Source organism: Eptesicus fuscus, chromosome 1 (assembly GCF_027574615.1).
Source record: "Eptesicus fuscus isolate TK198812 chromosome 1, DD_ASM_mEF_20220401, whole genome shotgun sequence".
Lineage (NCBI taxonomy): Eukaryota > Metazoa > Chordata > Mammalia > Chiroptera > Vespertilionidae > Eptesicus > Eptesicus fuscus.
In genome coordinates, this window is record NC_072473.1 from 25,439,755 (window position 1) to 25,511,843 (window position 72,089).

Sequence of the window (72,089 nt, forward strand, 5' to 3'; positions counted from 1 at the left end):
CTGGGTCTGGAAGAGGCCAAGCGTCCCTGGGTCCGGGTGAGACCATGTGTCCCTGGATCCGGGTGAGGCCTCGTGCACCTAGGCCCGGGTGAGGCCACGTGCCCCTGGGTCTGGGAGAGGCCAAGCGTCCCTGGGTCCGGGTGAGACCATGCGTCCCTGGATCCGGATGAGGCCTCGTGCACCTAGGCCCGGGTGAGCCCAAGTGGCCCTGGGTCTGGGAGAGGCCAAGCGTCCCTGGGTACGGGTGAGACCATGTGTCCCAGGATCCGGGTGAGGCCTCGTGCACCTAGGCCCGGGTGAGCCCAAGTGGCCCTGGGTCTGGGAGAGGCCAAGCGTCCCTGGGTCCGGGTGAGACCATGTGTCCCTGGATCCGGGTGAGGCCTCGTGCACCTAGGCCCGGGTGAGGCCACGTGCCCCTGGGTCTGGAAGAGGCCAAGTGTCCCTGGGTCCGGGTGAGACCATGCGTCTCTGGATCCGGATGAGGCCTCGTGCACCTAGGCCCGGGTGAGCCCAAGTGGCCCTGGGTCTGGGAGAGGCCAAGCGTCCCTGGATCCGGGTGAGGCCTCGTACACCTAGGCCCGGGTGAGCCCAAGTGGCCCTGGGTCTGGGAGAGGCCAAGCGTCCCTGGGTCCGGGTGCGACCATGTGTCCCTGGATCCGGATGAGGCCTCGTGCACCTAGGCCTGGGTGAGGCCATGTGCCCCTGGGTCTGGGAGAGGCTATGCGTCCCTGGGTCCGGGTGAGACCATGTGTCCCTGGATCCGGGTGAGGCCTCGTGCACCTAGGCCCGGGTGAGCCCAAGTGGCCCTGGGTCTGGGAGAGGCCAAACGTTCCTGGGTCTGGGTGAGACCATGTGTCCCTGGATCCGGGTGAGGCCTCGTGCACCTAGGCCCGGGTGAGGCCACGTGCCCCTGGGTCTGGGAGGGCCAAGCGTCCCTGGGTCCGGGTGAGACCATGCGTCCCTGGATCCGGATGAGGCTTCGTGCACCTAGGCCCGGGTGAGCCCAAGTGGCCCTGGGTCCGGGAGAGACCATGTGTCCCTGGATCCAGGTGAGGCCTTGTGCAACTAAGCCCGGGTGAGGCCACGTGCCCCTGGGTCTGGGAGAGGCCAAGCGTCCCTGGGTACGGGTGAAGCCAGATCCTGGGTCCGGGTGAGGCCGTGCGCCCCTGGATCCATCCGGGTGAGGCTGGGTCCCAGGCCCGGGAGAGACCACGCGCCCCTTGGGTATGGGTGAGGCCACGTGCCCCTTAGTCCAGGTGACGCCGTGCCCCTGGGTTCGGCCGAGACCAAACCAGAGGGAGTCGGACCTCCATTACCACCATTTGTCCACCATCCAGAGCTGAGGGGTCAGTGCTGACATGTACACATAAGGAAATACTGGACATTGAAATTGGGTCTCAAAAGAACTGTTGGTCCAGGGGGAAGCTCGCTACAGATTGATTCATTTGCCTGTTAGCATAACTATTATTGCTCGTCTCACATTCAGTTCTTATTAGTATATATCTAGTGACATATGATCTCGCTCATCTAGGGGAAATGATGAACAACATAGACTGAGGAACAAGAACAGAACCAGAAGCAAGGAGGCATCGATCGGACTATCGGGCCTCAGAGGGAGGATAGGGGAGGGGAGAGGGAGGGTGGGGGGAGGGGGAGAGTTCAACCGAAGGACCTGTATGCATGCATATAAGCCTATCCAACGGTTAAGTTCAACAGTGGATTGGGGCATGCGTGGGGAGAGGGGTGGGATGGGAATGGGGGGATGAGGACAAATATGTGACACCTTAATCAATAAAGAAATTAAAAAAAAAATAAAATAAAATAAAATAAAATAAAATAAACAAAATTGAAGGTGGAATCAGAAGCTTCACAGATAAAAAAAAGGGCTAAGAGAGTTCATCACTACCAAGCCAGCAATGCAAGAAATGCTAAAGAGACTGCTGTAAAAAGAAGAAAGAGAAAGGCAAAAAGAAACACAAACACTAAGGAAAAATATGGCAACAAACATGTACTTGTCAATAATAACATTAAATGTAAATGGAGTAAATGCACCAATCAAAAGATATAGGGTAGCTGAATGGATAAGAAAACATGACCCATATATTTTCTGTCTACAAGAGACCCACCTTAGATAAAAGGATTCACACAGACTGAGGGTGAAGGGATGGAAAAACATTTTTCAGGCAAATTGAAATGAGAAAAAAGTTGGGGTTGCGATACTTATATCAGATAAAATAGACCTCAAAATAAAGACCATAATAAGAGATAAGGAAGGCCACTACATAATACTAAAGGGAGCAATTCAACAAGAAGATATAACTCTGGTAAACATACCTACTCCCAATGCAGGAGCGCCCAAATACATAAAACATCTCCTGGAAGATATCAAGGGAGAGATCGACATCAATACAATCATAGTAGGGGACTTTAATACACCACTGACATCAATGGATAAATTCTCTGGACAAAAAATCAGCATAGAAACAACAATTCTAAATGACACACTAGATCAGAAGGACCTAATTGACATCTTCAGAGTATTTCATCCCAAAGCCAAGGAATATACGTTCTTCTCAGTTGCACATGGGACATTCTCAAAATTAGACCACATATTGGATAACAAGCAAAATCTCCCCAAATTCAAAAAGATTGAAATCATATGAAGCATTTTCTCCGAACACAATGGAGTAATACTAGAAAAAAACTACAATAAAAGCATTCCAAAAAATTCAAAGACTTGGAAGCTGAATAGCATGCTATTAAACAATGATTGGGTTAACAATGAGATCAAAGAAGAAATTAAAAACATCCTGGAGAATCATGACAATAAAAAGACAACAATGCAAAACCTATGGGACACCATGAAAGCAGTCCTGAGAGGAAAATGTAGCTCTACAGGCCTACCTCAAAAACCAAGAAAAAATGGTAATAAATCATCTAACTCAACAACTCAAAGAATTAGAAAGCGAACAACAAGAAAAGCCCACAGTGAGCAGAAGGAAGGAAATAATAAAGATCAGAGCAGAAATGAATGACATAGAGACCAATAAAACAATACATAAGATCAATAAAACCAAGAGTTAGTTCTTTGAAAGGATAAACAAGACTGATGAACTTCTAGCCAGGCTCACCAAGAAGCAAAGAGAGAGGACCCAAATAAACAAAATCAGAAGTGAAAGAGGTGAAATAACAAGAGACCCCACAGAAAAACAAAGGATTGTTAAAAAGTACTATCAACAACTCTATTCTAACAAACTAGACAACCTGGAGGAAATAGACGTATTCCTAGAAAAACACAACCTTCCAAAACATACTCAAGAAGAGTCTAAAAATCTCAATAGGCTGATAACTATGGAAGAAATTGAAGCAGTCATCAGAAAGCTTCCAGCAAACAAAAGCCCAGGGCCAGAAGGCTTCACAGGGGAGTTTTATAAAACATTCAAGGAAGAACTAAAACCTATCCTCCTCAGACTATTCCAGAAAATTCAAGAAGAAGGAACAGTTCCACGCTCCTTCTATGAAGCCAGCATCACCCTAATACCAAAACCAGATAAATAGAACACAATGAAAGAGAATTAAAGGCCAATATCCCTCATGAACATAGATGACAAAATCCTCAACAAAATTCTAGCAAATCAAATACAGGAGTACATCAGAAAGATCATACACCACGAGCAAGTATGATTTATCCCTGGGATGCAAGGATGGTACAATATTTTCAAATCAATAAATGTGATACATCACATAAACAAATTAAGAGATAAAAACCATATAGTCATATCAATTGATACAGAAAAAGCATTTGACAAAATCCAATACCCTTTCTTAATAAAATCTCTCAGCTAGTTGGGAACAGAAGGATCATACCTCAACATCATAAAAGCCATATATGACCAACCCACAGCCAACATCATACTAATGTGCAAAAACTAAAACCATTTCCTCTAAGAACAGTAACAAGACAGGAATGCCCACACTCTCCACTCCTGTTCAACATAGTGCTGGAAGTACGAACCATAGCAATCAGACAAGTAGAAGAAATAAAAGGCATCCAACTTGGAAAAGAAGAAGTAAAACTGCCCTTATTTGCAGATGACATGATACTGTACATAGCAAACCCTAAACACTCCATCAAAAAATTATTAGACTTGATAAATGAATTCGGCAAGGTAGCAGATACAAAATCAATGCCAAGAAATCCATGGCATTTCTATACACCAATAAAGAATTTATAGAAATAGAGACTAAAAAAGCAATCCCATTTACCATTGCACCAAAAAAATTAAGATACCAAGTCATAAACTTAACTAAGGAGGTAAAAGACCTATACGTGGAAAACTACATGACACTGAAAAAAGAGATAGAGGATGATGTAAACAGATGGAAGAACATACCATGTTCATGGATTGGTAGAATCAACATCATTAAAATGTCCATACTACCCAAAGCAATCTATAGATTCAATGCACTACCCATTAAAATACCAACAGCATATTTCACAGACCTAGAAAGAATACTCCAAAAATTCATCTGGAATAAAAAAAGACCCCGAATAGCAACAGCAATCCTGAGAAAGAAGAATAAAGTAGGAGGGATCTCAATACCAGATTTCAAGCTGTATTACAAAGCCACTGTTCTCAAAACAGCCTGGTACTGGCACAAGAACAGACATATAGACCAATGGAATAGAATAGAGAATCCAGTTATCGACCCAAACCACTATGCTCAATTAATATTTGACAAAGGAGGCATGAACATACAATGGAATCAAGACAGTCTCTTCAATAAATGGTGTTGGGAAAATTAGACAGATACATGCAAAAAAATGAAACTAGACCCCCAACCTACACCATACACAAAAATAAACTCAAAATGGATACAATACTTAAACATAAGATGGGAAACCATAAAAATACTAGAGGAATCCACAGGCAGCAAAATCTCAGACATATGCCAAAAGAACTTCTTTACTGATATTGTTCCTAGGGCAATGGAAGCTGAAGGGAAAATAAACAAATGGGACTACATCAAAATAAAAAGCTTTTTCACAGCAAAGGAAACCACCAATAAAACAACAATAAAGCCCACTGCATGGGAGAACATATTTGCCAACAATATCAACGATAAGGGTTTAATCTCCAACATCTACAGAGAACTCACACAACTTAACAAAAAGAAGACAAACAACCCAATCAAAAAATGGGCAACTGATCTAAATAGACACTTTTCAAAAGAAGACTGAAGGAAGGCCAAGAGGCATATTAAAACCTACTCAAAGTCACTAATTATCAGAGAGATGCAAATGCGGTACCATCTTAAACCAGTCAGAATGGCTATCATCAACAAATCAGAAAAAGACAAGGGTTGGCGAGGATGCGGAGAAAAAGGAACCCTCATGCACTGCTGGTGTGAATGCAGACTGGTGCAGCCACTGTGGAAAACAGTATGGAGATTCCTTAAAAAACTAAAAATGGAACTCCCATTTGACCCAATGATCCCTCTTCTAGGAATATATCCCAAGAAAATAAAAACACCAATCAGAAAGGATATATGCACCCCTATGTTCATAGAAGCACAATTCACCATAGCTAAGATTTGGAAACAGCTTAAATGCCCATCGGCAGATGAGTGGATTAAAAAACTGTGGTATATCTACACAATGGAATACTATGCTGCAGTAAAAATGAAGGAGTTCCTACCATTTACAACTACATGGAGAGCATTATGCTAAGTGAAATATGCCAGGCAGAGAAAGATAAACACCTCATGATCTCACTCATTTGTGGAATATAATTAACGGCATAGACTGATAAAGAAGAACAGACCCAGAGACTGAATAACATCAATCAGAACCTCAAACCTCAGGGAAGGAGGGGGTTGGTGGGAGTAAGGGGGAGAGATCAACCAGGGACTTGTGTGCATACATACAAGTCTAATCAATGGATGCAGATAACAGGATGGCGGGGTACGGGTGGAGGGTAGGGGCTAATGGGGGGATAAGGACACATATGTAAAATAATAATAATAATAAAATAAAATAAAAAATAAAATAAAATAAAATAAATAAAAAAAAATAAAATAAAATACACTGAATGGCCAGATTATTATGATTTCTGAATGCAAAGTAATCTGGCCACTCAGTGTATATCCTATATAATAAAAGGCTAATATGCAAATTATCCCCTTTACCAGGAGTTCAACCAGCAGGCAGGCCGACCAACCACCCATGTCCCCTCCCCCTGGCCAGGCTGGCCTGACCCTACCCATCCTACCCATGCATGAATTCATGCACTGGGCCTCTAATATATATATATATAAAGTTGACAAATGTTTTCCTTAAAGGAGCAACCTATCAGGCTGATCAAATCATTCTAGATTTTATGAGTCAGCATAATTTTTTAAGGGTGTTTCAGTGTGACATTTTGAATCTTCTTGTACCTTGTCTCTTTATAGTTTCTCCAATTAGGTTTGTTGAACTTCAGCTCTTTCCATTCATATTTTCCTTGTATTATGTTTATGTGCTAACTAGAGGCACAGTGCACAAAATTTGTGCATGGGGGGAGTCCTCAGCCCGGCCTGCACCCTCTCCAATCTGGGACCCCTTGGGGGATGTCTGACTGTCTAAACCAGCAGTCGGACATCCCTCTCACAATTCAGGACCACTGGCTCCTAATCGCTTGCCTGTCTGCCTGCCTGATTGCCCCTAACTGCCCTCCCCTGAAGGCCTGATCACTCCCTAACTGCCCTCCCCTGCTGGTCCGATCGCCCCTAACCACCTCTGCCTCAGCTCCTGTCACCATGGTTTTGTCTAGAAGGACAACCGGAAGATGTCTGGTCTAATTAGCATATTGCCCTTTTATTAGTATATATACTGAAAATGCTCAAACAAACCGAACTATACCAAAATGAATTATATTCTTGTTGCCTTAAATACCAGTCATAATTGAAAACTTACCCTAATCTCTCAGGTTTATTTTTCCCAGAAGACTTTTTAAAAATGTCTTATATAATCATCTGCCTATAGTCACTAATGCCTACATGTAGGCTGTGTCTCAGTTTTAGAAAGATTTCAAGCCTTGTTGGAGAGGAGAATCATTATTGCAATCAATCCTCAAGTTGATCAAGTTGATCAAGCTACTCTACTTTATGTTCTAGTTTTACAAACTTAGTTTCTTCTTGGGATCAAATACTCACTTTATTGTCTGGACTATGATATTAGTCATGATCTTGATAAATAACCCAGCACATCAATGATTTCAGGACTGGGATTCTGATTTTATCACGCCCACATCCTTGCCTCTTGATTCAGAACTTCATACACCATGCCCTAGGGCTGGCTTCCTTCGTCCTCATGTCTCTTGACAAGTAACAGCTTGTCTGCTTACCACATCTCAACACTATCTTGCCTCCCTGTAGGTTCCTGTTTTTTGTGCCCTGTCTGCCAGCTATGTCACCTTTACTGTAGCTCCTCAGGCTGGCTAGTTACCTGTCAGTTTCTCTCAAGATAACTGACTTTTACAGTATGGCTGACCTTTCTCACCTGCCAGCAGTTTTTTTCTCCAGCGAGTACATCTAGTTTTAGGCACAAACTCTCTAAAATTGGCCCTCATCTTACAATCAAACCTTCTTTGAAGAGACATTCAACAGAAAAAACAAAAAAATACACACAAAAAAAACACCTCCATGCTAGTTCACATTATCTATTTGAAGATGGCTAACACAACATTTAATATTATCTTACCTAATAATAGACAAACATGCAAATTGTCCATACCTCTGCTATGCCACCAGCCAATCAGGAATGATATGCAAATTAACCCAATAATGATGGCGGTTAATTTGCATACTCAGCCACAGAGTGATGGGGGTGGGACGCTTGTGTCATTGCCATGGCAACGACGCAGGAATTCTGCTCCACCCCCTGTCTCTCAGGGCCTCTGGCAGCTTGGGAAGGAGGGGCCGAAGCAGAAAGAGTTGGCTCTGCAGCCTGAGTGGAAAGGGTCTGGACCAGAGTGGAAAGGCAGTGCTGGCAGCCAGGGAAAGGAAAGCCCATTCTAGCTCAAATCTTTGTGCATCAGGCTTCTAGTCTACTAGATATTTGTTCAGAATTTTCCACAAATCTTTTAATCTCTTTGAAAATTAGATTCATATCTTCAAAATCCACCTGATATCTAAGTTATAAATTTTAAATAAAATATACACGTTCTTTAAAAATATCACTTTATTTTACTACATGTAAAATATATCTATCAGAAAAAAATAGCTACATTTCTGTTTAATCTACTAAAACATGTTACTTATTTAAATGAGTCATTACAAGCTTGTCATGTAGAAGATATCAATTTAAACACCACAAAAGAAAACTAGTGCCTCCATTAACATGACATTCAAATTAGTAGATGAACTACAGAGACAAAGAAAAACCATCAGAATTACAGAGAGGAAAAGTATGACCTTGTGCTTGTTTCTTTCAACATCAATAGACTTTTAAATTTGGAGTTAATTTTAATGTGATTCATGTTTTCAATTTGTGCTTGAAAATATTTTTATCTAGAAAAAATGAAGCCTTTTTTCACACTATTTCCTTTAATCTATGTCAGCTTCACTTATAATCTAACCTTCTGAAGGCATGTTACTTCTTAAAAATATCTCACATATTCTTTTCCAAATAAATTCATTAACATTATTTGACATAAGACATGGAAGATAAAAGCACAGTAATATGGTTCAGAAGCACATCTCCATTTCTGAAACAGTTAATTTTAGGATGACACTAGGAAAATAGTATCATATAATATATAAATCTTTAACAAAAGCCCCCTTCCCATTTTCTAATAATGCATTCGAAAGCAATGCTAACTCTTTTGGGGAGACAGTATATGAAGGATTTTAAGAATCAGAATCAGAGAAAAAGGGGTAAAAGTCCTGATTCTACATTATGTTTGTTGTATGACCTTTGACAAATATTTCCCCCATTTCATCCTTTGTCTACATAACCACACTTTTAAAAATTATTGAATGAGCTAATTTATATAAACTGCTTAGCAGTGCTTGGCATGTGAAAAGTGTTTAATTAACAGTAGCTATTATCATCATCATCTTATTATCAATAATCTCTATATTCCTATTGTTCTTGACCTTTATTTTCATTTAACTTGTACTATAATATTGTGAAATTCCTTTAATGACACTCATAACATTTTACCACAGACAACTGGTATATATGTGAGCACTTCTAATATTATGTCAGGCTCTGGTATTTTACTTTTGCAAAAGGGTGTGTTGAGATATGTAGAAAAGATAAATGAGAACATTAAAAAGGTGCATTTTAAGTAGTTTATTTCTTGAGAGTACATTCAGAGGACAGGAAAATCTATTCTTTCCTATGTATTCTTTTGAAACCTCTTGCCCAGAGAGGCTGCAGGATCATCCATCATTTCCTACTGTTTCTACATCCATCACATCTTTTTCCTCTGTTTTCCATATGACCTCATTAGCTTTTCTGATTGTAGTAGTAAGCAGAACTAGTCATGAATAAATTCAGATTAGGAACAAAGGAGAAACACAGTGGCCAGACATGACCTTTGGTCTCTATAGCCTATGGCCCTCAGGGTATTTTTATCTATCATGAGAAAGAATTTATTACATCCCGCTGTGCAGAAGCGTAGGGTGGGCATTAGAGAGATGGATTTAAATGGGCATGATCTTCCAGCTCTGGAAGACATATTTAGGTGTTAATTATTTAGCATTTATCAAATGTCCCCTGTGCTGACTCTGTCAAAACAAATCAAGAGCTCTGCTTTTAAAAACGCAGTGTTCTAATAAAGCCAAAAAGAAAATAGCCAGAGTAAATATACATAGGAGATGCTGGACATAGAGTTATACATTTTACAATAAGAAAGTAAACAGATACAATATGATCCTCCTATTTTTCTATTTAGCACTATAGTATTGCTGCTGCTGAATTAAAATGTTGACAGTTGCCCAGCCAATGTTGCACAGTGGTTAAGTGTCGACCCATGAACCATGAGGTCACAGTTTGATTCCTGGTCAGAGCACATGCCCAGGTTGTGGGCTCAATCCTTAGTAGGGGTATGCAGGAGGCAGCTGATTGATCTTTCTCTCACATCATTGTTTCTATGTCTCTGTCCCTCTCCCTTCCTCTCTCTCTAAAAAAATCAATAAAAACATATTTAAAAAAAAATGTTGACAGTAGAGAGAAATTCAAGATAATGCACTCTTGGGAACATTGTAAAATATCCCTATCTTTCATTTTATTCAGAAGCCATCTTTTTAGATCTCATTTTCTTTGTAAGTCAGAAAACTTGCATTAAACATATTTCATGTTCCCAGAATTATATTCTCTTTATATTCTCTTTGGGGGGGGGGGTTAAAATAGAGTACAAAATCCCCCAAAGAGAAGACACAAATAAAGAAACAACCAGCAAATAATCCTAATAAAAATATTAAATTCTACACGTTCTCAAAAAGAAAATAGAAGTTGGAAGAGAGATAAATCAGGGAAGACTAGATTAGTTTTTCAAAATTATGGATTTAATTAAATTGTAAGTGAAGTTTAAGTATAAATTTAAAACAATGTTTGTAAAGTTATTTTCTTTATATTTATCTTTATATTTTTCTTTAAACTGAAGAATTATGAGGTAATACTCAATATTAGCAAATACTGTTTAAACACAATGGTGTCAATTCCTTCATAAAATAATAAAGAAGGAAAGAGAAAGAGAGGACTTTCTTTCACATAGAATGATCTACTCTTTTTATCTGGGTGACAAAATCATAAAGATAGTGATTGATTCAAGATATATAGGAAACCCCCAAATTTAAGAATTAGACAGAGGAAAAGAATCCAGGTGATAAGCCAGGGATAAAGTAGTCACAATGGTCAGAGGAGATCCAGGAGTATGGAGGCCCAGGATATAAATTTTCTCTTGCTTTCTTAAGGTGTTTTTTTTTTTCTTTTGTGATAAGGGCACTTAATATAAGATCTACCCTCTTAGAAAATATTTAAGCATACAATTGCTATGTAAAAATAACACAAATTTAGTGTCTTAAAACTATACCCATTTATTCCATCACAGTTATGTTGATCAGAAGTCTGGGTACAAGGTCTCACAATCTAAAATCAAACTATCTGCCACGTTGGTTTATTATCTGGAGACTTGGGGAGATTCTGTGTACAGTCCCATTCAGATTGTTTGCATAATGCAGTTCCATATAGCTGGAGGACTGAGGACCATATTTTCTTACTTCCTGTTGGCCAGGGCCTTCTCTCAGCAAGTTCAGACTACTCACATTCTTTCACACATGCTCCCTTATCCTACACTCCATCTTTAAACAAAAATTGGTAAGTCAGTTCCTTCCCATACTTTGAATGTCTCTGACTGTTCTTTTTTGTAAAAAAAAAAATGTTTTTTAATTGATTTCAGAGAGAGGAAAGAAGAGGGAGAGAGAGGTAGAAACATCAATGATGAGAGAGAATCAACTATTGGCTGCCTCCTGCATGCCCCCTACTGGGAATCAAGCCTTCAACTCTGGCATGTGCCCTGACTGGGAATCTAACGATGCCTCCTAGTTCATGGATCAACGCTCAATCATTGAGCCACACTGGCCGGGCTCTCTGACTTCCCTTTGTGCAAACAGCTGTAGAAAACTCTACTTTTAAAGGATTCATTTGATTAAGTCAGGCCCTCCTGGATAATGTCCACTGACTTGAGACTTTGATTACACTTGAAAGATTCCTTCACAACAGTCCCTAAATTACTGTTTGATTTAATAATCAAGGGAGAGGAATCTTGGAGTGGAGACATCTCTAGAATTTTGCCTTCTCTCTATCTATCTATCTATCTATCTATCTATCTATCTATCTATCTATCTCCCTAATATACAAATAGACCAAACGGCCGAACAACCAAACAACTGGTCTCTATGATGTGCGCTGAGCACCAGGGGATGCATGGAGAACATGACGGGTGTCGGCCACAGTGGGATGGTGGAGCAAGTGAGCGGGGCGCCAGACCAAGGCAGGATGTCAGTCGCTGTCATCGGTGCGAGCCTCTGGTGGTTACTGAAAATTCTTTGCTCCTGCGTGCCACAGTCCCACCCGGCACTCACACCAGCTGCAGGTTCCTGGCCTAACCCCAGCCGTGATGATTCGGCGCCATCAGTGGGTGCAAGCAGTGGCTGTCAGCCCTGAACACCCATTGGGGCTTCAACACCACCCCCTATTCCTGAGGGGTGGTCTGGGCTGGCAGCCGCCACTTGTACCCGCTGCCAGCAACGGCCCCACTCACACCCTCTGTAGCCAGTGCTGGAGCCACCACTCGAACCTGCTGCCAATGCCCAATGCCAGTCCCAATCACTCGGCGCTGGCATTGGGTGTGAGTGGTGGTTGCTGGCCCCAATTGCCCATAAGGGCTTCTCCACCTCCCCCTGCTCCTGAAAAGCAATTGGAGCAGCAGCTGCCACTTGCACTCGCTGCTGGCTCCTGGCCCAATTGCTCCATGCCATCAGCACATGGGAATGGCAGCTACAGGAGTGGGGTGCATGGTGGGAGGGGCTGAGCAGGGGTGCAGAGGATGGGCTAAGACCCGCCCCTGTGCCCACCACAGCCTCCTGGCCCACAGTTCCTTCCAAGGTGCATAAATCTGTGCAGTGGGCTCGTAGCATCCCATAACAAACAAACAAACAGACCTTTTTTTTTTTTTTAGAATAATAGGATAAACCAAATATAAACTGTGATGGCAGGCTAAAGTACATCAAGTATTAAGTAAAAGACACTGTATTATTAATCTGGTAGAGCAGGGCAACATTGGAGTGAGCTAATTTGGCAGAGAGATGGGGTTAAAGAGAATATTGGAAGAGTGATGAAATTGCAATGAAATGCAGATTAAGTGGTTGGTTGGAAAGCATAGATACTAAATATAACATAATAAGAAATAGAAATAAATTCCTATATACATTTAGAGTAACATTGAGAATCCCAAAAAATCTTAAAAAGCACTTAGAAAAGATAGATTACTAGAGACAAATGGGAGTTAAAGTTGCAAAAACAAAACAAAATAAATAAAAAACAAATTTAAAAACTCAATAGCAATAGTGAAGGGAAGACCTGGGGAGGGGCTGGGAGTGGGGTGGAGAGGTCAATGGTGGGGGGATAGAAAAGGGGACATCATAAAAAGCTTCTGCACAGCAAAAGAAACCATCAACAAAACAACAATAAAGCCCATTGCATGGGAGAACATATTTGCCAATGTTATCTCTGATAAGGGTTTAATCTCCAACATCTACAGGGAACTCATATAACTTAACAAAAAAAAAGGTAAAACAATCCAATCAAAAATGGGCAACGGACCTAAATAGATACTTTTCAAAAGTGGACATACAAAAGGCCAAGAGACATATGAAAACATGCTCAAAGTCACTTATCATCTGAGAGATGCAAATCAAGATAACAATGAGGTACCATCTCACACCTGTCAGAATGGCTATCATCAACAAACCACAAGTGCTGGTGAGGATGTGGAGAAAAAGGAACCCTCATGCACTGCTGGCGGGAATGCAGACTTGTGCAGCCACTGTGGAAAACAGTAAGGAATTTCCTCAAAAAGTTAAAAATGGACCTGCCATTTGACCCAATGATCCTACTTCCAAGAATATATCCCAAGAAACTAGAAACACCAATCAAAAAGGATATATGCACCCATATATTCATAGCAGCACAAGATACAATAGCTAAGATTTGAAAACAGCCTAAGTGCCCATCAGCAGATGAGTGGATTAAAAAACCATGGTACATGTACACAATGGAATACTATGCTGCTTTGAAAAGGAAGGATCTCCTACCATTTGCAACAGCATGGATGGAGCTGGAGACCATTATGTTAAGTGAAATAAGCCAGTCAGAGAAATATAAATATCACATGATCTCACTCATTTGTGGATTATAATGAACAACATAAACTGATGAACAAAAACCGTTCCAGAGACAGAGAAACATCGATCAGATGCTCAAACCTCAGAGGGAAGGTAGGGGAAGGTGGGGGGAAGTGGGAGAGATCAACCAAAGGACTTGTATGCATGCATATAAGCCTAACCAATGGACACAGACACCAGGGGGGTAAGGGCATGAGCAGGGGTGGGGTGGGGGGCAATAAGGGGATAAGGTTACATATGTAATACCTTAATCAATAAAGGAAAAAAAGGGGACATCTGTAACACTTTCAACAATAAATATAAAAATTTAAAAATTCATATGCACACACACAAAAGTTAAATCTGATGACAGAACAATTTAAATTTGATTGGCCTTGTCTAGCAACATAAAGGTTTTGTAAAACTGTGATCTGTAAGTGGAAGTGGGACAGAATGGAGTCAGATAGATCTGGATCGAAATGGCCATTCTGCCACCAGAGTTTGATGATGTATCTATGAAATCCAGCATACTGCCTAGTTCATAGGTAACACTAAACATCTATTAAGTCTGTTCTCATGCTTATCAAATGAGAAAGTCAGTTTTAATTTAAGTTGAAGTGCCAAGGTGGCTTAAGTATATTAAATGAACTTTGTGTACTGTTTCCTTCAAAGGGCAGTAAAGAATTCACAGATGTGTTCATTGTCCTAAAATGACAGATTTTAGATATGCTTGACATGTATATCTTTTTAACCAAGATTATGAACTTTATATCACTGTAGTCTGTCACTGCCAAATGTAGTTTCGCTCAGGGGAATACTTTATTTTTCATCAAACTCTCCTGTTGGGAAAACTATGTTTTTAATAGTGTTTCTACTTGTTTTGTGAGATTTTATTTAAAAGTGATAATAAAAGTTTAATATCTTCTTAAAAACAGCATTGTCCTTTCAAAATAAGATCTAAAACATGACTATCCATTTTGAAAATAGCCTATCCATGTGCTCTGCTTCCTTAGCAATAGAGAAAACAGAAAATGGGCATTAATTCTATGAGACTAGTAGAGAATGAAATGCCTCTCACAAAAAGTATAAAAATTCACTTAAAAGAATTAATTTGAGAATTGTTTGAAAAAAACTTCATATGGAAATAAATTTTGTATTTGAGTTTATTTTATCTTAAAAATATTTCATAAAATATATTATGATTGACCTCACTTATTTTTATCTTTCTTTTTTTAAAATATATTTTATTGATTTTTTACAGAGAGGAAGGGAGAGGGAAAGAGAGTGAGAAACATCGATGAGAGAGAAACATTGATCAGCTGCCTCCTGCACACCTCCTACTGGGGATGTGCCCGCAACCAAGGTACATGCCCTTGACCGGAATCGAACCTGGGACCCTTAAGTCCGCAGGCCGACACTCTATCCACTGAGCCAAACAGGTTAGGGCTATTTTTATCTTTCATTTGTGGTTCGTTATAGAAATGCAATTTGTAATGTATGTGTTTAAATAATAAAGCCAATATTTGGTACAAGAAAAAAAATCAACAGCAATAATGGAAGCCAGAAGATAGTGGAATATTGTTTACAAATTGTTGAAGAAAAAAATTATCAACCTAATAGCATTTGTCTATCAAAGCTGTCTTTCAACAAAGAGATGAAAACAATAACATTTTAGAATACATGAAAACAGTCAGATTTTACCATAAATAAGCCTACACTGAAGGAACTTCTAAAGAATTTACTTTCTGAGGAGAAAGCTTAACAGTGAAAACAAGAAGATTAAAATGTATACATATTTGCCCTAGCCAGTGTGGCTCAATGGGCTGGGCATCTTCCTGTGCACCTAAAGGTTGCTTGTTAAATTCCAGGTCAGGGCACATGCCAGGGTTGTAGGTTTGATCCTCAGTAGGGAGTATGCAGGAGGCAGCCAGTCAATGTTTCACTCTCACATCATTATCTCCTATATCTCCTTTCCTCTCTCTAAAAAATCAATTAAAAATCTTTTTAAAATGTAGACATATATAACAAGTATTTTCCATATAAAATAAGAATAATAAAAACAATAGCAACAATAAGTTTAATATGTGGAGTTCAAATAAAGGCAGATACACCATAATACAATGTAACAGATGTCAAAACTGTGATGATAAAAGTTAAAGTTTTAGGATCTTTGCATTGGTCAGTAAGTTTTTCAATTATTAACTTTAGGCTGTGTTAAATAAATATTCAGTATAAAATGTCAAATACTAGTATAACCAATAAAAGAAAGTTTCTGTATGCATTCAAAACCAATAGAAGGAAAAATAATTTGTGAAAGAAAACAAACATTAAAAAAAAAAAAACAAGAAAGGAGAGATGCAGCAGCTAGCTCAGAGAAAATGCAACAAATATAAAAAGAAACTTAAATTTATAGAAACTAATCCAGTTATCAGTATTCTATTATACCTGTTGGCATGTATAAAATTTTATGGCTAGAAGCTCACAGAGCAGACAATAATGTTTATTGGAAAATAGTAGTGTTTACTGGAAAAACAAACAAACATGGAAATAGGAGCAAAAACAGGTGAGCATGTCCTCTGTTGCCCATTGAATTCTAGGTCATTGAAAATGTATTTCAGGGTAGGCCTCAGACTGGAAGAAGGTCCTTACATATGCGCTATGGAGCTTTTAAGCATTTTTAATCCATAGGAAGCATGGTTAAATCAGGAACAATACTACAATAGCAATTTGACAAGGCAGAGTCTTGACTCTAGCCCTTCCCTGCAATCTCAGCATTTACGGTAGATTGGTAGCATTATCTGCCCCTTCTGGATTAAGCCATCTAATTGTCTACACTAATAAGAGAGTAACATGCTAATTGACCGTACCTTCGCAATGCCTATCAGCCAATCAGGAGTGAGTATGCAAAATAACCCAACAAAGGTGGTGGGTTAATTTGCATATGCAGGCCCCGAGCTCCTGGGGGTGGGGTGGGATGCTTGCGTCATCGCCATGGCGACAATGCAGGTGTTCTGCACAACCCCAGCCGCTCCAGGCCTCTGGGCAGTGTGGGAAGGCAGAAAGGCGGATCTGGCCAGGGCAAAGGCAGTTCCAGCAGCCAGGGTAAGGAAGGTCCATTCTTGCATGAATCTTTATGCATCAGGCCTCTAGTAGCCATATAATAGGTCAACACAACAGCAAGATTTGGCATGTTCCCTTCATATGATAAGGGGCTGAGGTCCAAATCTTCATATGTACCAGGAATAAAATTTCTTAGTCACCAGGCCATAACTGATCTCCACGAAGCTTTACAGCAGTGTAAGAACTCTACTTTTTTGTTTCTAGGGACCATTCTGGAACAAGTTAACCCTTATGATTTAATAATTAATGTACCTGTTGGCCATTTGTATATCTTCTTTGACCACTTTTTTAGAAACTGTTTATTTTCCCTCAACTTTATTTCTATTCTGTTAAGAGTTTGTGGAAGAACAGTTTAAGACCACTCAGTGGTTGTCCCTACCCATTCAATGGCCTGAGCAGTGAGGGCTGCTTACCAGTCTTCAGTGGTGGCCGACAGCTCCAGTCTTCAGTAGGGAACTGCTTTATAGGTACAGATGCCACCTGTGTGCCTTCAGCCTAGTCCACAACCTTGAGTTTATTAACAATAAACTCAGAAATTGGAGCAGTCCATTCACCCTGAAATCCTCCATGGTCACAGCCTTTTCTGCAGCGGCCTGCTCTTCCTATGCAATCTCTTCAGGATCTCTGTAGAAGTAGAGATCAGGCATGGCCACTCATGGGTGTTCACAGGAGATGGTGCCATGCATGCGAAATACATCCTGGGCCAGCATCCACCCACATCAGACCACTATATGAGCCTCCTTGTTGTTGCAAGGGATGGCAATGTCCACGTAGCACAGAAGAGAATCTGTGTTACACAGAGCAATGGTGGGCAGGTTAATGTAAGGTGCCTCTGTGAGAGGCCGGTGTTCAGCCTTGGGATCAGTAACCACCAGAAAAGTTGCCGTTGATCTGGTTTGTGTATAAAGTGGGAAGCAATATAATTGGTGTCAGGGGACGCTACAATCTTCAGCTATTGCCCAGTATTCCTAGAGGATATGACACTGACATCAGCCAGTGGTAATGATGACATGAGCTGCCCGCAAAAGCTCCTCCCAGGTTCTCTTTGGATTTATGATGTACATGCCACCACTCTCCCCTTTGTTTCATTTAGAAATCAAAGTTGGTGCCACTTAAGTCCCTGCTTCAAGAGATTTGAGGGCATACTCCTTCATTTGCAGGACATCTAGAGCTCTGGACATTATAAAAGTTTCCCTTTCTGAGAGAAACACAGAACAATGCCATATGAGTTCCCATCTGGTTAGCATTGGAAAGTAGACTTTATTTTTTTTCCTCTAGAATAAATAAATACATGTATCTTAGCTCTCCACTAAAATGCCTGGGAAACTATGACAACCCAGTAGAAAAAGTAAACCTACCACCCAGATATATTTTCCAAATATATTTTTCCACTAAAATAAACTACCAGGGTTCCTTGGTGATATGTGTGATTCCAAGGTATGACTAGAAATATCCAAGATGAGTCTGGTTACCTTGGCATTTCAGAAATCCTATACCTATACTCTGTCACACACTATGCAAGGATACAGAAGGCACTTGGACTCCCATTAGCCAAAGAAAGGAACACTTGTGCTTCGAAAAGAAGAATAAGTACTAAAATGTATCAAATCTATTAAAATGGATAACACTGATTACCATATTTATGCTTAACCCTTCAGTGTTCATCTCTTGAGATTTTTACTTAGGTAATCAGTTCATTATTCAGGAAATTCATACAGATGGTAAAATAACCAATAGAAATTGCATAGCACTACTTATGATATACTAGAGGCCTGGTGCACGAAAATTTGTTTCCTTGGGGGGGTCCCTCAGCCCAGCATGCACCCTCTTGTAGACCAGGAGCCCTTGGGGTATGTCCAACTGATGGCTTAGGCCCTCTCCTGCCTGAGCCGCAATCTGGCCTCCCTCTGTGGGAGGAGACCCGCAGGCTGATCGGGGGACAGCGCAGGCCAATGAGTGGCTGGCCCCACCCCCAGATCAACCCTCCACCACTGCCAGTCGCCGCTGCCCCCTGATCACCATCCCCTCCCTCTGCCCACTGGCACCTGCCTTGGCTGGCCTGGTGCTGCCCACTTGCTGACCCCCACCCCCCTTCCCCCGCCGACCAGACATTCCGTCATTCAGTAGATTTGCATATTAGGCTTTTATTATATAAGATTCTTGCCAAGATAAAATAAAATAAACTGAATCAATTGACTTCTACATCTAACAGTTACATAAATTTTGACAAATAGAAAAAAAATTATGAGAATTTTAAACACACAAAACAGAATAATACATTAAAACTAGAATAAATCAAAGAATATAGAAATTAGGAGATAATAAATATAAAATTAGAAATTTATGAAATCCAAAACAAATATGATACACCATAGAGAAAATCATCAAGAAAACGTTGATTATTTAAAAAATAAAACTTCATTGATGCTGGCAAAATTAATCAATAAGAACAGCAACACATGTAAACAATATGAGAGAGAACATAAGTAGAGATACAAAGAGAATACAATGAAGAATGTTATGACAATAAGCTTGAAATTTTATACAAAATTGTCAATTTCCTAGAAAATAATGTTATAAAAATTGACTCAAAAACATTGTCTTTTAACAAATAAATTTGAATCAGTATTTTGAAATGTAAAATGAGGCCTATGTAATTTTCAGGCAAATTCTACCTAATTGCAGAATATAAATCTAATCTTATACACAAATTTACAGAGAATCAAAATGAAGTAGATTACTCCGTAAGTCATTTAATTAAGAGAATATAACTTTAATAGTAAAACCTGACCATAGCAGACTGTGAAAGAGAAATTAGAGACCAAAGGACTTATTAACATAAATGCAAAGATCCTAGACAAAATATTAGCAATTTTTACCCAGCAGCGTATTAAAAAATATAACACATCTTGCCCAGTTGAATTTTTAAGAACTTTTCAAAATTACATTACAATTTCATAACGGTACTCTGACTGTCATGTTAAGAAGAGACTGACATGGGAGAAGAGGCAGAATGTGGGAGAGCAGTAAGAAGCAGGGTTGCCAGGCAAATCTTTTATTGTCTAAATGAGATAACTTTAATTAAGAGGTTATTGCAATAATTGAGATAAGATTTGTTGTTGGCTTGTACCAGGATGGGGGCAAGGCAGATGGTGAACAATAGTCAGATTCTGGAAACATTTTGATGTTAAATCCAACAGGCTTTTTTGATGGTTTATATATAGATTATTTTCTATCCTTCTATCATCGTTTTCCCACACTGTTCTAGGCCATTATCCTCCCTTACTGCAGTTCTGAAACAGCCTCCTAATTGCTGTTTTCTCTAGTCTTGTCTCTCTACAACTCAAAATTCAAGTTTAACATTTCTAAAAATACAAATCTGATTATTCACTACCTAAGTTCCTTCAACGACTTATTTTTGCCCTTTGGATATTGTCTGACTCTTAAAAATAGATGACATTCTACATAATCCTTTTCCATATGGCCCATTTGCTAAATTCAAATATTAATTAACATAATTTTAAATCGGTATAATTTTTAAGGTAAAAATACATATTGTCATTGAAGGAAGGGGAGGACAAATACCATATCCCATTCAGGTTTTCATCAGTCATGGAACATGGCTGTGTCCACAATTTTATATTATTGGGTTAAAGAGTAGGTTTTTATTTGTTTGTTTGTTTGTTTGTTTAATTTATTTATTGATTAAGGTGTTACATATGTGTCCTTATTCCTCCATTACCCCCCCATCCCTCCCACTCATGCCCTCACCCTCCTGTTGTCTGTGTCCATTGGTTAGGCTTATATGCATGCATACAGGGATTATGTAGAAATTTGTTGTTTCATATTAGAAAAAAATTAAAATAGGATAGAAAATGCTTATTTAACTTTTTTAAAACTATGTCTGATTCTATCACAGAATGGAAGGAATACATTTATTAGCTATTTTTAAATTCTATTAAGTTTATTTTAAATAATCATTTCCACAACAGCCATTTTATCTTAGGCATTGCTCCAGGCCCTTTGTTATAGTGCACAAATCAATAAATGGAGCACCTTCTCTATTAAAAAAAAAATAGATGACATTCACTACACAAGGTCAGCACTTCTACTATGTAACTAACTTCCACCTTTTGTATGACTAAGTCCTATTCACTCTCTATCTCTTAACCTAAATATGGCATCCTCAGGAAAACCGTATCTAAGATAGGTTTTGTTCCATGGTCATAGGATCCCATAAAGTTCTAATTTTTCCTACCATAACATTAATCAGGCTACATTATAATCCTTTCTTTAACTGGATGTTTTCTCAACTGTTTTGTAATTTTATGGGAGGAGAGACATATAAATCTCTTGTTTATTGTGGTATCCCTAGACCTGGAAGATTGTTTGGCACAGAGTACATAATCAACAAATATTTTAAATAAATGATTAATAAATTAACTAATTATGTATTTGCATTTATATTTGCACAAGGATTATTGAAACCTCCAAAATAACAAATGGTATGCTTCATAACAGCACACTTAATGGTGCCACTAATAATTATATTGCTAAAAATAATTGCATAGAATGAGTTTTTTCTTTGACTTAAAACACATATATATTACAAAACATCAATATGACTACATTTTGACAGTTTACTTTAAAAATAATTACTTCAATCTCTAATTAACTAGAATTTACTTCATTTCTACAATATGAAAATAAAATAAACTTTTATTTCTGTATATTTTATTTCACTACCTCTCAATAAGATAACTTAAAAAGAATAGACACATAAAACAAAACAAAACATTTCTTTCTCTTACTATAACCAGTAGTGAAAAACAATGAAAAAACTCTAGAATGGAAGTCAATGAGACATCTATACTAATAAAAGGGTAATATGCTAATTAGACTGGACATCTTCTGGACATTATTCCAGACATCCTTCCTGATAATGCCGGGGGCGTGGCTGGCCTGCAAACCCCTGGCAGCCCCTCACCCAGGCTGGCCCCGCCCCCAGCAGGGACCCTCCCACCCTATTCTGAGGCCCCCATCATGGCAGGCCAGCCGGCTTCTACCAGTGCACCAGGCCCTCTATCCTATATAATAAAAGGGTAGGGGATGGTGTGGATAAGGGGAAGAGATCAACCAAAGGACTTACATGCATGCATATAAGCCTAATCAATGGATACAGTCAACAGGGGGGTGGGGACATGAATGGGGGGTGGGAGGTAATGGGGAAATAAGGACACATATGTAATACCTTAATCAATAAAGAAATTTAATAAAAGGTAATATGCAAATTGACCCTAATGGCAGAATGACCAGAATGACTGCTGGATGAGTCACTATGAGGTGCACTGACCACCACTGGTCCCTTCCCCCGGCTGGCAGGCACCAATCACCCGATGGCAAATGGGAAACTGGAGGTGGTTGGTGGCTGGGGGCGGGGCTGGCTGCAGGCAGCTGGGGAAGATGGCTCTGATCACAGGCCAGGCCTAGGGACCATACCTGTGCACGAATTTTGTGTGCTGGGCCTCTAGTGAGAATTATAAAAGGAAAGGGAGCATATTTAAAAATTTGGGGAAGGATTAATAATCTAAGTGTGCAGGTTATTGAAAGAATAAACTTCACATCAAAAAAATAAAAATTAATAACATTAAACATAAATGTTATGAACTCATGGCCTTTTAAAAAGGAGTATCTTTTCTAGTTCTAGCTAGAATTTAACCCAGCATTAATCTCATCCTACCTACCAAACTTACACATGTGGAAAAATAAGATATGCAATACTTGGTGCCCAGAATTTAGTTTCTAATGTATTTTCTCTTCCTTTGTAAAAAGAGGAAAAAAAGGAACTAGCACTCTTGGATAATAACTGATCCCATTACCTGAAACATATTATGGCTGCCCCCAAATTAAGAAAATTTCAAAGATGGCTTGGATAGTACAATTACAAATGAGCTCATTTAAAAAAGATTCTCATTTTCTGAGGTTTGACACTATATACAAAACAGAGAAAATAGTGCTGTAATTATTTTAGTCTGTGAACAAAAGATATAATTTGTATTTAATTAATTAATTAATTATTTTAATAAGGGAGTGTAATGTCTATAATATTATTTTTCTACTAGAGGCCTGGTGCATGAAATTCGTGCATAGGAGTGTGTGTCCCTCAGCCCAGCCTGCACCCTCTCCAATCTGGGACCCCTCGAGGGATGTCCGACTGCCCTTTTAGGCCCGATCCAGGTAGGTAGGATCGGGCCTAAACGGGCAGTCAGACATCCCTCTCACAATCCAGGAATGCTGGCTCCCAACTGCTTGCCTGCCTTCCTTCCTGATTGTCCCTAACCATTTCTTCTTGCCAGCCTGATCACACTCTTACCACTCCCCTGCCAGCCTGATTGATGCCTAAATGCCCCCTGCCAGCCTGATTGCCCCTAACTGCCCTCCCCTGCCAGCCTTATTTCCCGCCCCCCAAACTGCCCTCCCCTGCAGGCTTGATCGCCCCCAACTGCCCTCTCTTGCAGGCCTGGTCCCTCCCAACTGCCCTCCCCTGCTGGCCATCTTGTGGTGGCCATCTTGTGTCCACATGGGGGCAGCCATCTTTAACCACATGGGGGCAGCCATCTTGTGTGTTGGAGTGACAGTCAATTTGCATATTACTCTTTTATTAGAAAGCATTAGGTAATTATCTTTTTATGAAGAGTAAATTTGTACCTTTCTCAATATTTGTTACATAAGCCAAATTTTGTACGAAAATTAAGATCCTACAGAAACAAATTGATTATAACTGGTGGTCTCTCACCATTTATAGGAAAAGATAAATTTTAACTACTTTTGCAAGATGAAGAATAAACCAAATATCACATTCCTCATGTATAAGGACATGAAATCTCTGAATGACACCCTAAGTATAATCAGACTAGAGGCCCGGTGCACAAATTCGTGCATGGGTGGGGTCCCTTGGCCTGACTGGCCCACCTAGATTGGGGCCAATCAGGCTGGGCCAGCTGGGGGGAGGGGCCGCAGGCAGTTGGCCAGCTGGCCCCTCTCCCTGGTTGAACTCCAGTTTGAACTCCTGGTTGAACTCCCCATCAAGGGAACAATTTGCATATTAGCCTTTTACTATAAAAGATGATGATAAGGCTTACTTGTCTCCAATAATGATAACAGACCAGAGCAATATACGATGTTTATTTTGCAGCAGGTTATAGAGCATTGGACAAGTTGGAATGAAAGAAAAAATTATTTTGGGAAGACTGACCAGGGTGAAGGATACCAAAACCTAAGTGAAAGGCTTAAGTTTGACATTAACTAGTTAGTCTTTGCTATTAAAATAGTGGGACCAGGAGCTCCAGATTGAATTATCTTAAAGGGCACAACTAGGTACTATTTTCCTGCTAAAACTCACTAGTTAATAAATATGGCTGGTGCGTAGTAAGTGTTAAATACATATATATTAAGTGAACTGAATGACGTGAATGAATAAATGAATGGGCCTTATCTAAGTCCATTTAACTGAAAGGTAATATAAGAAACTTTTAAAGTGGTCAAAGCATCTCTCCTTTGACGTTTCCTTTTATTATATTATGAGATTCATATGACCTTTTGGTTTTAATTGTACTTTAGCAAAATTTAATGTTTAATAAATGACAGAAACTGGTATTCCAGGTCATTATTATCTTGCCTTCTTACAAATTGAACAATTTGTATTTTCTTTATATTTTAGTAATTTTTGTGTGTTTTTTTCCTTTTTTAAAATATATTTTTGTTGATTTCAGAGAGGAAGGGAGAGGGAAAGAGAGACAAAAACATCAATGATGAGAGAGAATCATTGATCGGCTGCCTCCTGCATGCCCCACATTGGGTATCAAGCCTGCAACCAGGGAATGTGCCCTGATGGGGAACCATGACCTCCTGGTTCACAGGTGGATGCTCAATCACTGAGCCACAGCAGCTGGGCTTCTTGTGCATTTTTATAGGTCTTCTCAAATACTTTCAACAGATAAAGTATACATTATAAATAAAGATTATATGTATCTAACCCATAAAAATCTATTTTTAAAAACTCTGAGGGAGATTCAGGAAATGGTGGCAGAATAGACAGATCACTTCCAAGTCTTGTCCTGCAGCAGAAAGAAAGAGCAGCTGAAGGTCGCGAGGGGAGTGTTTGTTGGCAAGTTGGGGACAGCTAGACTCCAGGAGAAGGTGGGGGACTGCTGGATGGGGTTCCCCTGACCAGGCAGCCCCCACTCCTGCTGGGTTCCCTCCAAGAGCTACGGGTACAGGCACGGAGACTGCGCCATCTTAAAGGAGAGAGCAGATCTTATTGGAAGCCTGAAAATCTATGGCTTTAGCAGCCACCAAACAGCTGCGAGCCCTAGAACACCGGTCCCCAATTGGCACAAACATGAGGATTCGGGGGAGCTCTGCACTCCACCACAAAAGGGTCAGACTTCACGTGGGATAAGGTGAGGTCTCTGGTCCTGGCAGGAGAGAGAAATGCACGCTATGCAGGAGCTGGAGGACCAGGGAAGTCAGTGGCTGGAAAAATCCGTGGCTGTTGGGGCTGGTGTGATCCGTGAATGTGAAAGGGGTTCCTCAGAGCAGCTAACAGAGGGGATCTCCAAAGAGCAACCCATTTTGATCTGACGCAAAGGGACAGCCTAGGGGTATCAAAAGTGTGCCGGCTGCTTAGACCCAAGAGGAGTAAGGGGACTGCGCAGACAGGTGCGCAGACCCATTGTTCACACACTTGGGCTTTTTCCTCTTCAAATCCTTGCTTCGGATTACTAAGTCCAATGCATAGGATCACCCAGTTGGGGACACCCAGGGAGACTGCAGGGGAAAGTTGTTTTTCTGGAACCTGGGGATCGGAGCAGAGAGTGACCTTCGGAGAGCCAGCTCTGGAGCAGCCCACTCCCACAAACTGGTACTGAGTGCCACAGGGAAAGCAGGATCTAAGTACAAGCTAGAGAGGACCTATAGACCCAGAGGTCAATCCAGAAACACTGCCACCCAGGGGCTGGATCACAAATTGACTCTTGTGTAATCACAAATAAAGGAATATGAGAAATTAAGACACCGCCTGCTTAAAAATCAGGACTGGCTTACAACACTGAGGAGCAGTGGAACGCAGGGAACTGCAATACTGTCCTTACTGGGAAACAAGCATGCCAAACAGAACAATAGAGGAAGTGTATGACCTTCACTACTGCGCATTTTATTTTTTTATTTTTTTTTCATTTTTTGCATCTTTTACTTAAGAAACTAATTTTTTTCTTTTTTCCTCACTTCATTTTACCTTTTTAATTATTACATTTTTATTTTAGATAATTATTATTACTACTACCTTTTTACTTTTTTCTTAAAGTGTCATTTTATTTTCTCTTTATTTTACTTTGGGATTAGTGTTCTACATTCTATTTTCATCTTTCCTTTAACATCATTTTACTCTATCTCAACTCTACCTTTATGCCACCACCCTTTTCCTAACGTTTCCCCTTTTGGTGTCCTTTTTCTCTTACCCTTTTTCTGCTTTAGATTTTCCATATTCTTTCTGTTTACCCCCTGTTAAAATTTCACCCTACTTATATATCTAATTTCCAATCCCCTGCTGCAAGTCTATACACACCTCTCTCTTCGCTGTCTTAACTATCCAAAAAATTGTTTTTCTCTCTGTCCTTTTGTTGTTGTTTACTTGAAAGTTGATTATATTGAATTTTTATGCTTTTTTGTGGGATTGTTTTGCTTATTCTTTTTTTGTTTGTTTTTTGTTTGCTTTATTTTTGTTTGCTTTTTGTTTCTGTTTTCCCTCACTTCCCTTGATATTAGTTGGTGTTGTAATTTGCATTAATCTCCAGGTACTTGTTGCTGGCATTTGCTGGGATTAGTGGCTGTTCTATTGGAGTTTTCTCCCCATATATATAGTTTTTCCCCTTTTCTTTCTTAGTCTCTTTCTTGTCTCTCTTACTTTTTTGTTCCTTTTCCCAATTTCATTTAGACACTCCCTTTTTTTTTGCTTTCTTTTTCCTCTTCTTCTTCACTCTTATCCCCTAATTTGCCTTTCTCTGGTGGCCACATTTATTGGAGTTTCTTAATATCATAAATACATTTCCGTTAAGTGCCTTGCATGTTGTACATGGTTGTGTTGTATTTTGTCCCTTTAAATCAATGCAGGAGAGAAAGAACTACATAACCAGACATCTGGAGGAGAGAGATATGGGGAGACAAAGAAACAGCACGCATGTGAAAAAAAAGCAGGCATCAACAGAAAAGGCAATAAATGAAATGAAATTGAGGCAACCAACCTATCAGAGAAAGGCAACCAATTTGTCAGAGAAATGGTCATAAGATCGCTGAAAAGAATGGAAGACAAACTCGACAATATGAGTAAGAACCAAGAGTAAATGAAGAAGAACCAAGAAGTAAAAAATGGCATCGCTGCTATAAAGAACTCAATAGAAAGCATCAAGAGTAGAATAGAGGAAGCAGAGGACTGCATCAGTGAGCTAGAAGACAACATGGGAAAAAATACCCAAGGAGAGCAGCTTCTAGAAAAAAAAAAAAAAAAGCAGGGGGAGAGCCTAAGGGAACTTTGGGACAACACGAAACAAAGCAACATCCGTATAATAGGACTTCCAGAAGGACAGGAAACTGAGCAAGGAATAGTAAACCTGTTTGAAGAAATAATGACAGAAAACTTTCCAGATATAGGGAAGAAAAAACCTACACAAATCCAAGAAGCTCACAGAGTCCCAAGCAAAATGATCTCCAAAAGACCGACGCCCAGGCACATTATAATTAATTTGGAAAACACCAACAACAAAGTAAGAATCTTAAAAGCAGCCAGAGAAAGACAGAAAGTTACATACAAAGGAACCCCCATCAGACTAGCAACTGATTTCTCAACAGAAACTCATCAGGCCAGAAGGGAATGGAATGAAATACACAAAGTCATGCAAAGGAAGGATCTGAATCCAAGAATACTGTACCCAGCAAGGCTATCAATTAACATTGAAGGTGAAATCAGGAGCTTCAAAGACAAAAAAGGACTCAGAGAATTTATTACCACCAAACCAGCAATGCAAGAAATGTTAAAGGGTCTGCTGTAAAAAAAAAAGAAAAGAAATAGGAAGAAAAGAAGGAACACAGGGGTAAAGAATAAAAATGGTGACAAATAAGTACCTATCTAATAACTTTAAATGTAAATGGATTAAATGCCCCAATCAAAATACATAAGGTAATGGATTGGATAAGAAAACAAGACCCATATATCTGCTGTCTAAAAAAACCCACCTCAGAAAAAAAGACGCACACAGCATAAGGGTGAAGGGATGGAAAAAGTTATTCCAGGCGAATAGAAATGAAAAAAAGCTGGTGTAGCAATACTTATATCTGACAAATTAGATCTCAAAGCGAAGGACATAACAAGAGATAATGAAGGCCACTTCATAATACTAAAGGGAGAAATCCAACAAGAAGAAATAACTCTGGTAAACATATATGCACCCAATACAGGAGCACCCAAATATATAAAAAAAACTCCTGGAGGATATCAAAGGAGAGATTGACAGCAATGCAATCATAGTAGGAGACTTTAATACCCCACTGTCACCATTGGACAAATCCTCTAAACAAAAAATCAGCAAAGAAACATCAATCCTAAATGACTCACTAGATCAGATGGAATTAATTGACATCTTCAGAACATTTCACCCCAAAGCCACAGAATATACATTCTTCTCAAGTGCACATGGGTCATTTTCAAAGATAGACCATATGTTGGGACATAGGCAAAGTCTCTTCAAATTCAAGAAAATAGAAATCATATCAAGCATCTTCTCATATCACAGTGGCATAAAACTAGAAATAAACTACAATAAAAACAATCCAAAGAAATCAAACACATGGACACTAAACAGCATGCTATTAAACAATGACTGGGTTACCAGAGAGATCAAGGAAGAAAGAAAAAACATCATGGCAACAAATGACAATGAAAACACAACAATCCAAAATCTATGGGACACAGCAAAAGCAGTCTTGAGAGTGAAGTGCATAGCTTTACAAGCCTACTCCAAAAAACAATAAACAATGGTAATAAATTACCTAACCCTACAACTCAAAGAGATAGAAAGAGAGCAATAAGAAAAGCCCAGTGTAACCAGAAGGAAGGAAATAATAAAGATCAGAGTGGAGATAAATGACATAGAGACCAAGGAAACAATACAAAAGATCAACAAAACCAAGAGCTGGTTCTTTGAAAGGATAAACAAGATTGATGAACCTCTAGCCAGGCACACCAAGAAGCAAACAGAGAGGACCCAAATAAACAAAATCAGAAATGAAAGAGGTGAAATAAAAACAGACCCCACAAAATACAAAGGATTGTTACAAAATACTATGAACAACTCTATTCCAACAAACTGGACAACCTGGAGGAAATGGACATATTCCTAGGAAAATGCAACCTTCCAAAACTCAATCAGGAAGAATCTGAAAAGCTCAATAGGCCAGTAACTATGGAAGAAATTGAAGCAGTATCAAAAAGCTTCTGGCAAACCAAAGCCTAGGGCCAGATGGCTTCACAGGGGAGTTGTACCAAACATTCAAGGAAGAACTAAACCTATCCTCTTCAGTCTATTCCAAAAAATTCAACAGTAAGGAACACTTCCTGGATCCTTCTATGAAACCAGCATCACCCTAATACCAAAACTAGATAAAGAAAACACAATGAAAGAGAATTACAGGCCAATATCCCTCATGAACATAGATGCCAAAATCCTCAACAAAATTCTAGCAAATCGGTTCCAGCAGTACATCAGAAATATCATACACCATGATCAAGTAAGATTTATCCCAGGAATGCAAGGATGGTAAAATATCCGCAAATCAATAAACGTGATACATCACATAAACAAATTGAGAGATAAAAATCACATAGTCATATCAATTGATGCAGAAAAATCATTTGACAAATTCCAACACTCTTTCTTGATAAAAACTCTCAACAAGGTGGGAATAGAAGGATCATACCTCATCATAATAAAAGCTATATATAATAAACCCACAGCTAACATCATACTCAATGGGCAAAAACTAAAACCATTTCCCCTAAGAACAGGAACAAGACAGGGATGCCCACTCTCACCACTCCTATTTGATACAGTACTGGAAGTATTATCCATTGCAATTAGACAAGAAGAAGAAATAAAAGGCATCCAAATTGGAAAAGAAGAAGTAAACCTGTTCTTATTTGCAGATGACATAATCCTATGTAATAAAAGAGTAATATGCAATTTAACCATCACTCCGCTACACAATCCATGCCCACAAAGCCACACCCACCAGCCAATCCGAGCGAGTATGCAATTTAACCCAACAAAGATGGCAGTTAATTTGCATACACAGAGTAAGAGAGAGGGAAAGAGTAAAGCAAGGCAGCTGCGGCTGCTGGAGGGAAAGCACTGCCAGTGCATGCTGGGCGGGGCAAGGTGCGCATTGGCTGATGCAGAGGCGGGGGTGGGAGGCGGCAGTGGGAGGCAGCTGCGGGAGGCAGCGGTGGGAGGCAGCGGGTTGGGTGGGCAGGGTGAGGTGTGCAGCGGCGTCGCGCACAGCCACAGAGGCGGCATTGGCAGGAGGCAGCGGGGGGGCGGGCACGATGGGTCACCCTGCGGTGGTAGCAGTGTGCGCTGCCTAGGAGCCCAATGAGGCCTTGGGCTGGGTTGGGTGGGTGGGACAGGTAAGCAATGTTCCGACCACCCTGCCCACTACAACAGGAGAGGTGATGGGGCGGGACAGGTGGCCGTGGCAGGAGGGAAGCCTGACAGAAGTCTTGAAAGAATATTCCTGAAATGGATCACTAGTATTGTACATAAAAAACCTGAAAGACTCCATCAAAAAACTAATAGACTTAATAATTCGGTAATGTAGCAGGATACAAAATTAATGCCAAGAAATCTATGGCTTTTCTATACACCAATAGTGAACTCACAGAAAGAGAGACTAAAAAAGCAATCCCATTTACCATCGCACCAAAAAAATTAAGATACCTAGGAATAAACTTAACTAAGGAGGTAAAAGACCTATATGCAGAAAACTACAGGACACTGAAAAAAGAGATAGAGGAAGACGTAAACAGATGGAAGAACATACCATGTTCATGGATTGGTAGAATCAACATCATTAAAATGTCCATACTACCCAAAGCAATCTACAGATTCAATGCACTCCCCATTAAAATACCAACGGCATATTTCACAGACCTAGAAAGAACTCTCCAAAAATTCATCTGGAATAAAAAAAGACCCCGAATAACCACAGCAATCCTCAGAAAGAAGAATAAAGTAGGAGGGATCTCAATAACAGATTTCAAGCTGTATTACAAAGCCACTATTCTCAAAACAGCCTGGTACTGGCACAAGAACAGACATATTGATCAATGGAACAGAATAGAGAATCCAGATATCGACCCAAACCACTATGCTCAATTAATATTTGACAAAGGAGGCATGAACATACAATGGAATCAAGACAGTCTCTTCAATAAATGGTGTTGGGAAAATTGGACAGATACATGCAAAAAAATGAAGCTAGATCACCAACTTAAGCCATACACAAAAATCAACTCAAAATGGATACAGGACTTAAACATAAGACGGGAAATCATAAAAATACTAGAGCAATCCACAGGTAGCAAAATCTCAGACATATGCCAAAAGAACTTCTTCACTGATACTGCCACTAGGGCAATGGAAGCTAAAGAGAAAATAAACAAATGGAACTACATCAAAATAAAAAGCTTTTTTACAGCAAAAGAAACTATCAACAAAACAACAAGAAAGCCCACTGCATGGGAGAACATACTTGCAAATGGCATCACTGATAAAGGTTTAATCTCCAACATCTACAGGCAGCTTCTACAACTTAATAAAAGGAAGATAAATGATCCAATAAAAAAATGGGCAACGGACCTAAATAGAATCTTTTCAAAAGAAGGCAGAAGGAAGGCCAAGAGACACATGAAAACATGCTCAACGTCACTAATTATCTAAGAGATGCAAATCAAAACAACAATGCAGTACCATCTCACACCTGTCAGAATGGCTATCATCAACAAATCAACAAACGACAAGTGTTTGCGAGGATTTGAGAAAAAGGAACCCTTGTGCACTGCTGGTGGAAATGCAGACTGGTGCAGCCACTGTGGAGAACAGTATGGAGTTTCCTGAAAAAATGAAAATGGAACTCCCATTTGACCCAGGAATCCCACTCCTAGGAATATATCCGAAGAAACTAGAAACACCAATCAGAAAGGATATATGCACCCCTATGTTCATAGCAGCACAATTTACAATAGCTAATATCTGGAAACAGCCTAGGTGCCCATCAGCAGATGACTGGATCAGAAAACTATGGTACATCTACACAATGGAATATTATGCTGCCATAAAAAAGAAGGAATTCTTACCATTTGCAGCAACCTGGATGGCATTGGAGAATATTATGTTAAGTGAAATAAGCCAGTCAATGAAAGAAAAATACCACATGATCTCACTCATTTATGGATAATAAAGAACATTATAAACTTTAACAAAAAGATAGATACAGAGGCAGTAAAGCATCAAACAGTCTATCAAATTACAGCAGGAAGTTTAGGGAGAGGTGGGGAAGATAAGATATCAATCAAAGGACTTGTATGCATGCATATAAGCATAACCAATGGACGCAAAACTCTGGGGGGTGAGGGCATATATGGGAGTGGGGTGGGGAGGGCAATGGTAAGATATGTACACATATAATACCTTAATAAAAAAAATTGAAAAAAAAAACCATCAACAAAACAATAAGAAAGCCCACTGTATGTGAGAACATATTTGCAAATGGTATCACTGGTAAAGGTTTAATCTCCTCATCTACAGGCAGCTGATACAACTTAATAAAAGGTAGATATATGATCCAACAAAAAAATGGGCAACTGACCTAAATAGAATATTTTCTAAAGAAGACAGAATGAAGGCGAAGAGACACATGAAAACATGCTCAAAGTCACTAATTATCTGAGAGATGCAAATCAAAATGACAATGCGGCCCGAACCGGTTTGGCTTAGTGGATAGAAAATCGGCCTGAGGACTCAAGGGTCCCAGGTTCGATTCCGGTCAAGGGCATGTACCTTGGTTGCAGGCACACACTCAGTAGGTAGTATGCAGGAGGCAGCTGATCGATGTTTCTAACTCTCTATCCCTCTTTTCTTCCTCTCTGTAAAAAATCAATAAAATATATTTTTTAAAAATGACAATGCGGTACCATCTCACACCTCTCAGAATGGCTATCTTCAACAAATCAACAAAGGACAAGTGTTGGGGAGGATGCGGAGAAAAAGGAACCCTCATGCACTGCTGGTGGGAATGCAGATTGGTGCAGCCACTGTGGAGAACAATATGGATTTTCCTCAAAAAACTGAAAATGGAACTCCCATTTGACCCAGGAATCCAACTCCTAGGAATATATCCTAAGAAACTAGAAACACCAATCAGAAAGGATATATGCCCCCCTATGTTCATAGCAGCACAATTTACAATAGCTAAGATCTGGAAACAGCCTAGGTGCCCATCAGCAGATGACTGGATCAGAAAACTATGGTACATCTACAGAATGGAATAGTATGCTGCCATAAAAAAGAAGGAATTCTTACCATTTGCAGCAACCTGGATGGAACTGGAGAGCATTATTCTAAGTGAAATAAGCCAGTCAATGAAAGATATATACCACCCGATCTCACTCATTTGTGGATAATAAAGAACATTATAATCTGTTGAACCAAAAGATAGATACAGAGGCAGTAAAGCATCAAACAGACTGTCAACTTACAGCAGGAAGTTTAGGGAGAGGTGGGGAAGATAAGAGATCAACCGAAGGACTTGAATGCATGCATATAAGAATAATCAACGGATGCAAAACATTGGGGCTTGAGGGCATGTATGGGAGTGGGGTGGGGTGGGGCAATGGTAAGTTATGTACACATATACCTTAATAAAAGAAAAAAAAATGGAAAAAAAAACTCTGAAATAGTTGTTATATTATTCATGTACTTTTTCTACTGATATCCTCCAGAAATCAAAATAATTTTGAAAGATAAATACTTTTTCTACTTTGTGTGCATGAATAATCATGAATTTTGAATAATTAAATAATTCCCACAAAATTTTTACATATATTTAAGTTAATTTGTAGTAATAGGAATTTTAGGATATGTGCTATGACTATGTTGGTAAGAAAAGTGCAACATTTTTTCCTGTTGAGAAAAAGATAATCAAAGGCACTTAGTGTAGAGGAATAATTAAATACATGCAAATGTTGAATTCTATCTTCTAGGAGGCTTTGCTTTCTGTGTGGTGAGTTCAATTTAAAAAGTTCCAGCATGAAAATAAGTTATTAGGTAGTATTATTACTTCACCATCAAGAGTTTAGATTAATCAAACATATTCATTTTCTCACAAATGTCAACTAAATTAATCATTATACAGTTGATTAAATGAAACAAAAGTTCTGATATTGCCAAGGAATGTATATTTTGTCATCTCTAGTACATGTTAACATTCTAATTGATATTTGGATTGTAAATATAAACAAAAAATATTATAGGACTTTAAAATTCAATTGAAAGTACAAAAGGAAAAAAAAAATCAAATACTGGTAGGTGGTCTAAACATCCCACTTATTTGTGCACTAAAAGAGTCTTTGCCAGTTAGTGTTTAGAACCTATAATAATTTTCTCTTTATGAAAATTGCATATATTATTTAGGGATCTCAAAGTGATGGTGGTAGATAATGATTAATAATTTGTTCTTCAACCGTTGGAATACACAATAAATCTTCCAATAAGTTTCAAACTTTCAACAGTATTGGAAATCAAGAATCTCTAATGTTTCTCAAGAAGTATTCTATCAAAGTGTAAATGATGTCATGAGGCAAAATATGGGGTGGGCAAGATAAATATAGAGGGAAGAAGGGACCATAGCAAATTTTATTCACTTATCTGTGAAATTGTTTCACTCTTTTCCTGAAAGAAAAAGAGAGGACTGTGTCATTTATCCTCCCCATTCTGTCCCATTCATACCTCTTGTTCTCCAATCAGTCCTGTTCTGAGCTGAAAAAGCTGTGGAAATGGTGCCCTATTGGAAAATGTAGTTCTTTATTTTTACCATCTCTGCTAATGAAAGTAAAAAAAGAATTCTTAAGAGTACCCAGGCAGTGAGACCAATGAATCCTTCCTTAGACCAGAAAGTTTACATAAAACAGATGCAATTACAAAACAGCAACATCAGAAACTCTTTTACACCAGTTATGGTATGGACTAATCAGTTATTTCCTTATTTTTCAAATTAAGAAAATAATTTTAGTAGCAATCACGGCTATTATGAGAAAGAAGAATTCAATGATTTAGACCTAATACCAATATGACATCAGAAGAAGTTTTATATCTTTTATTTCATGGATGTTGCAAGTTGCAAAATAAACAATAACAAAAGAAAACAAAACCCAAACTTTTGAAGAAAGATGTACCACATGAACTGAAATTCATTTTAGGAATCTGATACCCTTATGTTCTCAATCTGAGCATTGAAAACTATGGTGAAAACACAAGAAACCATGATGAAAATCGAGTTGATTTTAGTGTCAGGAAAAAAATGAGTAGAGAATACAGTGAGACAAGGAAATGTGTCAAAGGATTTAATATTGCAGACTGAAATTCAGTTTTAGATATAATGAAGTGTAGTGATGGTGTTGCAGAAATTGAATCTGTCATATAGAGGACAAACCTACAACATTTACCCTGAATACAAAAATAACAGAAAAATACAATTACAAACCCCAAGATAAGACGTGGGAAGATAGAATAAGAAAATTTATGTTCCTAAGGAGGAGATCAAAATGAAAGGATCTGAAAGAAAATCAATACGAGATATAATTTAAGAAAACATTATACAATGGAAGAAAGGTTTGACTTATAAGACAAAGTATTTACTAAGAAAAATACACCCCCTTATCTTAGTGAATTCATAAAGCATTTCAAGAAAAAAAATGAGTAATTGTACAATCTGGGAGGCAGAAAATAACTCTTTAAGGAATAAAAAATGATCTTTGAAACCTCTGCAATAATAAGTACAAAAGAAAGTAGAGTAAAATTCACAATATTTTGAGAGAGAAAGGAAATAAAACGTTATATGCCAGGTGGTTTGTCAATCATGTATGTAGGGTAGAGAAAATGAACAATCCATGTTCTCTCATAAGAAACACTTGGATATATATTCTAGCCAGAAAAAATATGAATTAATTTTGAATGTATCAATTAAACATTTAATGCTAGCTATCTATAGTACAATTATTACAGCCATATACAATGGTAGGCACTCAGGATAAAATGATGGGCCAAATTTCACAGAGCACTACAAGGTGATATTTGTACTTATGCAGCGCTAGAGAGTGTATACTTAAGAGATAGGACCACAGAGGAGATCAAGGATACCTCAGACAAAATGGCGGTGGAATAGACGGTTGTGTCCCGAGCCTTGTCCCGGAGCAAATAGAATGAGCAGCTGAATTGAATAACATCCACCCCGAATTGGCAAAGGAGACACAGCTGGTGAGACAATTCACAGCCGGGAAGGGCAGAGGATCCCTGGAGAAAGGTAAAATCAAGGAGAGGAAAATCGCACAGCACCGAGCCACGTCCCTGGGGACAGGCACAGTTTCTGACTGTGGAAAGGAGGTCCACAGGACTGCTGGTGGCAGGGGATTCTAGATCTGGGTCCACAGTCACGAAAGGCTGAGCCCAGAGGGGGCAGCCTGGAGGGATGCCCAGACTGTGCAGTGCCAGCAGGAGAGGGGCTCACAGAGGTTCAGCTTTTTCCCCTCTTTGTGGCCTTTGCTTTTCTTCACTGAACCTAGTTCATAGGACCTTTCAGATATGGACACTCACCCGTGGCTGACGTGCAGGAGAAGGTGGGGACTTGTGGAGTCTGGGGAGAGGAGAGGGACCAGGAGAAGCAGCCGCCAGCCTGGTGCTGAGTCATACCTGACATATGGGACCTAGGTAGCCATTTTCTCCTGAAGAGATAGCCCCTCCCTACAGTCTCCAGGCAACCAATACAGCCATACCCAGACTATACCCTGAGTGTTACAAAGGATACAAAAAAAATCTGAATACAGGCAGTCCTCTGGTTACGTCAGACTTGATGTACATCATTTCATGGTTACGTCGCCATCTCCCATTTATTTATATAAAAAAAAATTCTGTCATTTTGACATATGTACATATGTGCTTTATGTTTTTTATTATTTATTTTCCACAAGTAAAGGTCAGGAATTGTTATCTTTTAATTTTTTTTTTTTTTACTGTTTCACTTCATTACTGCTGTGTATGTGCTCCATGTGAGTGATGTAGGTGCTTATGTAGGGGGTTCCAACTTACTGCGAAAATTGCATTATGTAGCACCTTAAGAACAGATCTCCAACGTAACCTGAGGACCTACTGTAGTCCATGAGAGTCCACAGGGACTGGCCTAAAGAGAGGCCTTCAGTCCCAGCAACAGGAACTGAGAAGCCATGGACAGTACAGAAGAGTGGGATCTTAAACCAGCCAAAGGAATGACACTTCACTTTTTCATTTTTATTTTATTTTATTATTATTTTGCTATCTCTTTTTTCTTTATTTTCCTTTATTTCTTTATTTTCTATTTCTTTTCACATTATTTTTCCATCATTCCAATTTATTTTATTTTTTATCCTAATTTTTTAATCAATTAAAAATTATTATTATTATTTTCTTCTCTTTCTCATTCTTCTTATCCACTTATCCTCTTTCTACTTCCTCTACACTGAACTGAGGTCCTCCCCATATTAATCTAATTCTTAACCTTATTTTCTGTATATAAGATTCTGCCCCCACCCTCTTTCCTGGAATTTGGTGTTTGTATGTTTTGGTTTACCTATTTGTCCTCTGGTGTTTTTTCCATATATATATATATATTTTTATATATATATATATATATATAATTTTTCTTTCTTTTTCTTTTCTCTCATACCATTTTTCTCTCTTAAATATCATTTGTGCTCTCTTTTCTCTACCCTAATTATCTTTTCTCTGGTGGTCACTTATACTGGGGTTATCGGTGTTGTGAGTACATTCGTGTTTTGTTCCCTTTTTATAGTGTCTTGCTGAGGTGAATTTTATCCTGTTTGGCTAATGTGCTAGAGAGAGAGCCACATAACCAGACACCCGGAGAGGAGACTCCATCCACAAATGGGTCAATAACGCTCCAGATCCAACTACTGAGGCAGGAAGAAGGCAGCAGTGAGGGAGAGAGCATGAATGAGTGAAGGAGCAAAAGAGTAGTGTGTGGACATGTGGTGTGTGTGTGTGTGTTGTGTGTGTGTGTGTGTGTGTGTGTTTGTGTGTGAGTGAGGCACAGTTAAATCCCACAGGGCCTTCAGGGGCAGGCTAATTGGGCTCGCCTAACTAGGCAGCCTCTGCTACCATTGCAAACAGTCCTGGAGAGGCCAACTCTTCCTCAGAAGCCTCGCCTTTTTGAAGGGGAGAACTGCGGTAACTGGGAGCCCAGCCTCATCTCCTCCCAGAGTGCCCTCAGAGAACACATAAAACTCTACAGCCACCCTGCCAGGGACCTTCTACCTCAGCTGTGGTCCCACGGTCACTGTGACTACAACCACCCCAGGCGCAGGCTCCTGTGAGTTCCAAAGCATGCTCCCCTCTGATCTGCCCAATGCTTTAGCTCAGGGCACTGAGACCACATGAACAGCAGACACGTGAGCAGCCTACTCTTGTCCAAGAAGCAGCAGCCCTGCGAGCAGCCCACCCCAGGCTGAAGAACAGCAGCCTCACATGGCCTGCCCCTCTCCAAGGTGTAGAAGCTGTGTGAATGGCCTGCCCTTACTGTATGAGGAACAGCAACTATGCCAGCAGCCAGCCCCTGTCCAAGGAGCAGCAGCCACATGAGCAGCCCACTCACAACTGAGAAGCGGCAGCCCCATGCAGCCTGCCCCCATTTGAGGAGCAGCAGCTACATGCAGCCCTCACCCTGCACCCATCAGAGGACCAGCAGCAACATGAGCAGCCCACCCCTGTATGACTAGCAACAGCCGTGTGATCAGTCCACCCCTGTCCAAGGAGCAGCAGCCACATGTTCAGCTCCCTTCCATCCAAGGAGCAGCATCCACATGATCAGCCCGGGCCCCTTCCAAAAAGCAACAGCTGCATGAGCAGCCATCCCACATACAAGGAGCATGAGCCCTGTCAACAACCTGCACATGTCCAAGGAGCAGCAGCCTCATAAGCATCCCACCCCGACCGAGGAGCAGCAGCTGTGGGAGCAGCCCGCCCGCATCTGAGGAACAGCAACCACGTGCAACCCAGTGCCATTTGAGGAGCAGCAGCCTCATGAGCAGCTCACCCCCATCAAGGAGGAGCAGCTGTGTGATCAGCCTCACCGCAACAGCCAGAGGAGCCACCACTGCTGCAAACAACACCCACCAGAGGAGCTGCTGCCAACTGAGAAGCACCTGCTGCTGCGACCACCCAAGGAGAACCACCACCAAAGGAGCCACTGCCACCCAAGAAGCAGCCCCTGTATGACTCAACATCTAGATGCTTTGGTGAGAAAAACGGGTTGACAAAGAAACTACCAAAGGAAAGAAAAGGAGGAATCACAAGAAATGCAGCTAAGTGAAATGGAGGCATGCAATATGTCAGAAAAAGAATTCAGAGTAAGGGTCATACAGGTCATAAATAGGATGAATGAAAAAATCAACAACTTATGTAACAATCAAGAAGAAATAAAGAGTGATATAGGAGCAATAAAAAAACATGATGGAAAGTTTCAACAGTAGACTAGGAGAAGCAGAGGACCGAATTAGCAAATTAGAAGACAGGGAAGCAAAACACACCCAAACTGAACTGCAATTGGAGAAAAAATATAAAAGGCAGGAGGAGAGACTAAGGGAGCTATGGGACAACTTGAAACAAAGCAACATATGAAAAATAGAGGTGCCAGGACTACAGGAAGAGGAACAAGGGTTAGAAAAACTATTTGAAGAAATAATGTCAGAAAACTTCCCTGAGGTGGGGAAGAAAAAAGTAACACAAGCTCAGAGAGTCCCAAACAAGATGAACCCGAAAAGACCCACACCAAGACACATCATAATTACAATGGCAAATGTTCAGGACAAAGAGAGAATCCTAAGGGCTGCAAGAGAGTGACAGAAAGTTACATACTAGGGAGCTCCCATTAGCTTGTCAAATTATTTCTCAACAGAAACACATCAGGCTGGAAAAGAATGGAAGGAAATTTACAAAGTGATGCAAAGCAAGGGACTGAATCCAAGAATACTCTATCCAGCAAGACTATCATTCAAAATTGAAGGGGAAATAAGGAGCATCACTGACGAAAAAAGGCTAAGGGAATTTATCACTACCAAGCCAACAATGCAAGAAATGCTAAAGGGACCAGTGTAAAAAGAAGAAATTAAAAAGTAAGAAAGAACACAGGCACAAACAGTAAAAATGGCTACAAACGATAAACTTTCAATAATAACTTTAAATGTAAACAGACTAAATGCTCCAATCAAAAGACATCGAGTGAGTGAATGGATAAAAAAAAAATGACCCTTATTTTGCTGTCTACAAGAGACCCACCTTAGAACAAGAGACGCACACAGACTGATAGTGAAGGTATGTAAAAATATCTTTCAGGCAAATGGAAAAAAAAAAAAAGCTGGGGTAGCAATACTTATATCTGACAAAATAGACTTCAAAGTGAAGGCCATAACAAGAGATACGGAAGGCCATTTCATAATATTAAAGGGATAGATACAACAAGATGATATAACCCTGATAAACATATATGCACCCAATGCAAGAGCACCCAAAATACATTAAAAAACTCCTGGAAGATATCAAGGGAGAGATTGACAACCACACAATCATAGTAGGGGACTTTAATACACCAGTGACATCACTGGATAAATCCTCTAGACCAGTGGTCGGCAAACTCATTAGTCAACTGAGCCAAATATCAACAGTACAACACTTGAAATTTCTTTTGAGAGCCAAATTTTTTAAACTTAAACTTCTTCTAACGCCACTTCTTCAAAATAGATTCGCCCAGACCGTGGTATTTTGTAGAAGAGCCACACTTAAGGGGCCAAAGAGCCACATGTGGCTCACGAGCCGCAGTTTGCCAACCACAGCTCTAGACAAAAAATCAGCAAAGAAAAAGCAATCCGAAATGACTCACTAGATCAGATGGACTTAATTGAGATCTTCAGAACATTTCACCCCAAAGCCACGGAATATACGTTCTTCCCAAGTGCACATGGGACATTTTCAAAAATAGACCACATATTGGGTCACAAGCAAAGTCTCCTCAAATTCAAGAAGATTGAAATCATATCAAGCATTTTCTCAGACCGCAATGGCATAATATTAGAAATAAACTGCAATAAAAACAGCCCTAAAAATTCAAACACTTGGAAGCTGAATAGCATGCTATTAAACAGTGATTGGGTAACCAAAGAGATCAAAGAAAAAATTAAAAAACACCCAGGAAACTAATGACAATAAAAACACAACAATCCAAAATCTTTGGGACACAATGAAAGCAGTTCTGAGAGGGAAGTTTATAGCGCTACGGGCCCTCCTCAAAAAACAAGAAAAAATGGTAATAAATCATCTAACTCTACAACTCAAAGAATTAGAAAGAGAGCAACAAGAAAAGCCCAGAGTGAGTAGAAGGAAGGAGGTAATAAAGGTCAGTGCAGAAATAAATGACATAGAGACCCCCCCACACAAAAACAAACAAACAAACAAACAAAAAAACCAACAACAATACAAAAGATCAACGAAACCAAGAGCTGGTTCTTTGGAAGGATAAACAAAGTAGATGAACCTCTCGCCAGGCTCACCAAGAAGCAAAGAGAGAGGACCCAAGTAAATAAAATCAGAAATGAAAGAGGCAAAATAACAGCAGATCCCACAGAAATACAAAGGATTGTCAAAAAAATATTATGAACAACTCTATTCCAACAAACTAGACAACCTGGAGAAAATGGACATATTTCTAGAAAAATACAAGCTTCCAAAACTCACTCAGGAAGAATCTAAACATCTCAATAGGCTGACAACTATGGAAGAAATTGAAGCAATCATCAAAAAGCTTCCAGCAAATAAAAGCCCGGGGCCAGACGGCTTCACAGGGGAGTTTTACCAAACATTCAAGGAAGAACTAAAACCTTTCCTCCTAAGACCATTCCAAAAAATTCAAGAGGAAGGAACACGTCCAAGCTCATTCTAGGAAGGTAGCATCACCCTAATACCAAAACCAGATAAAGACAACACAATGAAAGAGAATTACAGGCCAATATCCTTCATGAACATAGATGCCAAAATCCTCAACAAAATTCTAGCAAATCGGATCCAGCATTACATCAGAAAGATCATACCCCATGACCAAGTAGGATTTATCCCGGGGATGCAAGGATGGTACAATATCCGCAAATCAATAAACATGATACATCACATAAACAAATTGAGTGGTAAAAACCACATAGTCATATCAATTGATGCAGAAAAAGCATTTCACAAAACCCAACAAACTTTTCTTGATAAAAACTCTCAGCAAGGTGGGAATAGAAGGATCATACCTCAACATAATAAAAGCCATATATGACAAACCCACAGCCAACGTCATACTCAATGTGCAAAAACTAAAACCCTTTCCCCTAAGAACAGGAACAAGACAGGGATGCCCACTCTCACCACTCCTGTCCGACATATTACTGGAAGTACTAGCCATTGCGATCAGACAAGAAGAAGAAATAAAAGGCATCCAAATTGGAAAAGAAGAAGTAAAACTGCCCTTATTCACAGATGACATGATAATGTACACAGAAAACCCCAAAGACTACATCAAAAAATTATTAGACTTAATAAATGAACTCAGCAATGTAGCAGGATACAAAATCAATGCCAAGAAATCTATGGCATTTCTAAACTCCAATAATGAACTTACAGAAAGATAGACTAAAAAAGCAATCCCATTTACCATCACACCAAAATAAATAAATAAATAAATAAGATCCCTTAGGAATAAACTTAACTAAGGAGGTAAAAGACCTATACACAGAAAACTATAGAACACTGAAAAAAGAGATAGAGAAAAACATAAACAGATGGAAAAACATACCGTGTTCATGGATTGGTAGAAACAACATCATTAAAATGTCCATACTACCCAAAGCAATCTATAGATTCAATGCACTCCCCATTAAAATTCCAACGGCCTATTTCACAGACCTAGAACAAACTTTCCAAAAATTCATCTGGAGTAAAAAAAAGACCCCGAATAGCTGCAGCAATCCTGAGAAAGAAGAACAAAGTAGGTGGGATCTCAATACTAGATATCAAGCTGTATTACAAAGCCACTGTTGTCAAAACAGCCTGGTACTGGCACAAGAACAGACATATAGATCAATGGAATAGAATAGAGAACCCAGAAATCGACCCAAGCCACTATGCCCAATTAATATTTGACAAAGGAGGCATGAACATACAATGGAGTCAAGACAGTCTCTTCAATAAACGGTGTTGGGAAAATTGGACAGATACATGCAAAAAAATGAAACTAGACCCCCAACTTACACCATACACAAAAATAAACTCAAAATGGATACAGGACTTAAACATAAGACGGGAAACCATAAAAGTACTAGAGGAATCCACAGGCAGCAAATTCTCAGACATATACTGAAGCAATTTCTTCACTGATACTGCTCCTAGGGCAATGGAAACTAAAGAGAAAATAAACAAATGGGACAACATCAAAATAAAAAAAGTCTGCACAGCAAAAGAAAACATCAAGAAAACAACAAGACAGCCCACTGCATGGGAGGATATATTTGCCAATGTTACATCTGATAAGGTTTTAATCTCCAAAATGTATATGGGACTCATACAATTTAACAAAAGGAAGGTAAACAATCCAATAAAAAAAAATGGGCAAAAGACCTAATAGACACTTTTTGTAAATGGACATACAGAAGTCCAAGAGTCATATGAAAAAATGCTCAGTCACTAATTGTTTTTGAGAGATGCAAATCAAAACAGCAATGAGGTACCATCTCACACCTGTCAGAATGGAAATCATCAACAAATCAACAAACAACAAGTGCTGGCGAGGATGTGGAGGAAAAGGAACCCTCGTGCACTGCTGGTGGGAATGCAGACTGGTGCAGCCACTGCGGTGAACAGTATGGAGTTTCCTGAAAAAACTAAAAATGGAACCCCCATTTGACCCAGTGATTCCACTTCTAGGAATATATCCCAAGAAACTAGAAACACCAATTAGAAAGGATATATGCGCCCCTATGTTCATAGCAGCACAATTCACCATAGCTAAGATTTGGAAACAGCCTAAGTGCCCATCAGTAGATGAGTGGATTAAAAAACTGTGGTACATCTACAAAATGGAATATTATGTAGCAGAAAAATGAAGGAATTCTTACCATTTGCAACAGCATGGATGGAACTGGAGAGCATTATGCTTAGTGAAATAAGCCAGTCAGAGAAAGATAAATACCACATGATCTCACTCATTTATGGAATATAATGAACAACATAAACTGATGAACAAAAATAGATCCAGAGACAGAGAAACATTGCTCAGACGATTAAACCTCAGAGGGAAGGTAGCGGAGGGTGGGGGTAAGGGGGAGAGATCAACCAAAGGACTTGTATGCATGTATATAAGCCTAACCAATGGACACAGTCAACAGGGGGGTGAGGGCATGAGGGGGGGTAATGGTGGAATAAGGACACATATGTAACACCATCCTATATAATAATAGACAAATATGCAAATTGACCATACCTCCGACACGCCCGCAAGCCACGCCCACCATCCAATCAGAGCGAGTATGCAAATTAACCCAAACCAAGATGGCTACAGTCACAGAGAGCAAGGTTTCCTAGGTAACAGAGGAAGCCAAGCTTTCTGCCAGCCGTTGCAGGCCTAAGCCTCCACTCAAGCTACAAAGTTTCAATTATAGAAGGTAAACAAATTCAAACAAATGGTGGCAGAATGGAGCTTGAGAGAGCAGGCCAGGGTTGCCGCCGGCAACAGGGGAAGCAAAGCTTTCTACACACCCTGGCCAGGCCCACCCGCTTAAGGCAACAAAGTTTCAATCATAACCCCAACACAAATGGCTTCGGGCCTTGGAGGGAGCCCCAGGCTTGGCTCCGCTCCAGGCTACAAAGTTTCAATAGTAGAAGGAAAATAAATTCCAGATACCAGGGCCTCTGCTTGCGTTGCCAGGGGGCGTGGCCGGCCTGCAAACCACCACAGGCCCCTCGCTCAGGCCGCCGCACGCCCCAAGGGAACCCCACCCTGATCAGGGACACCCTTCAGGGCAAACCAGCTGGCCCCCACCCCTGTACCAGGCCTCTATCCAATCTAATAAAAGAGTACTATGCAGATTGATCATCACTGAAACACACAATATAGCTGCCCGCATGTGGTCAAAGATCCTGCCCCCATGTGGACACAGGATGGCCACCACAAGATGGCCAGCAGGAGAGGGCAGTTGGGAGGCACCTGGCCTGCAAGGGAGGGCAGTTGAGTGGGACCAAGCCTGCAAGGGAGGGCAGTTGGAGGTGATCAACCCTGCAGGAGAGGGCAGATAGGGGTGACCAGGCCGGCAGAGGAGGGAAGTTGGGGGAAAACAGGCTGGAAGCAGAGTGGTTAGGGGGTGATCAGGCTGGCAGGCAGAAGCAGTTAGGGGCAATCAGGAAGGCAGGCAGGCAAGCAGTTGGGAGCCAGCAGTCCTGGATTGTGAAAGGGATGTCCGACTGCCCGTTTAGGCCCGATCCCTGGGATCGGGCCTAAACGGGCAATCGGACATCCCTTGAGGGGTCCCATATTGGAGAGGGTACAGGCTGGGCTGAGGGACAACCCCCCCTCCGTGCATGAATTTCGTGCACCGGGCCTCTAGTAATCAATAAAGAAATTTATAAAAAAGAAAGGGTGTCTTCCTAAGCAGACACTCAAAATCTACTCAGGAGATTCAAAATGAACTCTGCTGCTGAATATCTATACACATATAATACAAATGAAAGAAAATATACATAAGTAAGTGCTTTGTAACTGCAATGTGCATGCCAGTCACTGGTGACTTGGAAGTCACACCCCTGTCTGTGGGAAAACCACTCTAAGGCTCATTTCCATACTCACTGTTGCCCTGTCCCAAGGACTACCTCCTCCCTTCCTACAGGGTCCCAATGAATACCTCCTGCCTCCCTCCATTCAGGGTCCCCAATAATATTTCCTCCCACCATCCAGGGTTCCATGGAATAGCACATCCCTCCATCCAGGGTTCCATGGAATACCTCCTTTCTCCCTCAACCCAGGGTTCCATGGAATACCTCCTTCTTCCCTCCATCCAGGGTTCCATGGAATCCCTCCTCCTCCATGCATGCAGGAACCCAGGGAATACCTCTTCCCTCCCTCCATCCAGGGCCCCAATGAATACCTCTTCCCTCCCTCCACTCAGGGTCCCAGGAAATCCCTCCTCCTCCATGCATGCAGGAACCCAGGGAATACCTCTTCCCCCACTCCATCCAGGGTCCCAAGGAATACCTACCTCCTCCTCCATGGCCGGTCCCGAGGCATGGTTGGAGACTCCTGGATACCTGTTTTAACTTTTAAAAGGTGAGGGTTTTGCACACATGAATCAAGGAAAGACCTTTATTTATTTAAGAACCAATAACTTTATTTGAAGAAACGGTAAAACTTGAACATATAAACTTAAGTGACCGTTTTGCAAGGGCAGTATGGCAGTACGCATGCTGGGCACGGTGGCCAGGGGAAGTCACCCCATGGCTACCAGTCAGGCAGTCCAGGCTCAGTTCTTCTTGCTGGCATCCAGGGGGAGCGCGTCAAAGAGGTACTCCGCCAGGCTGGAGGTCGGGGCTCCCAGCTTGCGCAGGTCGCTGATATTGGCTCCCACATTGTAGATGAACTTCACCTCCTGGCGCAGGTAGTGGTGCTCCAGGAAGTCGCACAGGTGGGCGTCGTTCTTGCTGGTGGCCAGCTGGTGCAGACGGAGCAGGCTCTGGTTCACCATCCTCTCCACGTGCAAGGCGGTTTTCATGGCTTTCAGGCCGCTCTCCCACTGGTTGTGGTCAGGCCTCCTGATATCTCGCAGGCGGATCCGCCCCCCTCGCCGGTTCTGCAGCCTCATCAATGCCTGGGCTTGCTCCCACTCCTCCCTGGACTGCCACAGGAAGAAGGCAGCGAAGTGCTGCAAGGCCTGGTCCTGGCGGTCGAAGTAGAAGGCAATGGACGTGTACACGTAGGAGGCGTGCAGCTCCAGGTTGATCTGTTTGTTGATAGAGGCCTCGCAGTGGGCATGGTAATTCTGGCGCACTTGGGAGATGGGCCCCAGCACCGCCACTGGAGGCGCAGGAGGCACGGGAGGAGGCGCAGCGGCCATGGGCGGAGGCGCAGGGGCCATGGCTGGAAGCATGGGTAACAGGTTTTCCGGGGGTGGCCCTCCGGCCAAGTAGATCAACAGAGCCTCATGGCGAGGGCTGAGGGGCGGGCTGCGGGGTGGGCAGCGGCGCGGGTGAAGGCGGTGGCTTCTCCGGGGACGGATCATTCCCATGGTGGTGGGTGAGGGCGGCCCAAAGCCCAGTCAGCGGCGGTGGCGGCGGGGACCTCGGACTGTCCCTGGGGGACCTTCCCAGGCTGACCCGAGACAGGCTTCTCAGGTGCTAGGCTGCTGGCAACTGACCGTTGGCTCTGAGGTGGGACCGGAAAAGGAAGAGGTGACCTTTACTCTTGACCATTGGGGGGGGGGAGGGGCTTGGAGAGAGGATCCATTGTGGAGAGGGCAGTGGGGGGGTTTGAGGGGGGCCCAAGTGGGCCGCGCACCATCTAGGTCTTCCAGGTTCCATCACAGCCTGTGTGAGACAGGGAGACTCTTCCCTGAGTACCAGGCATTTAATGTTTTAAATTTTGCAATAATATTTCTATCTTGCAAGTACTTTATCTGTCCTCTAATTGTTTCCTTCTATAGTAGACATTTTTTTATTTTATTTTATAAACACATTTTCTCCCCTTAAAATTCTGAGAATATGAATTTGAATTTTTGGTAAAATTCTCTTTTATTCCCATGTTTTATGAGTTTTCCCCCAAAATGAAATAGTTCTGTGTGTTTATTGTGATCTTCTATTTTACCTTCCTCGTACATCTGGCAAACCTTTGTTCATTTATATTTATGAATAAAGGACTTACTTGATTAACCTAGGTAATTAGCATGGATCTGATCTAGAACTGTGATGTCCAATTCACTGCTAAGGTTTTGCTCAAAATGGGAGAGTGGAGTGTGTCAGTTATTCAGTTGCGTTCTCATTTGGGGATACATGGCATGGAGCTCACAGGTAGGATAGGAACACTCCCTCTTGCCAAAATAAACACATATTTCTGACATTGGAACACTAGTGTTTTGCCCTTCTAGGAAAATGTGTCCTATTGTTTCCCTTCTCTGCAGGTCTGTAATTGTCTTAAATTCATTCACTGTCTTGGAGTGTAGTTTGGGGAGATGAAAAGGCTCAGATGCCAAACACGTGTACTGTCCTATGTAAGTAGGGGTGGGGGAGGGTGAGAGCTGAGCAACGGAAAACACATCTGCTATGCACAGAGTAGCTATTTACTCTCACAGTTGACCAAGGACCCTCTGCAACGTTACAATTCCATTTACTCTGTTCTTAGAGGAAGGGGTCTCCATCTTGATACCCAGATGTGAACAAATATTAATATTTGCATATTTTGGTAAACTAAAAAAGTGTAGGTTGAGTATAAGAATCCTTTATTTTAATCCCTGCCCAATCCCATTCTGTTCACCCTTTCTCCAGAGGCAAGGACACCGGTGATTTTCAGGATATGTTTTATACTTTTAGCATGAACATTCATCCACATTCACAGGGCCCGAGACCATGCACCTGACTGCACCCCCATATACATTGTTTATAAGCGGTACATTAATTTTGTGTTTTCCCAGGGGCCATGCAATCCCTCCTCCCTCCATCCAGGGCCCCAAGGAATACCTCTTCCCTCCCTCCACTCAGGGTCCCAGGGAATCCCTCCTCCTCCATCGGGGTCCTATGGAATCCCTCCTCCCTCCATCCAGGGCCCCAGGGAATACCTCTCCCCTCCCTCCACTCAGGGTCCCAGGAAATTACTTCTCCTCCATCGGGGTCCTATGGAATCCTTCATCTCTCCATCCAGGGCCCCAGGGAATACCTCTCCCCTCCCTCCACTCAGGGTCCCAGGGAATCCCTCCTCCCTCCATCCAGGGCCCCAGGGAATACCTCTTCCCTCCCTCCACTCAGGGTCCCAGGGAATCCCTCCTCCTCCATCGGGGTCCCAGGGAATTCCTCCTCCCTCCATCCAGGAACCCAGGGAATACCTCTCCCCTCCCTCCATCCAGGGTCCCAAGGAATACCTACCTCCTCCTCCATGGCCGGTCCCGAGCTGCACCTAATTGAGCCATGGTTGGAGACTCCTGGATACCTGTTTTAACTTTTAAAAGGTGAGGGTTTTGCACACATGAATCAAGGAAAGACCTTTATTTATTTAAGAACCAATAACTTTATTTGAAGAAACGGTAAAACTTGAACATATAAACTTAAGTGACCGTTTTGCAAGGGCAGTATGGCAGTACGCATGCTGGGCACGGTGGCCAGGGGAAGTCACCCCGTGGCTACCAGTCAGGCAGTCCAGGCTCAGTTCTTCTTGCTGGCATTCAGGGTGAGCGCGTCGAAGAGGTACTCTGCCAGGCCAGATTCTGGGGCTCCCATCTTGCGCAGTTGGGTGATATGGTCCCCCAACTCTTTGATGAACTCCACCTGTTCGTGCAGGCAGTGACTCTCCAGGAATTCGCACAGGTGGGCGTCCTTCTTGTCGATGGCCAGGTTATGCAGATTGAGCAGGCTCTGGTTCACTCTCTTCGCCAGGAGCATGGCGAACTCCATGGCCATCAGGCTGCTTCCCCATCCATCCTGCTGTGGCCTGTGGATGTTCTCCAGGAGGACTCGGCCCCCGCGCTGGTTCTGCAGCCACATCAGCCTCTCAGCCTGCTCCCTCTTCTTGAGAGACCGCTTCTGGAAGTACTGGGTGCAGTGATTCAAGGCCAATTCGTGGCTTTGAAAGTAGAAGGCAATGGATGTGTACACGTAGGCTGCGTAGAGCTCCAGGTTGATCTGGTGGTTGACAGCGGCCTCACAGTCTGGATGGTAGTTCTGGCGCACATAGGAGGGCGGAGGATTCGCCATTTCTGGAGGCCTGGGAGTAAGTGGCCAGGTGAGAGAGGCGTGCTCAAGCGACAGGCGGCCAGCTGTTAGCCGTCGGCGGTTGGCGGTTGGCTCTGAGGTGGGCCGGAAGAAGTGACCGTTAGCCGTTGGCGGTTGGCGGTTGGCTCTGAGGTGGGCCGGAAGAAGTGACCGTTAGCCGTTGGCGGTTGGCGGTTGGCTCTGAGGTGGGCCGGAAGAAGTGACCGTTACTCAAGAGCGTTGGGGGAGGGGCGGGGAGGACCCGTCGCGGGGGGGGCGTGAGGGGGGCCCGAGGAGGCTGACAGCATTTTAGTTTGCCAGATTCCATCCCAGTCTCTGGGTGAGGAGGGCGTCTCAGTGCTGGGCACCTGGGGCATATGATATTTTAAAATGTTACTCATGAAGAGAAGTGAAACTGCTCTCAGTAAATCAACTGCACTTGATTTCTTTGAGCAACGTATTTGAATATCGTCCTAATGTGATTGTTTCATTAATCATAGTCCTTCTGTGGTATCATTGGTTACATTTAACATCACAAAGCTGTGAATGGCTTCACCATCCGTACTAACCATTCTGAGAGCCTGACTCCGTTCCTAGACCTTATTACTCCACTTTTCTCCTGTTCATCATCAAGCTCACCCTTCTCTGTCAGCAGAGCACCGCCTCCAAAATCTCACTGACTCTTCCCGCCTCTCCATCTTTCACTCTTTTTGAATTTGCTCTTCACTCCCTTTATTCTGTCTCATCTCTTCCTCGTTCAGCACAGCCCTAGGAACACATTCCTTCTGCCCTGTCTGCACCCCAATATAGACAGTTTCAATGATCTCAACACGGGCATCCTGGGTTGTTCACCCATTTCACCTGGTTTGCAAATTTCTTTCCTGTACAGACTTCAGTTTTCTCGGGCAGGAAACAAAAAATGTCGGTGCATTCTTAGAGAAAGCACACAATAATGTGGATGTATTCATCCCCCACAACCTCATTTGTACTTTAAGCTTTTAACTGTGTTCTAAGGAATAAGCCACAGTGGTTGGGAATACCACTGATCTCAATCTGCCTTTCATTCGCTCATTCATTCATTCATTCATTCAACAAATATTTATTGATTATCTAAAATGGTCTAGTATTTGGGCGTATATTAGTAACAGAGAGAGCCAAAGTCTTTGGGATTTGTATTCTAGTGGAGAAACAGATCAAAACAAAAGGAAACATAAAACTGGCATTTTTACCCCCTTATTGTCCCAAGTAAATACACACAAGATATTACATATGTATATGGAAATTAAAGATTGTAAATGTATTAGAATTCAAAGACATTAGAGTGAAAGACGTACCTAGGTATTTATAGCATTTATGCAATAATTTAATAAGCATTTATATACTGAAAATGTATGTTGGACAGTATGAGTCTGGAAATACACAGAAGAATCAAATGTGGTCTCTGTTCTCAAGGTACAAGATAGAGTAACAGAATATTATAAGTGTTCTCAGATGGTTTTAAAGTTATGAGTAAAGGGCTTACTTTCAATTGAAGTTTTATTCCCAGGGTTTTGATTAATACCTTTTTGGAGGTGTCTATTTCTCTTTGGAAGTTAATGTTATTTTTAAAATTTATTTATGTTTTGTTTTTTAATTTTCACCTAAAATATGTTTTTATTGACTTTAAAGAGTGGACGAGAGAGAGAGAGAGAGAGAGAGAGAAACACTGATGTGAGAGAGAAAAACATCAATTGGTTATCTGTCATATGCTCCCCAACCTGAGAGCAAACCTGCAACCTAGGTATGTGCCCTGACCAGGAATTGAACCCATGACCTTTCAGTGTATAGAACAACGCTCCAATGCACTGAACCACACCCGCCAGGGTAGAAGCTTATGGCATTTTATAATCAGTGTTTGTGAAGAAAATCAAGGGTCAAATATTAAATGTCACAATGTAAACTTATCTAATCAGTTTAGACATATGTAATTGTTTAATCTTTAAAATAACTGAATAATAACGTGTCTATTTGATAAGTTGATTGTCATGATAGAATCATACACTAGACATAGAAAATAACTACATGATCAGTTTCTCAATGAAGGAAAAATTTAATCTATATTTCCTTACACCATTGTTTAGTTTTAATATAATTGTAGACTTTCTAAATTCCCTTAGGAGATTTCATTGCCGATCTCACTATAAGAATCTATTTAAATAGAAGAAATCTTAATTTTGTAGACCACTTATTAGGTTCCAAGATTATTGAATAATTTATCCCTATAATTTTACTCTGCCTAATGTTTAAAAACTCAGTTTTCTAAGTGAAATCAATAAACAAACATCGGCTGGGCCCTCAAAATTCCATGAAAGTAATATACATATGTATAAACAAAGGCATTCTTTCCAGGTTTTCTTTAATGAGAAATGTAAAACTAAATATGAACACATAATGAATATAGGACTGAAAATTTATTTGAAATTTTTGTGGTCAGTTTTCATACTGTATTAGAAGCCCAGTGCATGAAAATTCATGCACTTGGCGGAGTGTGGGGTCCCTCAGCCAGGTCTGTGCCCTCTCACAGTCCTGGAGTCCTCAGGGGCTGTCCTCCTGGCAGCTTAGGCCCACTCCCCACAGGGCCTAATGTACATCCAGATTTGTGCTGAACGATTGCAGCAGACATTGACTTTAATCTCATGTCCCCAAGAGTCTGTTTCACTTCACTTTGCTCACCAAGAGAATATATATGGGACCAATATAAAATTAATTGTTAATGACTTGATAATAGAATGCATATTAATATATTTGGTTTGAAATACTCATGCATTCAATAATATTTTATTTTAAATATTTCCTATTGTCACAGATACAGAGGTTGCTACAGAAGTTCTAATACCTTTTCCTACATAACAATTATGTTTAGGGAGAATATATTTGGTGCAATTATGCTAGTTAAAATTAAAGATCCAAAATATCTTGGTTGAAGCTGTAGATTTTTCGTTCACTAAAATCAAGTGAGTGTTTTTTTCAAACACGTTAGGAAAAAACCATAATCCTTTGAAACTTTTCTGATTCCATGCCTTACTCTCATATTGACCCAGAGAGTTAATAGAATAAGCTTATGTTTTATGCAATCGCTTTCCTTCATGATTTGACATGAGTAATTTTCTCTCATTTTAATTTTCTGAACTTTTCTTCTACACTCTCAGTTGCTTACGTGCTGACTTCCTCATTCATAAAACTATAATTACCTCACTAGCCAATGTTAAAACTCAGTGAAAAACACAACTTATATAAAATTAAGTTTTGTATAGTATTTCCTGTGCATTACTCACATTTCTTACCTTCCCTCTGAGCTTATCATTCTTCAGTTTTTGCTCATACTTTAAAAACAAACAGTGTCCTTTTGATTTATTTCTTTGAAGGCTTTTGCCATTTTCAAAAATAAATCTCTGAATATTTAAGGTCAGTTAACCATATTTAGGGAGTTTCAAATTCCTAGGAAATATCTGATTATTTAATAGCTTTCTGCCTAAATGGTTTTAAACCTCATTTACTTCAAGTGAATCAATGAGTTGGGCCATATTCTTTTTTGGTTGTTGTTGTTAATCCTCACCTGAGCATACCTTTCTATTAATTTATAGGAGAGTGGAAGGGAGAAGGAAAGAGAGAGAGAGACATCAATGTGAGAGAGTCACATAAATTGGTTCCTTCCCACAGAAGACCCAGCAGGGACTGAGACTCAAACCTACAACCCAGGTAGGTTCCCTTGACTGGGAATTGAACCTGTGACCCTTTGGAGTGCAGGCCAACTCTCCAACCACTGAGCCACACTGACCAGGGCAATATTCTTTGGGTAGAATATTAAGATTTTGGTTTTGCTTTTGTGGATGGTGCTTTCAAGTTCTGATTTCTTACACGACAAACATTTCATGAAGAAAGGCTTATTAATCAGTCAAGTACTGTCAGCTGTATGACTTGCTTCTCTGTTAGTAGTGTTATCTCTTGATTTTGTCTAGCCAGAAAAGTGCTGATTCTTCCAAACCATTGATAGTGGTATGAATTTATACAGCATATGTATGTATGTCTGTACACACACACACACACACACACACACACACACACACACAATAAGAAGAGGGATTGAGTGCAAAGACAAAACCTAACATGCCTTGAAGGACGTGGATCGAAGATAAGTTATGGAGTATCTGGTGTATTTGGTGAGGCCACGGGTAGCCCACTAGAAAGGAAGAGGCTGTTGAAGCTGGAAATTGAGGGAAAGAGAACTAGTAAAAGGAATTCTTGAAGGATAATACCCTCCCTTTGGTCATTTGTGTGTAAAGCCCCTGGCTTGGAATAAAGGGGGGAGCTGTGCTGAGAGCAGCTTCTGGTGGCAGGGAATATTATTTTCTTGTACGTGTAGCTATTGCAACATAGCTCATCTTGGCTGTCAAAGATTAAAACCAAGAATGATAACTGGAAATGTCAGTAAGATGTCCAAAATAATTTACAAATGCTTCTCTTTTTCACCAGGTCTCTATCAATTATCAATGCTTTTGTCCCCGCCCCCCCCCCTCCCAATTCTTCACTTTGGTCCTTTATCAAATGTATTTCTCAATTAACCTATTGAAAAATGCAGTTGTCCTTATGAGGCCCTTTCCCCTTAATTCTTTTTTCTTTCCACATTAATAATACCTAATTTTTAGAAAAATTAGCATATAAATGAATCAAGGTACAGAATACTTCAAGTTAAAAAATCTATTCCTGTTTCACTGTTGTTTATTTTTTTTTTATTTTTGTTTGTTTGTTTGTTTATCGTCACCCGAGGATATTTTTTCATTGATTTTGAGGGAGAGTGGAAGGGTAGGGTAGAGGCAGAGAGAGAAACATCAATGTGAGAGAGGCATATCATGGTTGCCTCCTGTACATGCCCTGACCTGGGCCAGGATGGAGGTACATGCCTTTGACTGTAATCTAACCCGGGACCCTTCAGTCCTCAGGCCGACACTCTATCCACTGAGCCAAACTAGCTAGGGCCTGTTTCACTATTAATTGTTAAATATATTGATCATATCGGTGTATTTTAGCTAATCATTTTGTCTAGAGTGATTGTAGCTACAGGATGAAACAACATTCTCAGTTTATTCAGTTGTTACAAATGTAGGAGGAGAAGTGGAAATACAAATAACAAGATTCCATGCAGAACCAAGAGTCCACTTCCTTTTCTCTCACAGATACTGTTTTATAAACCACTAGAGGACCAGTGCATTCGTGCACCAGTGGGGTCCCTCGGTGTGGCCTGTGGGGATCAGGCCGAAATTGGCAGTCCAACGCCTCCTGGCGCTCCTGCCTGCTGCCCCCACTCATCTTGGGCCCGCTGCACCTGTGCTGGCTTGCGCCCAGTCAGTCCCAATCGGGAGAGGCTTGCGCCAGCACAGCAGTGCTTACCAGCCATGAGCCCTGTGTCTGGCAACCGAAGGTCAGCTGAAAGGCACTCCGCCTGTGGGAGTGCACTGACCATCAGGGGGCAGCTCCTGCATGGAATGTCTGCCCCCTGGTGGTCAATGCACATCATAGCAACCAGTTGACCAGTCGTTTGGTCGCTTAGGCTTTTATATATAAAGATGGTGGTGATTTTCCTGGCCATGCTATTAAATATATTTGGTCAGATTACATTCTAAATTAAACCACTTCATTGGATTAAATGTATGGGACACTTGATTTTATAAAACTACTTCATAGCTGGATAATGTAGAGTATCCCTTAGGCTATCTTCTTGCAAAAGAGTGCTGTTGGGTTAAATGAACAAGAGAAAGCAGGTAATAATATAATGTTAGGACTATCTTTATAAAATAATTCAATTTATATTTTGTGATAAGTTCAATAATACCTTAGAAAACCATGGTGTGTGCCAAATACATCCATTGGTTTGTTCAGATAAAGTTTTGATAGCTAATATTATTAACTATACTATTTAGTTAATGTTATTAACAAAAGTTGGGACCTTAATGTGAAATGTGATATGAATGCATATTATCAGTTACTAGTAGCTCTGCGCATTAATCTGTGCATGAATAGCTCGCTGCCGCTTGCCTCAGCTGGCCTGCCGACCCACTGCCACTTGCAGCTCTCCACTGCATATAGATCGCAGCTCCGCCCTCCTGTAGCTCTCCTGTAGCTCTCCCCCACTTGTAGCTCACTGTCTTGCCCTCCTGGTGATCGGTCATTACGCATCACGGTGTAATGACCATTAGCATATTAGCTCTTTATTATTTAGGATTCTGAATAAATATTATTATTATCATAAAATTAATAACCCATATTTCACAATTCAGACTAGAGTGATGTAATTTATAAATAATACTAATATTGAATATTTTTTGCCCACTCTTCCAATGTTGGACATAAGACAGGTAAAGTAGACATTGGTGGGAACATGCATCTTAGCTGATTTTATGTGTGTGTGTCCAGTGAATTTTTAATTCTTTAAAAGATGAAAATGTTGCATTAGACACCAAGGAGTAAAATTAATCCAGCAGTAGTAGATAACTGAAAATATTGATTATTATGCATTTTTCATATCCTAGCTAATAAGAGTAATGTGCAAATTAACAATCACTCCACCACACCCACCAGCCAATCAGAGCAAGTATGCAAATTAACCCCAGCTAAGATGGCTGCGGCCACAGAGAGCAGGAGGGAGGCTTGAATTTCCCTGGCAATGGAGGAAACCAAGCTTTCCACACACCCTGGCAGGCCCAGGCCTCCACTCAAGGCTACAAAGTTTCAATTATAGAAGTTAAATAAATTCCAACAGAAATGGCGGCAGCCACGGAGCTGGAAGAGCCGGAGGCTAGGGTTGCCCTGGGCAATGGAGAAAGCCAAGCTTCTGCAGCCCTGGCCAGCCTAGGCCTCCACTCCAGACTACAAAGTTTCAATTATAGAAGATAAATAAATTCCAACAGAAATAGCTGCCGCCATGGAGCGAGCAGGAGGCTTTGCTCCACTCCAGGCTACAAAGTTTCAATTGCAGAAGATAAATTCCAGATACCAGGGCCTCCGCTTGGGTCGCTAGGGGGTGTGGCTGACCTGCAAACCACCACAGGCCTCTCGCCCAGGCCGCCCCATGCCCCAAGGGAAACCCCACCCTGATCAGGGATACCCTTCAGGGCAAACCAGCTGGCCCCCACCCATGCACCAGGCCTCTGTCCTATCTAATAAAAGAGTAATAAACAGATTGACCATCACTCCAACACACAAGATAGCTGCCCCCATGTGGTCAAAGATCCTGCCCCCATGTGGACACAAGATGGCCACCACAAGATGGCCAGCAGGGGAGGGCAGTTGGGAGGGACCAGGCCTGCAAGGGAGGGCAGTTGGGGGCGATGAACCCTGTAGGGGAGGGCAGTTAGGGGTGACCAGGCTGGCAGACGAGGGAAGTTGGGGGCAAACAGGATGGCAGGGGAGCAGTTAGACATCAATCAGGCTGGCATGGGACTGGTTAGGGGGTGATCAGGATGGCAGGCAGAAGCGGTTAGGGGCAATCAGGAAGGCAGGCAGGCGAGCAGTTGGGAGCCAGCAGTACTGGAATGTGAGAGGGATGTCCGACTGCCCGGTTAGACCCGATCCCGGTGCGATCAGGCCTAAACAGCAGTCGGACATCCCTCGAGGGGCCCCGGATTGGAGAGGGTGCAGGCTGGGCTGAGGGACCACCCCCCCTCCCCCGCCGTAATCGAATTTCATGCACTGGGCCTCTAGTCCATAATATAAAGTGATTCTGTAAATTTTTTGCCAGCTACTAGAAGATTTATGATAGTTCTTTGAATGCATCTGCCAAAGTTTCATCAATAGAAAAGTGAGGTCAACCAAATTCCTTTGATTATATCAGCAGACATAAAGCAGTGACATTTATATGTCCTCAGATAAAAGTTTATAACTTTAACAACACAATAAATGGTCAAGATTTTAGCCATTTGCCAGGTCTTCTAACTATATACCAGAGAATTTCATGTGTACCTGGCATGAACCACCTTTATAAAACAGAACTGCCTGTGCTTGATTACTTCTTAAATATTATGATAAAATATACCTTCACTGAGATAAGAATACCTGTCACATTTTTTCTGCAATTTATATAAAAATAAAATGAACCTTCTAGAAATATGCAAAACATATTAGCCTGATGTTTTCACCTTGGGAATGTGAGTGAAAGATGAAACAGAGGGCCAGAGACCAGGGAGCAGGGACCAAGACACAGGCTTTATTGGAGAGAAGACCCCTGGTGGCTCCCTTCCAGAGGGAAAAAAAGAGGGTGTGCCAGGGTGTAAGCGCCTTTTGAGTGGAGGAAAGGAGGAGACAGGGCTTAGGGCACTCAGCTGATGAGTGATTTCATGTAAGGCACATGATTAGGGACCTAGGAACTTAGGAATTGGGGGCTTAGGGTATTTGGCAGCTGCTGATTGGTGGTTCAATGTACAGTCCATATAAGGTGTTCAGGAATGTCTAGCTGCAGGTAGACTTTATGTCATACTCGTCCATCAGTTGGGGGAAGGGACAATCTATCATTGAGTATGTCACTTGTTTGCCATTAGTCAAGTTCCTCATTTTAAAAAGTGGTCTTGGACTCTACTGCTGGAGATCCTATAGTAAAATGATTTAATGTCCAGAGATTTCAACCCTGGGCTGTGAATCAAAATCAACTGAGGGAATTCTCATTCAGTATTTTGGGATAGAACTCTGGGATATGTCCTTTTAAAGAAGAGCTACAAGTGACTCAAACCTAGCCAGGATATGGAATAGTGATTTTATATTATTTGGTGCAAAGAACAGAATGAGAATCTCAAACCTATATATTGCTTATAACTTATCTCAATATTATACCTTGCTAAGAAAAAAAAATGTAAGCGTTTGTAGCAGTTGTAAAATAGCTGCCATATATCTCATTATAAGAAAAGATAGTTATAGTGTTACTGGTAGAAAAAATGATTAGAATGGGCAATGCATTAGGCTTCTCCAGAGAACAGACCTAATAGTAAAGTAGATCATTAATATAAGAGCAGAGAAGAGGGGGAGAATGAGAGAGTGAAAAGCTGAGAGAGAGATTCATTTAAGTAATGGGCTTATGTGATTGTGGGGGCTAGCAAGTGAGAAATCTGCAGGGCAGGTGAGCAGGGTGGAAATTCAGGCAAAAGTTCATATTGTAGTCTTGAGTTCTAAGACTGGAAAATTCAGACAGAATTTCTATTTTGCAATCTGTAGGCATAGGTCATTCTCTTTTTTAAAAATTTATTTTACCGAGGAAGGAAAGGAAAGGGACACATCCATAGGAAAGAGACACATCCATGGGACCCACAACCCAGGCATGTGCCCTGACTAAGAATCAAACCTGTGACCTTCTGGTACATGGGCCAACACTCTAACCAGCTCAGGTGATAATTCTTTCTTTTGGGAGGCTTTCAGCCTTTGCTCCCAAGGCTTTCAACTGATTGGATGATGCTAATGCACACTATAGAGGGATTATCTGTTTTATTAAAAGCCTACTTATTTAAATGTTAATCACATCTGAAAAACACCATGGTAACTTCTAGACAAAACAACTGGGTACCATAGCCTAGCCAAGTTTACACATAAAATTAACCATCACATCTGGTAAACTTTAGTGAGGGCTGATGCCAGCAGAAGAATGTCTAAGTGAGTTCAATCAGAGTGAATGTGAGTGGGTATATAAGAAGGGTTGGTCATGCTGTGTGGGTGGGGGAAGGAGCAAGGTTGCAAACCACCTGAGTCTGTTGGGGCATGAAAATGGTGTCCTGAGTCAGTGTTAAGTCTACAGTAAATTTGGAAGGCAACTGAGTGTGGGAAGAGGCACACAGTAGCCTTTCCTTGTGTCTCATGTCCTCTATAGTTTGGAGTAGTTCTGGTCAGATTTGGGACTAGTTAGGCATCATTTAACCAGTGAGTCTCATCATATTGATTTTCATAGTTTATTCTCATTCCCTTTTTCACCTGTTCATTCATTATATGCTGCTCAAGTTAGTCTTTCAACTTGCTTGAGCATTTGCTTATTAGCTTGGTGGGTGTTGCTTTGGGTTGTCAGTTCTGCAGTATTCGTTTTTGGAGTAACACTTCATACTAAGGCAGTTACTGCCTGTTGATTGAACAGGCCAGTTGTAATTTCTCTGCACTCTATAATGAAGTCACTTTTCTTTGATCCAGGAAAAGGTGAGTGGTATTTGCATAAGCAAGTTGCTTCCTTTTCTACATTTTTTTTTTTTTACTGCCACTTGGATACTTGCACATTTTGTATCTCCTTAGCTCTTCTATCATGACTCCATTATCCTGTGGAACTACCAGTTATTTACATATTATCTCAGTGAGTTATTTTGTCCACAGGCTCCTCTGTCTGATATTTCCTTTCTCATTTTGTATGTGCTGAATTTTAATTTTCTCCAAATTTGGCTACGTTGCATAATACCATTAATTAAAGCTGTGGTTTTTAAAGACTAAACATAGTTTTGGGCTTCTATAAGGCACAGCGCTCTTGAAAAGTAATTCTCAGATTTTGGTGTGTATAAGAATCATTGAAAGACCCTGTGAAATGTTGACTCTTGGCTCCATATTTAGAAAATTTTAAAGCATATATGGAGAAAAGGATTACACATTTGCAATTTAAAGGAACTAGTTTATTTCTGGTATGCTTAATAGCTATTCTATTTTGATACATCACAATGCAATATACACTTTAAAAAAAACACACCTAAATTTGGTGGAGAATAATTTTAGATTTAGAGAACAGTTGTAAAGATAGTACAAAGTGTCCCCATGTACTCAAACCTTCTTCTGCTAATGTTATCTTACATAGTACATGTGTTAAAACTAAAAAAATGTTGATATATTACTTTTAATTAAACTCTAGGCTTTATTCAGATATATAGATTATTCTTTACAATAATTTTTTTTCTATTCAGAATTCAATTTAGTGTTTCATATTAAATTTAGTTGTCATATTTCTTTATTTTTCTGTGGTCTTTCAGAGGTTTTTAGCCTTTCCTTGTTTCCCATGTCTTATATATTTTGGAGCAGTATTGGTCAAATATGTTGCAGAATGTCCACAAATTTAGGTTTATTAGGATTTTCTCATGATTAGACTGAGTTCTAGGTTTTGGGGAAGAACACCATAGAGGTAAAGTGTCCTTCTCATCACATTTTATCTGGGGGTACATGATACCAATGTGGTGAAGTCTGTTGAATTTCTTCACTGTAAAATTACTGTTCTTCTCTTTCTCATAATCTATCATTTGGAATTCAGCCAAGACTTGAAGGAGGGTGTTTACCTACACTTCCTGGAGAAAGGAATATCTACATCTATTATATGACATTCCTTTTTAAAAAATCTATTTTAAAATTTATTTCAGAGAGTAAGGGGGGAGCAGACAGAGAGATCAATGATGAGAGAGAATCATTGATCGGCTGCCTCCTGCACACCCCACACTGGTGATTGATCCCGCAACTGGGGCATTTGCCCTGACCGGGAATTGAACTGTGACCTCCTGGTTCATAGGTCGACACTCAACCACTGATCCTCACCAGCCTGGAATATATGACATTATTTATAAGAAATATTTATAACTTCTTCCCCATTTATTTGTGATTTCAATTATATCAGTAGGGACTCAAGAATATTTTATATTGTGCTATAACTTTAAGTTTTATTAATTTTTTTGCTCAAATTGTTTTAGTTTAGGCTATCAGGTACTCCTTCAGTTCGGCTCCTCTGTTCCTTTGATCTGACCCCCATCCTTTTGTATTGTTTTTCTGTGTTTTTTTCCCATTTTTTAAAGTAAAGTATTATATGTGTACATATCTTATCATTGCCACCTCCACCCCACTCCCATACATGCCCTCACCCCCCAGTTTTTTGCATCCATTGGTTATGCTTATATGCATGCATACAAGTCCTTCGGTTGATCTCTTATCTCCTGCACCTCTCCTTAACCTTCCCACTGTAATTTGACAGTCTGTTTGATGCTTTACTACCTCTGTATCTATCTTTTTGTTCATCAGTTTATAATGTTCTTTATTATCCACAAATGAGTGAGGTCATGTGGTATTTTTCTTTCATTGACTGGCTTATTTCACTTAGCATAATATTTTCCAGTTCCATCCAGGTTGCTGCAAATGGTAAGAATTCCTTCTTTTTTATGGCAGCATAGTATTCCATTGTGTGGATGTACCATAGTTTTCTGATCCAGTCATCTGTTGACAGGCACCTAGGCTGTTTCCAAATCTTAGCTATTGTAAATTGTGCTGTTATGAACATAGGGGTGCATATATCCTTTCTGATTAGTGTTTCTATTTTCTTAAGATATATTCCTAGTAGTGGGATTACTGGGTTAAATGGGAGTTCCATTTTCAGTTTTTTGAGGAAACTCCATACTGTTCTCCACAGTGGCTTCACCAGTCTGCATTCCAACCAGCAGTGCACGAGGGTTTCTTTTTCTCCACAACCTCGCCAACACTTGTCTTAATTTTATTTGTTGATGATAGGTGTGAGATGGTACCGCATTGTCGTTTTGATTTGCATCTCTCGGATAATTAGTGACTTTGAGCATGTTTTCATGTGTCTCTTGGCCTTCCTTCTGTCTTCTTTTGAAAAGATTCTAGTTGGGTCCATTGCCCTTTTTTTTTATTGGATCATTTATCTTCCTTTTATTAAGTTGTATAAGTTGCCTGTAGATTTTGGAGTTAAACCTTTATCAGTGATAACATTTGCAAATATGTTCTCCCATAGAGTGGGCTTTCTTGTTGTTTTGTTGATGGTTTCTGTTGCTGTGATAAAGCTTTTTATTTTGATGTAGTCCCATTTTTTTATTTTCTCTTTAGCTTCCATTGCCCTAAAAGCAGTATAAGTGAAGCAGTCCTTTCAGCATATGTCTGAGATTTTGCTGCCTGAGGATTCCTCTAGTATTTTCATGGTTTCCCGTCTTATGTTTAAGTCCTGTATCCATTTTGAGTTTATTTTTGTGTATGGTGTAAGTTGGTGGTCTAGTTTCATTTTTTTTTTTGCATGTATCTGTCCAATTTTCCCAACACCATTTGTTGAAGAGACAGTCTTGACTCCATTGTATCTTCATGCCTCCTTTGTCAAATATTAATTGAGCATAGTGGTTTGGGTTGATATCTGGATTCTCTATTCTATTCCATTGATCTATATGTCTGTTCTTGTGCCAGTTCCAGGCTGTTTTGAGACCACTGGCTTTGAAATACAACTTGAAATCTGGTATTGAGATCCCACCTACGTTATTCTTCTTTCTCAGGATTGCTGTGGCTATTTGCAGTCTTTCTTTATTCCAGTCGAATTTTTGGAAAGTTCTTTCTAGGTCTGTGAAATATGTCGTTGGTATTTTGATGAGGAGTGCATTGAATCTATAGATTGCTTTGGATAGTATGGACATTTTAATGATGTTGATTCTACCAATCCATGAACATGGTATGTTCTTCCATCTGCTTACATCTTTATCTGTCTCTTTTTTTAGTGTCCTGTAGTTTTCCACATATAGGTCTTTTATCACCTTAGTTAAGTTTATTCCTAGGTATCTTAATTTTTTTGGTGCGATGGTAAATGGGATTGCTTTTTAATTCTGTCTTACTGTAAGTTCACTATTTGTGTATAGAAATGCCATAGATTTCTTGGTGTTAATTTTGTATCCTGCTACATTGCTGAATTCATTTATTAAGTATATTAGTTTTTGTTGGATTCTTTCAGGTATTTTATGTAGAATATCATGTCATCTGCAAATAAGGAATGCTTTATTTCTTCTTTTCCAATTTATATGCCTTTCATTTCTTCTTCTTGTCTAATTGCAATGGATAATACTTCCAGTACTATGTCGAACAGGAGTGGTGAGAGTGGGCATCCCTGTCTTGTTCCTATTCTTAGGGAAAATGGTTTTAGTTTTTGTCCATTGAGTATGATGTTAGCTGTAAGATTATCATATATAGCTTTTATTATGTTGAGGTATGATCCTTCTATTCCAACCTTGTTGAGTTTTTATTAAGAAAGGGTGTTGGATTTTGTCAAATGCTTTTTCTGCATAAATTGATATGACTATGTGATTTTTATCTCTCAATTTGCTTATGTGATGTATCATGTTTATTAATTTGTGGATATTGTACCATCCATGCATTCCTGGGATAAATCCTACTTGGTCATGTTGTATGATCTTTCTGATGTACTGCTGGATCCAATTTGCTAGAATTTTGTTGAGGGTTTTTGCATCTATGTTCATGAAGGATATTGGCCTGTAATTCTCTTTCATTGTGTTGTCTTTATCTGGTTTTGGTATTAGGATGATGCTGGCTTCATAGAAGGAGCTTGTAAGTGTTCCTTCCTCTTGAAATTTTTGGAATAGTCTGAGGAGGATAGGTTTTAGTTCTTCCTTGAATGTTTGGTAAAACTCCCCTGTGAAGCCGTCTGGCCCTGGGCTTTTGTTTGCCGGAAACCTTTTGATGACTGCTTCAATTTCTTCCATAGTTATTGGCCTATTGAGAAGTTTATATTCTTTCTGATTGAGTTTTGGAAGGTTATACTTTTCTAATAATATGTCCATTTCCTCCAGGTTGTCCAGTTTGTTGGAATAGAGTTGTTCATAGTACTTTTTAACAATCCTTTGTATTTCTGTAGGGTCTGTTGTTATTTCTCCTCTTTCATTTCTGATTTTGTTTATTTGTGTCCTCTCTCTTTGCTTCTTGGTGAGCCTGGGTAGAGATTCATCGATCATGTTCATACTTTTAAAGAACCAGCTCTTGGTTTTGTTGATCTTTTGTATTGTTTTTTTGGTCTCTATATTGTTTATCTCTGCTCTGATCTTTATTATTTCCTTCCTTCTCCTTACACTGGGCTTTTCTTATTGCTCTCTTTCTAACTCTGAGTCATAGGGCTAAGTAATTTATTACCATTGTTTCTTGTTTTTTTGCAATAGGCTTGTAGAGCCATGAACTTCCCTCTCAAGACTGCTTTCGCTGTGTCCCATAGATTTTGGATTGTTGTGTTTTCATTGTTGTTTGTTGCTATGATGTTTTTTACTTCTATTTGATCTTTCTGGTAACCCAGTCATTGTTTAAATGCATGCTATTTAGTCTCCATGTGTTTGATTTTTTTGTGGTTGATTTCCAGTTTTATGACATTGTGATCTGAGAAGATGCTGGTTATGATTTCTATCTTCTTGAATTTGAAGAGACTTTGCCTGTGACCCAATATATGGTTTATCTTTGAAAATGACACATGTGCACTTGAGAAGAATGTATATTCTGTGGCTTTGGGTGAAATGTTCTGAAGATGTCAATTAATTCCATCTGGTCTAGTGAGTCATTTAGGATTGATGTTTCTTTGCTGATTGTTTTTAGAGGATTTGTCCAATGGTGATAGTGGGGTATTAAAGTCTCCTACTCTGATTGTATTGCTGTCAATCTCTCCCTTGATATCCCCCAAGAGTTTTTTTATGTATTTGGGTGCTCCTGTATTGGATGAGTATATGCTTACCAGAGTTATTTCTTCTTGTTGGATTGTTCCCTTTAGTATTATGAAGTGGCCTTCATTTTCTCTTGTTATGTCCTTCACTTTGAGATCTAATTTGTGAGATATAAGTATTGCTACACCAGCTTTTTTTCATTTCCGTTCGCCTGAAAAACCTTTTTCCATCCCTTCACCCTCAGTCTGTTTGCGTCGTTTTTTCTGAAGTGGGTTTCTTGTAGACAGTAGATATATGGGTCTTGTTTGCTTATCCAACCCTTTACCCTATGTCTTTTGATTGGGGCATTTAATCCATTTACATTTAAAGTTGTTATTGATAGGTACTTATTTGTCTCCATTTTTATTCTTTACCTCTGTGTTCCTTCTTCGCTTCCTATTACTTTTTTTTACAGCCCACCCTTGAGCATTTCTTGCATTGCTGGTTTGGTGGTAATAAATCCCTTAGTCCTTTTTTGTCTGTGAAGCTCCTGATTTCACCTTCAATTTTGATTGATAGCCTTGCTGGGTACAGTATTCTTGGATTCAGACCCTTCCTTTGCATGACTTTGTATATTTCATTCCATTCCCTTCTGGCCTGATGAGTTTCTGTTGAGAAATCAGTTGCTAGTCTGATGGGGGTTCCTTTGTATGTAACTTTCTGTCTCTCTCTGGCCGCTTTTAAGATTCTTACTTTGTCGTTGGTGTTTGCCAATTTAGTTATAATGTGCCTTGGCATTGGTCTTTTGGGGTTCATTTTGTTTGGGACTCTGTGAGCTTCTTGGATTTGTGTGGGTTTTTTCTTCCCTATATCAGGAAGCTTTCTGTCATTATTTCTTCAAACAGGTTTTCTATTCATTGCTCAGTTTCCTCTCCTTCTGGAACCCCTATTATGCATATGTTGTTTTGTTTCTTGTTGTCCCAAAGTTCCCTTATGCTTTCCTCCTGCTTTTTTTTTTTCTTCTAGAAGCTGCTCTATTTGGGTATTTTTTCCCACCTTGCCTTCTAGCTCACTGATGTGGTCCTCTGCTTCTTCTAGTCTACACTTGATGCTTTCTATTGAGTTCTTTACAGCAGTATGTCATTTTTCATTTTTTCTTGGTTCTTCTTCATTTCCTCTTGGTTCTTACTCATATTGTTGAATTTGTCTTCCATTCTTTCCAGTCACCTTATGACCATTTCTCTGAATTCTTTCTCTGACAGGTTGCTTGCCTGTATTTCATTTACTTCCTTTTCTGGTGATGCCTGCTTTTCTTTCATATTCGGGCTGTTTCTTTTTCGCCACATGGTCTCTCTTCTCTGGATGTCTGCTTATGTAGTTCTCTCTCTCCTGAATTGATTTAAAGGCACAAAATACAACACAACCAGGTACAACACACAAGGCACTGAACAGAAATGTATTCATGATATTAATAACCCCAAATAAAGGTGACCACCAGAGAAAGGCAAATTAGGTGATAGGAGTGAAAAAGAAGAGGGAAAAAAGGAGTGCCAAAATGAAATTTGGAAAAGGAAAAAAAAAGTAAGTGAGAAAAAATAGAGAAAAATAAAGAAAAAGGGAACAAATGATATATAAGGGGGAAAAACTCCAATAGAACAGCCACTAATCCCAGCAAATTCCAGAAACAAGTACCTGGAGATTAATACAAACTACAAACAACAACGAATATCAAGTGAGTCGAGGGAAAACAGAAGCAAAAAACAAAACAAAAGAATAATCAAAACAATCTCACAAAATAGCATAAAAATTCGATATAATAAACATTCAAGCAAACAACAACAAAAGGACAAAGAGAAAAACAATTTTTTGGGTAGTTAAGACAGAGAAGAGAAAGGTGTGTATGGACTTGGAGCAGGGAGTTGGAAATTAGATATATAATTAGGGTGAAATTTTAGCAGGGGGTAAAAAGAAAGAATAGGGAAAATCTAAAGCAGGAAATGGGTAAGAGAAACAGGACACCAAAAGGGCAAAAGTTAGGAAGAGAGTGATGGCATAAAGGTATAGTTGAGATATTGTAAAACGATGCTACAGGAAAGATGAAAATAGAATGTAGAGCACTAACCCCAAAGTAAAATAAAGAGAAAATAAAATAACACTTATAAGAAAAATAAAGTTAAGAGTAGTAGGAATTATACTGTTTGAAAATGAAAATGTAATAATTAAAAAGGTAAAATCAAGTGAGGAAAAAAGAAAAAATAGTTTAAGTAAAAGATAAAAATAAAAATAAATAAATAAATAAATAAATAATAAAAAATAAAATGTACAGTAGTGAAGGTCATTCACTTCCTCTATTGTTCTGTTTGGCATGCCTGTTTCCCAGTCAGGACAGTATTGCAGTTCCCTGCATTCCACTGCTCCTCAGTTTTGTAAGCCAGTCCTAATTTTTAAGCAGGCAGTGTCTTAATTTCTCATATTCCTTTATTTGTGATTACACAAGAGTCAATTTGTGATTCAGCCCCTGGGTGGCAGTGTTTCTGGATTGACCTCTGGGTCTATAGGTCCTCTCTAGCCTGTACTTAGATCCTGCTTTCCCTGTGGCACTCAGTACCGGTTTGTGGGAGTGGGCTGCTCCAGAGCTGGCTCTCTGAAGGTCACTCCCCGCTCCGATCCCCAGGTTCCAGAAAAACAACTTTCCCCTGCAGTCTCCCAGGGTGTCCCCAACTGGGTGATCCTATGTACTGGGCTTAGTAATCAGAAGCAAGGATTTGAAGAGGAAAAAGCCCAAGTGTGCCAACAATGGGGCTGCAGGCAAGTCTGCTCAGTCCCCCTTCCCCCCTTTGGTCTAAGCAACCGGCACACTTTTAAAATTTTTAGGCTGTTCTTTTGCGTCAGATAAAAATGGGTTGCTTTTTATAGATCCCTTCTGTTAGAAGCTCTGAGGACCCCCTTCCACATTCACAGATCATGCCAGCCCCAACAGCCATGGATTTTTCTAGGCGCAGACTTCCCCTGGTCCTCCAGCTCCTGCAGTGTGCGCGTTTCTCTGTCCTGCCAGGACCAGAGACCTCACCTTATCCCAGGCGAAATCTGACCTTTCCATGGTGGAGTGTAGAGCTCCTCTGAATCCACATGTTTGCGCCAATTGGCGACCGGTATTCTGGGGTTCGCAGCTGTTCAGTGGGTGCCACACTTGTAGATTTTCAGGCTTCTGATAATATCCACATTCCCCTTCAAGATGGCGTGGTCTCTGCATCCCAGCTGGTGGCTCTGGGAGGGAACCCAGCAGCAGTGGGGGCTGCCTGGTCAGGGGATCCCCGTCCACCAGTCCCCCACCTTCTCCTGGAGTATAGCTGTCCCTTAACTCTCCAACAAACACTCCCCGTGTGACCCTCAGCTGTTCTTTCTTTCTGCTCCGGGACAAGGCTCGGGACACGTCTATCTATTCCACCGCCATTTTTTTTCTCAAGACTCAGTCTTTTTTTTTGTTGTTTATTTTTTGAGCAGTTTCATATTGATTGCTAGAATTAGTCATTTCTCCAAGGATGTCTGGGTTTTTATTTGTTTTTGTTATTTTGGAGGCTATTTAAAAACCAAGGTCTGGGCACTGGATGTGCTTGTTGTTACTTGGGTGTCATCGTTTCTAGTCTATGAGAAGACAGAACTATGAAATATGTGCATGTATACTAACCAATAAATACATACATAGCTATAATAATTTCTTTCCATAGATCTGCCTCTATACATATTGTACTAAATAAGAGTTCATTCTAATGCCTAAGACTCTAATCCAATATCACACAGTTTATTCTAGCCTTATCCCTTGCTTATTTCCAACTTTTATTGCCAGTAAGAATCTGACTCACATTATTTACCATTTATTTACTTATTTGTTCAATCCTAGTATAAATATAGTTTCATATTTTTCATTATAATGATGAAAAACATATAACATACAATTTTCCATTATAGCTCACATTAAATATTATTCTCTATTAGTTTCAGGTGCACAACATAGTTGTTAGACAATCATATACGTTACAGAGTGGTCCTCCTAATATTTCAAGTACCCTCCCCCCCGGCCCATACATAACTATTACAATATTATTTTTTTTTCATCTATTGACCTCTCTCTGGCCACTCCCACCCCCAGCAAATGCCCTCACCGAGTGACTGTGTTCATTGGTAATGCTTATATGCATACATACAAGTTCTTTGGTTGATCTCTTACCGCACCTCCCCCCCCCCACTTTCCCTCTGAGGTTTGACAGTCAGTTCGATGCTTCTCTGTCTCTGGATCTATTTTTGTTCATCAGTTTATGTTGCTCACTATATTCCACAAATGAGTGAGATCATGTGGTATTTATCTTTCTCTGACTGGCTTATTTCACTTAGCATAATGCCCTCCAGACCCATCCATGCTATTGCAAATGGCAAGAGTCCCTTCTTTTTTACAGCAGTGTAGCGTTCCATTGTGTAGATGTACCACTGTTTTTTAATCCACTTATCTGCTGATGGGCACTTAGGTTGTTTCCAAGTCTTGGCTATTGTAAATTGTGCTACTATGAACATTGGGATGCATATGTCCTTTCTGATTTCTTGGGATATATTCCTAGAAGTGGGATTGCTGGGTCAAATGGGAGTTCCTTTTTTAATTTTTTGAGGAAACTCCATACTGTTTTCCACAGTGGCTGCACCGGTCTGCTTTCCCACCAGGAGTGCACAAGGGTTCCTTTTTTGTCCATATCCTCGCCAGCACCTTTCATTTGTTGATTTGTTGTTGATAGCCATTCTGACAGGTGTGAGTTGATACCTCATTGTTTTTTTGATTTGCATCTCTTGGATGATTAGTGACTTTGAGCACGTTTTCATGTCTCTTGGCCTTCTATATGTTCTCTCTTGGAAAGTGTCTATTTAGGTATTTTGCCCATTTTTTGATTGGATTGTTTATCTTCCTTTTGTTAAGTTGTATGAGTTCCCTGTAAAGTTTGGAGATTAAACCCGTATCAGAGATAACATTGGCAAAGATGTTCTCCCATGCAGTGGGCTTTCTTGTTGTTTTGTTGATGGTTTCTTTTGTTGTGCAGAAGCTTTTTGTTTTGATGTAGTCCCACTTGTTATCTCCTTAATTTCCATTGCCCTAGCTATATTGGTAAAGATATTGCTACGACAAATGTCTGATATTCTTAGAGCTGCCTGTGGTTTACTCTAAGGTTTTTATAGTTTCCCATCTTACCTTTAAGTCCTTTATCATTTTAGAGTTTATTTTTATGCATGGTGTAAGTTGGTGGTCAGGTTTCATTTTTTTGCATGTATCTGTCCAATTTTCCCAGCACCATTTATTGAAGATACTCTCTAGACTCCATTGTATGCTCTTGCCTCCTTTGTCAAATATTAATTGAGCATACTGGCTTGGACCAATTTCTGGGTTCTCTGTTCTGTTTCATTGGTCTATATATCTGTTCTTGTGCCAGTACCAGGCAGTTTTGAGAACAGTGGCTTTGTAATACAGCTTGATATATGATATTGAGATTCCTCCTACTTTGTTCTTCTCAGGATTGCTGTGGCTATTTGGGATCTTTTCTTATTCCAGATGAATTTTTGGAGAGTTTGTTCTAGGTTTGTGAAATATGCCATTGGTATTTTAATGGGGATTGCATTGAATCTATAGATTGCTTTGGGTAGTATGGACATTTTAATGATATTGATTCTTTCAGTTCTTGAACACAGTATATTCTTCCATTTGTTTGTCCTCCTCTATCTTTTTTCAATGTCCTGTAGTTTTCTGAGTACAGGTCTTTTACCTCCTTAGTTAAGTTTATTCTTAAGTATCTTAATTTTTTGTTGCAATGGTAAATGGGATTGCTTTTTCAATTTCTCTTTCTGTGAGTTCATTATTGGTGTATGAAAAAGCCATAGATTTCCAGGTGTTAATTTTGTATCCTGCTACATTGCCGAATTTATTTATTTATTTATTTATTTATTTATTTATTTAATTTAAATATATTTCATTGATTTTCTACAGAGAGGAAGAGAGCGGGATAGAGAGAAACATAGATGATAGAGAAACATCGATCAGCCGCCTCCTGCACACCCCCCACTGGGGATGTGCCCGCAACCAAGGTACATGCCCCTGACCGGAATCGAACCCGGGACCCCTCAGTCTGCAGGCCGACGCTCTATCCACTGAGCCAAACCGGTTTCGGCCCGAATT

The 72,089-nt window shown here is 40.4% G+C and overlaps 2 protein-coding genes and 1 pseudogene across 2 annotated transcripts; all 3 read right to left on the reverse strand.

The window, feature by feature from the left end:
* Positions 1 to 17,404: 17,404 nt before the first annotated feature.
* On the reverse strand, positions 17,405 to 46,771 carry LOC103297856 (40S ribosomal protein SA-like; annotated as a pseudogene).
* Positions 46,772 to 47,020: 249 nt separating this feature from the next.
* LOC129148873 (ferritin heavy chain-like) lies at positions 47,021 to 47,782 on the reverse strand. The gene has a single exon (XM_054715234.1). It carries the CDS (start codon positions 47,780 to 47,782, stop codon positions 47,021 to 47,023), a length of 762 nt encoding a protein of 253 aa, XP_054571209.1.
* Positions 47,783 to 49,904: 2,122 nt separating this feature from the next.
* LOC129149114 (ferritin heavy chain-like) lies at positions 49,905 to 50,461 on the reverse strand. The gene has a single exon (XM_054715924.1). The coding sequence runs from the start codon at positions 50,451 to 50,453 to the stop codon at positions 49,905 to 49,907; it is 549 nt and encodes a 182-aa protein (XP_054571899.1). The 5' UTR covers positions 50,454 to 50,461.
* Between the last annotated feature and the right edge of the window lie 21,628 nt (positions 50,462 to 72,089).

Excerpts from the sequence above, each read along its gene's own strand:
- LOC129149114 (XM_054715924.1), bottom strand. The coding sequence starts at position 50,453 with ATGGCGAATCCTCCGCCCTCCTATGTGCGCCAGAACTACCATCCAGAC.
- LOC129148873 (XM_054715234.1), bottom strand. The coding sequence starts at position 47,782 with ATGGGAATGATCCGTCCCCGGAGAAGCCACCGCCTTCACCCGCGCCGC.